Genomic DNA, 52,177 nt, shown 5'->3' on the forward strand with positions numbered 1-52,177 from the left:
TTTATTAAACAACACACAAGAAACACAGGCTTGTCATCTTGTTTTCATTTATTAATTTGTATGATTTACAGTAATTCCTCATTGGCATCTAGCCCCTCAGGAGTTGCACTAGCCATTGGCATGTGCCCCACAGGTATGGCACTAACCAAACGCCATCCTTGTATTTCTGTTAGGACGTTGCGTTAGCTCTGTTGGACTAGAAATGTGCCTGTGTACAGTGAAAAGACGCATCATCGAACATCGAAAAAGTCCACCCCCCCTACACTTACTCGAAAAAGTTCAAACCTTTAAAATTTTTGCTGCAAATGGGACTTATTATGGCTTACTTTCAAAAATCTTTTCTTCTTGCCACTTTTCCATAAAGTCCAGATTTGAGGACTATATGACTAATAGTGGTCCTGTGGATATCTGCAGCGCCTCCAGATTGACCATGGGCCTCTTGGCTGCTTCTCTAATTAGTGCTCTCCTTGCCTGGACTGTCAGTTTAGGTGGACGGCCACGGTATTTTTGCAGTTGTGTCATACTCCATCCATTTTCAGATGATGGATTGAACAGTGCTCTGTGAGATGTTCATAGCTTGGGATATTTTTTTTATAACCTAACCCTGTTTTACATGTCTCCACAACTTTATTCTTGACCTGTCTGGTGTGTTCCTTGGATTTCATGATGCTGTTCGATCACTAATGTTCTATAACAAACATCTGAGGCCTTCACAGAACAGCTCTAGTTATACTGAGAATAAATTACACACAGGAGGACTCTATCTACTAATTAGGTGACTTCTGAAGGCAATTGGTCACACTGGATTTTATTTAGGGGTATCAGAGTACAGGGAGCTGAACTCAAATGCATGCCACACTTTTCAGATTTTTATTTATGAAACTTTTTGAAAATTGTATAATTTTCTTTTCACTTCACAATTACTTTCTACTTTGTGTTGGTCTATCAAATAAAATCCCAATAAAATGCATTTAAGTTTGTGGCTGTAACATGAAAAAATGCATACTTTTTCAAGGCACTGTAACTTTATTCATTCTAGGTACTAATAGTAAGCCAGCACCTTGTGCTCTAAATAGGCATGATGGTTCATAGTATGAGAGAAGTTCAATCAGGTATTGAGGGGTGAGTCCATTTAGAACTTTTTATGTCAGTAAAAGTATTTTGTAATCAATGCAAAACTTAACTGGCAACCAGTGTAGGGTTGATAAAACTGGGGTGATATGGTCAAACCTTCTGGTTTTTGTGAGGACTCTGGCTGCAGCGCTCTGGACTAACTGAAGCTTGTTAAGGCTTTTGCTGGAACATCAGACAGCAGGGCATTACAGTAATCTAGTCTTGATATAATAAATGCATGAACTAACTTTTCTCTGTAGAGACATGCATTTCCTGTAGACAATGCATTTCTTAATTTAGCAATATTGTGGAGATGCAGGAAGGATATTCTAGTAATATTCGTTATACGTGCATAAAAAGACAGATCAAGATGTGTTTTGACACCAAAATTTTTTTTTACAGATGAACCTGAAGCAACTGAGTGTCAAATTACACGGCTTGCTTCTAGCAGCTTTTGGACCAAGAAGCAGAACCTCTGTTTTATCTGAATTAAGTATGAGAAAGGTACTCAACATTCAGTCTTTTATACAGCCCTCACTCTTGCTATGTTGACATTTGTCATCTGGTTTGCTTGCTACAAATAACTGTGTCATCAGCATAGCAGAGGAAATTGATCTTGTGTTTTCTGATAATCGTACTTAATGGTAGCGTATATAATGTGAATAATATGGGTCCTAAAACAGAGCCTTGTGGAACTCCATACTTTACTTTTGCAAAAACAGATGATTCACTGTTTACATTTACTAACTGATAGTGATCAGTGAGGTAAGATCTGAACAAGGAAAGAGCTATTCCTGTTCCGGTTTTCTAGTGTATCTGGTAAGATAGAGTGGTCTATCGTATCAAATGCAGCACTAAAATCAAGGAGCACTAGTAAAGACACATTTCCTTGGTCAGAGAATAATAAAAGATCACTTACAATTTTCGCTAGTGCTGTTTCTGTACTATGATGTGGCCTAAAATCAGACTGAAATTTTTCATGTATGTGATTCCTACGCAAATATTGAATACTGTGATGTATTGCTGAGTGAAACAATATTAGTGAGCTAGCTGAGCTCAAGTATAGGTGGGGGTGGGCAGTGAAGCATGTTTTTATTGGTTAATATTATTTCCTCCTGCCCATTAGTGCATGGTGATATTTTCAGAGATGGGCAAATGTCATTATGTTGTGATCAAACATTACAGGAAAGCAAGAATATTGTTTTTTTGAATGATATACACTATATTGCCTACACTATATAAAAACTATATTTTTTACATTCTTGTTAAAGCTTTGTCTTTACTGGAATTCTGTGAAGCTGCTTTGTGACATCAATTGTGAAAAGCGCTATACAAATAAGCTTGATTTGATTTGATTGCCAAAATGATTTGCTCATCTGCCTTCATACACATATGAACTTGAGTGACATCCCATTTTTAATCCATAGGGTTTAATATGATGTTGGACTCTTCTGGGAAGTCTTATCACAAGGTTTAAGAGTGTGTTCATGTGAATTGTTGACCATTCTTCCAGAATTTATGAGGTCAGACACTGATTTTGGACGAGAAGGCCTGGCTCACAGTCTCTGCTCTATTTCATCCCAAAGGGGTTCTATCAGGTTGAAATGAGGACTTTACACTTGGCATAATGTAGTCAGACAAGTACTGTTCTCCTGGCAACCGCCAAATGGAGACTCGTCCATTGGATTGCCAGATGGAGAAGCATGAGTCAATACTCCAGAGAACACGTTTCCACTGCTCTCGAGTCCAGTGGCAGCATGCTTTACACTACTGCATTCGACGCTTTGCATTGATGTAAGGCTTGGATTCAGCTGCTCGGCCATGGAAACTCATTCCATGAAGCTCTCTATGCTGTTCTTGAGCTGATCTGAAGGCCACATGAAGTTTGTAGGTCTGTAGTGATTGACTCTGCAGAAAGTTGGCGACCTCTGTGCACTATGCCCCTCAGCATCCGCTCTATCATTTTACGTGGCCGACCACTTCATAGCTGAGTTGCTGTCGTTCTCAATTCCACTTTGTTATAATACCACTAACAGTTGACTGTGGGATATTTCACTATTTACTATGGAAATTTCATGACTGCACTTCTATCACGGTACCACTCTGGAATTCACTGAGCTCCTGAGAGCGACCCGTTCTTTCACAAATGTTTGTAGAAGCAGTTTGCATGCCAAGGTGCTTGGCTTTATACACCTGTGCCCATGGAGGTGATTTTGGATAACATGACCTTGCATCTTTTTTTGCAAACCGCAAAAGTTTGAATATCCCCAGTCAAATTGTTTTTTTCCGAGTTTCTATGTGAACACACATCCTCTACAGGGAACCCACTTAAACATGTCTTTTTTTTTTTTTTCTAAACGTAGTGCACAATTTATTTGTTGAATTTAACGTAATGGAAAAAATAAAACCTGGGGCTTAGAAAATGGATGGATGGATAAATTGTGACATTTTTTTCCCTAATTTGTCAAACTCAGCCATATTAAACATAGTAACTATGCATTAACGCACACAGGAGTGTGAAATCTGTTAGGATGTGTGCTTATTTTCTTTTATTGCTTATGACTGTAGATTTAGTCTAGAACTTAGTCCTAGAAAGAGAAATACTGAAAGATTATCGGAGGCTAAATCCACCCAATGACAGCTGGGATAGGCTCCAGCACGCACGCACCCCCCCTCCACAACCCTGAAGGAAAAGCGCTTGTGTGTGTCCAAGGCATAGCAACTGTGTTTCTGAAAGTCTGCCCCCATTTCTGTTATGCTCTATCCCACATTTCTAAACAGGCTCCACACATCAGTATTTTGGATTTATTTGCATTTATTTCTGCCACTAATGTGTCACTGTTTGTCTTAAAATGCATCCCTCAACGTAGAAACAGGCAGATAAATAAATGTGACACTTTCATGTTCTTATATGAGGTGGCCCTCAAACAGCCTTTAACATCATACTGTTTTACCACAGAATACAATTCATGTCATTAAAATACAGTGCTTTTTAAAAATACAATTGCAGCAGTTCGGTTAAACACTCTACATGCAGAGCATCTCTTGTACAGGATATGCAAATTACATTCCTTGCATGTCTTTATCAAATAATTCTTAGACAGCATTCCCTGATACTTTACATAAAAAGCATGCTATAAAGTACATTACATTCAAACATTTTCAAACTGTTTTTTGCCTGGGAACTTATCAGTCATTAAAACTTTGAGTCAAGTTTGCGAAACTATAATAGGCCATTTAGCCTAACATTTTATATATATGAAAGGAAAACTTTTGAGCATGGCAGATACTGGGCTTTGTGTTTTTGGCACTGGGGACATGACAATTTGTGCATATAAATTCCCTTGCAGTTTTGTTTTACCCATACAGACATGTTGATTCATACAAAAATAAAAAACAAAATTTGCTGCTAATACAAAACAAACTTTGCCTTAAATCCTGCTGATACTGTTCTACTATTCTTATGCAAACCACAGCATCTAATCTAATTATTATAATACGAAATACTTCTGTCCAATAAAGAGTAAAAACCTGGTTAATAATAAGGCATTCTCCTTCGAAGCTCTGGTAAATTTTCAGTCGAGTGATCATATGGAAACTACCATTTATATCCTGAACAAAATGTACTGTATATTGCATATAGACCTAATCCAATTTAAAAATGTTTCTGTGACAAAGCAGCTTACTCCAACCTAAAATTAGTCATTTGATGGTTCTGTTGGTCTATAGTCTAATCATGAGAATACTAATACACTCAAGTGTAATGATAATATTTTCAAGGAAAATCATTCAGTTCACCCAGTGGCACAACTACCCATGGAGCAGGAGGTCCATTGCACAGGTCTGTGGTAACCAGGTCCCCAGTGTTTTTACTGGACCACTTGTATCACTGCTTATGCAGTTTTGCACCACAGCTCAAGTTCATAAACCTGGTTGAGACATGGATATAGTGCATAAAAAAAACTGTCCAGTAATTTTTTTGTTACGTCCTTCTATTTATTCATGCATTATTTATTCTGGTGGGGGGGTTCACCTACCAAACTGAGACGAGTCTGTATTTTAAACGGTGTAGTTTGTTTTGTTTTGATTTTTGCAGAGTCTGCCAGGGACTTTTCTAAAGAAACCCAGTCACCCACATGCAGTGCGAACCAAGAACAAAGTCCATCCTTTCAGTCATTTAATGAGGTGGACCACACTGTCTCAGTTGTAACCCACTGTTAAAAGCAACATTTTATTTTGTTTGAAGGATGATGTCCCTGTTCTAGTGTAGCTCTATGCGCATCTATATATCTTCATTGTGGAGCTCAGGTGGCTCTTTCTCAGGCTGCTTGTCCCCACCTCCCTGCTGCATGGAGGAATGGTTGCAGTTGGTCTTGTTGCCGTCAGTGTTGCCATGGCCTCCGGCACTGCCCAGCCGTGAGGAGGCCACCACTGCTTTGACAGCAGCCTGACAAGAGACCAAAGCAAGACATTTTACTGAACCGCATGCAACCGGGTGTATTATACAGAAACAGAATTTTTTTTATTCTTGACATCTCAGAACATGCTACAGTATGCTTGAGGTTGAAAAAGAATATGTGCTTATTTTTCTGAGTATCCCCATGAGTAAGAAGGGGGTGTCAATTTCAGTACAGTACGAGAAATCCAGATAAAATAAACATTTGAAGTGTATAGAAATTTAAAAACCTCTTTCAAGAAGCTTTTAGTTTGAATTTAACAAAAGTAAAAATTATAATAACATCGAACCTGAACTTAATGCTTAATGTCAGACTAGGCATACATTCTGCACATATTTTGTGTTTTTTGTGATTTAGGGGGTTGAAAATGAGGAGATGCTATAAAAGGTTAATATTTAAGATTGCTATTTTGCACAAGGTTTTGCTGCTCTGCATCTTTTGTTTTGAAATAAAGTTTGGATGTTTGGATGAGCCAACCTCTTGAAAAGTCAAAATATAAAATATAATAAAATTCAACCTCTAGAAAGTCAAAATATATTAAACACTTATAAATAAATAAATCAACCAACCAACCTAAAAAAATATCGTTAGACTCTTAATGCATGCGTATAAATCTCCCAACCTTGAGCTTTCTCCGGGCGTTGAACTCCTGGAGCTTCTTCTGAGCTGTGTCCATATGGGTGAAGTTAGCAGCCTTCCCAGTCACCCAGGGGTGCTGCAGAGCCTGCAGTGTTGTCAGACGCTTCTTTGGATCCTGGACAATCAGTTTCTTCACCTGAGGACAGGAAAAATACTATTGATTTTGTCTCATTTAAATTATATTTTACAACATTTGTGAGAATATGATGCAAGAGTAATGCAGAAAAATGCTCTACTTCCATATTTTTTCCCTTAAATTCACATTTCTGATCCTTATCTGTGACATCCCATTCTTTCAGATCTAAAGAGCATATGGAATGAAGGTTCTTGTGCTCTTGGAATTGTCTCACAGTTTGGTAGAAACTTGTTCACTCACCAGGTCCTTGGCATTGAGAGACACGTTATCCCACCAGGGGGAGACAAATTCATATTCACAGTTAAGGATGCGCTTAAACATGTACTGGTCCCCTCTGTCATCAAAAAATGGCTCAAAGCCACACAATCTATGAGAAGAGAAACACAGCGTTAAACAGTTATGACTGATAAACCTCTCTCTACAGTACTACGCTGTAAGTGGAAGAATATTCATGTTTAAATTGTAAAGGGGAAGTCGTGGGCTGGAGGTTAGGGAATCAGCCCTTTGACCAGAAGGTTGCCGGTTTGGCTGACAGTCTGTGACTGAAGTGCCCTTAAGCAAGGCACCTAACACCCAATTGCTCCCTTGGCACCGTGGATAGGGATGCCCACTGCTCTGGGCAAGTGTGCTCACTGCCCTCTAGTGTGTGTGTTCACTAGTGTGTCGTCAAGAGGCTTTTATTGTCATTCCATCTATGTACAAGTACACAGTGGAGTGAAATTATGTTCCTCCAGGAACATCACAGTGCAACAAGGAACAAAGCGTACAAAGTGCGAACGTGCAGACATTGTGTGCAAACAAAAACTTTTGCTAGAATCAATAAATACGCTAAATTAAACAGACATTAGACGCAGTAAATTAGATTTATATCTTTTGTAAAATCAGAAACCCAATATCCCAGAAATCAGGTACTTGAGATACCTATTTACCATATGAGATACTAAATGCCATAAATGTAAATTTAGATGAGATAGTGAAATTTACCCATTTCCTAAACTAAAAGCAAAATATTGTGGAAAATCAGACTATCAATTAAACTGGTAAAATCACATGTCTAGGTATTTGGATAAGTAAACAAGTCTGGCTAACCACTCTTCCTTGTTTCTTTCTTCATTGATAACTGAGCGGATTTGTGAAACCAAAGCAAACAATGAAATGAAATTAACATGAACAAAACTAGATTGCAATTGCAAGCTAATATTTGTGTTTCTAGCTAAAAGTAACAAGACCTAATAAGGTACACACTAAAGATTATCATTAAAATGTATATACAGTATCTCACAAAAGTGATTACACCCCTCACATTTCTGCAAATATTTTATTAAATATTTTCATGGGACAACACTATAGAAATAAAACTTGAATATAAAGTAGTCAGTCTGCAGCTTGTAGAGCAGTGCAGATTTACTGTCCTATAAAAGTAACTCAACATTAATGTCTGAATAGCTGACAAGTGAGTACACTTCACAGCAAAATTGTGTTCAAAGTGTCGATATTTTTTATCTATTATCTAGCACTGCCTTAAACCTCTTGGGCATGGAATTCACCAAAGCTGCACAAGTTGTTACTGGAATACTCTTCCACTCTTCCATGATGACATCAAAAAGCTGATGGATGTTTTTCGCTTGAGGATACCCCAAAGGTGCTCAATTGGGTTTAGGTCTGGAGACACACTTGGCCAGTCCATCACCTTTACCTCCAACAAGGCAGTTGTCATCTTGAAGGTGTGTTTGGGGTCATTATCAAGTTGGAAAACCGCCATGCGGCGCAATTTCCGAAGGGAGGGGATCATGCCGTGCTTCAGAATGTCACAGTACATGTTGGAATTCATGTTTCCCTCAATGAACCGCAGCTCCCCAATGAAGGCAGCACTCATGCAGCCCCATACCATGATGCTACCACCACCATGCTTGACTGTAGGCAAGAGATAGTTGCCTTAGTACTGCTCACCAGGGCACCACCACACATGCTAGACACCATCTGAGCCAAGCAAGTTTATCTTGGTCTCGACAGAGCTCAGGACATGGTTCCAGTAATCCATGTTCTTGGACTGCTTGTCTTCAGCAAACTGTTTGCGGGCTTTCTTGTGTGTCAGCTTCAGAAGAGGCTTCCTTCTGGAATGACAGCCATGCAGACAGAGTTGATGCACTGTGCGGCATATGGTCTGAGCACTGACAGGCTCAATTCCCACTTCTTCAACCTCTGCAGCAATGCTGGCAACAAACAAGTGTCTTTATATGTGTCTCAACTTCTTTGGTCGACCCTGGGGATATTTGTAGAACTTTCTTTCTGTTGCAATCAGCAGTGCAAACATGGCCCACAACTGACCCAAAATGTGTCCAAATGTAGCCTAAATATCTAAAACAGGATTTAGTTATAAGACATCTATTAAAACAATCTCTGCATCTAAAAACTCTTATAAAAACACATACTTCTTGTGAATACTGTTATTGCCCTTGTAGAATTAATCTTTTAAATGATCATTTTGAATTACTTATGATATTACATGCACACTTGTCCTCCTTTAGGCTTGGAATGGTCAGCATCACTACAAAACAAACTGTGCTCCTCTGCTGCTTCCCTTAAGGCCAGAGTACATTGATTGTATAAATATGAACAAACATGAACAAACACAAACATTTGGTTGGTGTGCCATACCTTTGTTTGATTTTTGTATGAGTCTAGAATGTTTTTTTTCCCCATTCACTTTAATTCATATTATTTGTGTATTGAGTGTTTTTCAAAACATTCTATGAACAAATGCAATCATTAGAATATTCATGTTTGTACTGTCAGTGTATTCTGTGTGTCTTTGAGTTGCCAGCTATTCAATACTAGGGTCCATATAAATTCATAAGACCTTTATCAGAACCTGTGAGTGAAATAAGCACATTTAAAAAGTTTTTCTGATTGCCACAATAACCCCACTTAAAATCACTACTTTATAATGCACTTTCACTATAGCAACTGTTTTCAGACTGTGCAGTTTTACTACCACTGTTTTTCTTGAGATTTGTGCAAGGATTGGGGTGATGCTGCTGCCCCTTTTCTTTTATTTCAGGAGGAGATGAATGACCTAGTAGCCCAGCTTTAGTTTAATAAGATATTCCCTCAGTTGGTGTTTTTATGTTGGTGGAGTCCACTGTCTAACACGTTGGTCCAAAATCTCAGGTGTTCAACTGAGTTGAGATCGGATAACTATGATTTGCATCAATTTTGTATTCAAACCATTTAATGACCCCTTGTGCCCTGTGCATAGAGGCATTTTTATGCCGGAAAAGACAATCCCATCAGGATAGAAATATTTCATCACAGGTTAAAGTTGTTCGCTCAGTATAATGTTGAACTGATTTGCCACCAGACCTACTGTAGGATGTACTCTCTCTCTCTCTATGTTGTTGTCAATGGTCTGGTCTTGCTTGTCACAAATAATGTCAGCACAATGCAAAAGAACCTGATTTAATCTGACCAGGCAACTTTTTTCCACTATTCAACATGCTTTCTTGTTTTTCACTAACATTGGCATCTGACATTGTCTTGAATAGGCTACAACAGTGGAAGACAAAGTGGTGCATTTTGAGAAAAGCTGTGGCTTGGAATTAATTGCTTGACAAATTAACAACTCACATCTACAATTCTTACATTATTAACACACTTGCTAATCTATCTATAAATAAGAGAGTTTACAGAGGTAGTCACATGACTTTTTATCTCTCCAACTTGTCAGTGGTATGTAACATGGAATTAATTCTAGTCATACAAGGGTATCTCTGTCTTGTCAAAGTTGCGTTACACTTTTCATTCAAACAACTGAGGCTGTTTAAAAGCAGTCTTAACAGAGAGAGTCCTTAGGAAGCACGTCACTTATGTAAGAACAACTTAAAATGAGGAAGTGGTCACTTACAAGATGTATGTGATAACTCCCACAGACCACATGTCAACTTCAGGCCCATAGGCACATCCCCGGAGGATCTCTGGAGCTGGAGGAGACAAACAGAACCAGAAGAGAAAGTTTTGCTTTCTAATCTTTTGCTAGTTAATGGAAACCAGATGGCCTACTGTGAATGGGGCCGTATTAACAAGCTCACCACAATATCCAGGGGTTCCACACACTGTCTTCATTGTTGCCTGATCATCCATGATTTTAGATAGACCAAAGTCAGCTGAAATCAAACCACATCAGAATGTTTAAGGAAAAATGACCTTCTGCAGTCCAATTCCTCAGGTTGCATCCCCACAACCTAATTTGTTAACAAGGAATATCCCATCAAGATGCAATTCCTTGGTGAAACAGAGAGATGTATGCATACCTATTTTGAGAGGAGCATCTGGCGCTGAGGTGGCATACAAGAGATTCTCAGGTTTCAGGTCCCGGTGAACAACACCATTTTCATGCAGGTACTGAAAACAGAGATTCAGGCAGGTGTCCTGCTGTTAATCTCCAGCACCTTGCATTGTTTTTACATGCATCTGCATGACTCCAAACAACAAATTCTCACAAATTTATGGGAATATCTAAATCTACCTGAAGGACAAATTAAAATGCAAGAACATTTGTCAGCATGTGCAGTGAATAGATTTATAATAGCTGAGAGTGATACCCAACACATTCACAAAGAGAATGTTGTTCGTTTGCCCACATCCTATTTTTTTTTTTATTTTCCCCCCTAAAAGGTTCAATATTTCTGTGGTGTTATGTTCGTCGTAGTTCATTTTTACATGACCATTTTGCAACCTCTTTTCATCACTTAGAATTAAATACTTATACAGTAGTCTTGGGACACTCTCCGGTAATGATAGATTCATCTTCTAGGCACAGAGTGCATGAGTTTGTTCAAGTGATGCTCAGTCAAGTTTGTTGGGTTTTCTCTTTTGAATGGCCAATATCACGGTTTTCCTTTGTTCCTGTCTTTATCTCTTTTCTTGCCCTGTGTTGTAGCTACGTTTAGCCACATGCTTGTGTTTTTACTTTGGTTCTTGTGCTCTGCCCTTTCCCCCGCCTTCCCTATTAGTATCTACACCTGTCTGTAGTCTCTGTGTCTTCTCTCTCCTAGGTGTTCCCCATTTGTTGTAGTCTTTATCAAGCCCTTTGTTTCAGTCAGTGTTGGTCTGGTTTGCTCATCACTTTATGTATAGTTGTGTGCCTACCTTGTGTTTTGTTTGCTTCATTTAGACCTTTGCTTTATTTAGTTTGTAACCTCATACTTTGTACTTTGGCTAGTTTGTTTTGTTTATTCAAATCTGTTTGCACTTATATCTAGCCGCCTTGCTCATTCCACATATAACAGCCAAAGTTTAACAACTTTTGGACACATTTCTTTTCAAGACTACTTTCATGCTTGACTTTGGAATTCATATATTTGTACTCAGACATTGTGTAACCAAAAAATAATGTTTTTGACAGATTGAGATATTTGACCATTTTCTAGTCGGCTGTTGTGCAGTTTGACCAAAAATATTGATTTATATAAATAGTCCAGGCTGAAACACTCCTGGGCTAAACTGCTATAGTATGTATAGGTAGATGTATTACATGGATATGTATAAGTATTTAATGGCTAAGACAATTAACAAAAAGAGAATGAATAAGTAATTAACTTTAAGTACTTTAAGATTTTATAGTTTACATGTTAGTATATAGACAATATATAATACTAAAAGTAAAAAAATAAGATAAACATATAAACTCTATCCTTCACAAAAAGTTAACAATATAAAGAATTATAAATATATGAAAAGCTAAGGTATTTACACTGGGATATGCAAGGATATTCACATGGAGCATTGCACATGAGTAACTGGTTTATGTTACACATGGGAATGGTAATACTATTTATGAATATTATAAATAGAAAGCAAATATCACACCACAGAGATATTTAAAAAAAAAAAAACATTGCACATGCAGTTATACATACACACAGGAAAAGATGATAAATTCACAGTTTAGGTTCTGCAGGTGAGTGAGGTCTTATGGGGGCTGGAGGAGGGTTCTATCGAGAGCAGTGCTGGTTGTTTGCTGGTCAGTGCTGGTTTAAAAGCAGCAGGAAGGAAGGACCTGCAATAGCACTCCTTCACGTACTTGGGTTGAAGCAGCCTCTCAGTGAAGGAGCTGCCCAGTGTAGCCAGAGTCTCATACATGGGGTGGGAGCTGTTCTCTAGCATGGATGCTTGTCTGGCTAACATCCCTACCATCTCCCACCATCTGCACTGGGTTTAGGACAGAGCTGTCCCTCTTAATATGTCTGTGAAGTCTCTTCCTGTCCTCATTTGAGATGCTGCTGCCCCAGCAGACCCCTCCGTAAAAGACAGCTGATGCCACAACGGTGTGAAAGAAGATCCTCAGAAGTGCCTCCTCCACTCCAAACAACCTTAGTCTCCTGAGCAGGTAGAGTCTGCTCTGGCCTTTCCTATAAAGTGCACTAGTGTTTTCTGACTAGTCCAATCTATTGTTAAGGTGAAAACCCAGTTACTTATAGAAGTCCATTCTCTCAATGTCCCTTCCCTGGATGTTCACTGGTAGAGTTAGGTGACTGCGTCTGCAGAAATCAACCACCATCTCTTTGGCCTTCCCCATGTTAATCAGGAGGTGGCTCCTCAGACAGCAGTTCACAAAGTCCTGAGTCAGTTCTCTGTACTTGCTGTCGTCCACATTTGTAATGAGTCCAGTGATTGCTGAATCATCAGAGAACTTCTGTAGATGGCAGTTTGATGAGCTGTATATGAAGTCTGCAGTGTACAGGGTGAAGAGGAACAGTGCCAAGACTGTTCGGTGCGGGGCCCCTGTGCTGCTGAACACCATGTTAGATACACTGTCCCGAGCCCTCACATAATGTGGTCGGTTGGTGAGACAGACCAGAATCCAATTTGATATGTGGTGATCCACCCCTGTGTTCTCCAGCTTGTCCCTCACAAGCCTAGGGTGTATGGTATTAAAAGCACTGAAGAAATCAAAGAATATGATTCTCACAATGCTCCTAGGTTTCTCCAGGTGAGAAAGAGCTCTGTGTAGCAGGTAGATCACTGTGTCATCCACTCCAATACCAGGTTGATAGGATGAGCCAGAGGGGGGAGATACACAAGGACCAGACTTTCTAGCGTCTTCATCAAGTGTGACATCAGTGCTGCTGGCCTGAACCTGCTACGGTCCTTCGATTGCTGCATCTTCGGCGCTGGTACCACACAAGATGTTTTCCACAGCTGTGGTACCCTTCCGAGCTTCAGTCGGTCGGGGTGGAGGTATAGCAACCATCCATACTAAAGCTTTAGGCGTGAGCCAGAAAGTAGGACCTACATTTTCTTCTTTTGAAGTTCTTGTACTTAATATACTTGAGCAAGGAACAAATAAAAATTAATTTTTATTAATCACAATTTACAGGCCACCCGGTCCGTATTCTCAGTTCTTACAAGAATTCTCTGAGTTTCTATCAAGCCTAATAACGTTTTCAAGTAAAATATTAATTGTCGGAGATTTTAATATCCACATTGACAACCCTCACGACACATTAAGTAAGGCATTCATATCTATCATAGACTCCATGGGATTCACCCAAATTATAAAAGGGCCCACACACTACCTCAACCACACTCTAGACTTAATTCTGACCTTTGGTGTAGACATAGTTAACTTAGCCATTCTCCCCCAGAGCACAGCCGTCTCAGACCATTACTTATCTCATACAAAATCCAGTTTAGTGGTAATGTGCGTTCATCACCATGTTATCAGGTTAAGAGGACTATAACTTCCTCCACAGCTGGCAGCTTTATCAGAAACCTCCCGCAGTTATCAACTTCAGTCAGCTGTCCATCTAATCCTACTGAATTAGATACTATGACCAAATTCCTAGAGGATACTCTTCGATATACGTTAGACAGTGTAGCACCATTAAAAAGCAAAATAGTACGGCAGAAAAAACTCGCCCCTTGGTATAATGATTACACTCGAGCTTTAAAACAGACGGCCAGACAACTAGAGCGAAAATGGCGTCTGACTAAATTAGAAGTGTTCCAGTCCGCCTGGAAGGAGAGCCTTATAGACTATAGAAGAGCTCTTACTGCAGCACGCTCAGCCTATCTCTCCTCTCTCATAGAAAACAATAAGAACATTCCCAGACTACTATTTAGTACAATTTCTAAACTAACAGAGAACAAAAGAGTCACTGAACCCCAGATGCCATCAGCCTATAGCAGCAATGATTTTATGAATTTCTTTAGTGATAAAATCAAAAAAATTAGACAGAAAATTCTGAACACACAGTTAAACTCCACAAAAGCTGCTGTCTTATAATTCCAGTCTAGACCCTGAGAATATTAGAGTCACTGCAGATAGGCTGGAATCGTTTACATTACTTCAAGAAAATTAACTAGTCAAAATAGTTTCTTCTGCAAAACCATCTACCTGTATTCTGGACCCAATTCCTACAGGTCTACTCAAGGAAATCTTACCAGAAATAATCAAGCCTATTCTGTCAATAATAAACTCCTCTCTTAGCCTTGGATACATGCCAAAAAAATTTAAACTTGCAGTAATTAGACCGCTGATTAAGAAAGCTAACCTCGATCCCTGTGAACTATCAAATTATAGACCTATCTCAAATCTCCCCTTTATATCGAAGATCCTGGAAAAAGTGGTAACCAAACAATTAAGCTCTTATTTGCATAGGAATAATCTACATGAATAAATTTCAGTCTGGTTTTAGGCCACATTATAGTACAGAAACAGCACTAGTAAAAATTATAAATGATCTTCTATTATTCACGGACCAAGGAAATGTTTCTTTGTTAGTCCTCCTTGACCTTAGTGCAGCATTTGACACAATAGACCACTCTATCCTACTAGATAGACTAGAAAACCTTGTAGGGGTAACAGGAACAGCTCTTTCCTGGTTCAGGTCCTACCTCACTGATCGATATCAGTTTGTTAATGTAAAGGGTGAATCATCTGTTCTTGCAAAAGTAAAGTATGGTGTTCCACAAGGCTCTGTTTTAGGACCTATATTATTCACAATATATATGCTACCATTAGGCACCATTATCAGTAAACACGGCATAAATTTCCACTGCTATGCCGATGACACCCAGTTATATATATCAAGCAAACCGGATGATAAAATTCCATACAATGTTTTCCATACAAAAATGTATGTAGTCTGTTATGTAGTGTGTGAGACTGTCAATGTCCTCCCCATAAGGATCAAACAGTCCTTCTTCACTGTGCGGGTAACTGCTGGCTCCCTATGTACAAGTGGTTTGTACACAGGCAAGAGATGTACCAGGTTATTGTACCATGGTTGGGATAGTGTAGTGGTTAACACCTTTGCCTTCTATGCTGTAGACTGGGGTTCAATCCCCCATCTGGGTAAGCACACTACACTATACCAATAAGACTCCTAACACCACCTTTGCCTACCTGTGTAAGACAAAGTGTGATTCTGGATAAGAGCGTCAGCCAAATGCCGTAAATGTTATGATCTGATCTTCTAAGGGGAGGGAGGGGTGATGAGTTATATGCCTCCTTGGTGTTGGCATTCAACAGATTCAGTATTGTCTCTGGTGTGATGTGCTACATACTGTGTGAAGTTCATCAGAGTGGAGGATGGAGGACGGCTCACAACTGTGTGCAGGGCGTCACAAGCATCCTGAGCATTAGCAGAGGGGGGAACGCATGCAGTTATCACTATAACATGCGAGAATTCCCTATGTACATAGATGGACCTCATGCTAAGCGTTAACAGTTCATTGTCCTAACAGCACACTTGCTCCTTAATAGTGATATACCCAGAGTCGCGCCATCTATCGTTCAGAAATACTGCGAGCCCCCTCCTTTCCTCTTAACACTCTCCAATGTCCTCTCCACCCGTATAAGCTGGAAGCTGTCCAAAGTGACTGCTGTATCCAGAGTTAGCATAGCCATGACTCTGAACAGTGCTGAACTGTTTAGTTTCTCAACAACGTCAACTTAGTACGAACAGCAAACATTAGCTGGCTCGGTAGGTGATGGATCATACCACCTTACTGCCATAACTCCTACCACATCCATATCAGAGCATATCACAGTATTCAAACACCAGCTAGTAGACATCTCAATTTCTCTATTGTATCATAGTAGTTTTAACGAGTGAACCACAATATATCTAACACCAGTCAGAGAGTCCTCCTTTTAGGTATCCTTAAACTGAAAGTGGTGCTTTTGTGTCTTGTTTGATTTATAGTATCATCAATTCACTGTGTTGTACGAGCGACGGAGCGCTGCTTCAAGTTAGCCAGCTGCTAAAAACAGCTAGCCTGGAAAGACAGCGCTTTCTCATTTTCTGATACCTCACAGCTTCCTCAGTTTACTTTCATTTAGATCAGGGCTGTAACTCACATGAACCCACTTCTTTCTTTCACTTTCGTTACTCAGGAATGCACTAATACTTAAATATAACAAGCTGTAACAGTGCTTTAGTTAAGAGATGCAGACGTGATTTAACACTGCTAAAGCTTGTTAGGATGTACAGACAGAGTTGAGTTCACTGTAAGACAGTACAGTTACACTACTTATCTCATCACTCACTCTTGGTCACAGAACAGATCTCCGGTCCATGTTTTAGATGACACTAAAGACTCCATCTCTAATCATGTCGAAAAACTCAGAAGTGTGCCCTCTCCTGGCGACAGCAGAGTAGTGTCACTATGTGACTATGTGACACTACTGAGAAAGTGAGAAAAGTGAGAGAATGGTGTATTATATGAAAAATGTATCGAACATCTCTTACTCTTTAGTTCGGAGGGATATCGCGTTTCTCATCCGGCAGCACTGATGTGCTACGTAGTGCTTACAGCTGATCCCTACTGTAAATAATAGCAGAGCAAGGACCAGGACAAACTTTAAGTTTGGTGTCCATGGTGAAAAAAGCCCTTGGCAAACAATCAAAAGTAACGATACTTAAAAGATAAAAGGAAAAAATTACAGAAAGTAAGAAAAAACCTCAAAGTGAGCTGGAGCTGCTGCAACAGGCTGCAACTCACATAGTATCATCCTGATTAACTAAAAACTGGCTTTTTTTTTTTTCAAATTAGTTTACATATTTGCACGGTGTGGACTGGGGAGTGAATGGCATGAACAGAATTTAAATAATGGAGTTTAAAGTAATACGTAAACATTGTTAACCCTTTAAACTCCCAGGCTTATAACATACTTAGGCTTATTCAGTTACTACAGGGACTTCAATGCAAACTACTTTTAAACTATATAAGTGTGTAATAAAACTTTGGGCCTGCTAGTGGGCCCTGGTCATTTAAGTGGTTAAAACTTCAAAACTTCTCCTTCACTCCCGAGTCCATACAGTGCATGTATGGAAACTAAGTTGCCAAGACAGTACGTTTTGAATTCAGTGTTTTCTTGATGTCATGGGAACCAGCTCCTTATAGGTGCCTGTTTAACCTCTAGCAGTTTAGCCCTGTCCATTCATGCTAAAGTTATAAGGAATGATTCAGCTCCAAGTGCTTTTTAACAAGGCACAGTTTGAAGGATAAACAGATGTTGGAAAGTGATCATGTAAAAATTAAACAAGACAACTTTGGTAAACAAAACCACACAAATATTTATATAAGTTGACTTCAAGGGGAAATTAACACCCCCCCCAAAGTAGGCTATGGGCTATTACACAGCCACCTTAAGAACCACCTGATGGCTTAAATTGGTTTTTAAATTTCTTCAGATGTCACTGAGGTCATATGGAAGGGAGAATGCATTTGAACCTAATGTAGTACAAAGTTTCAGCAAAGTACATGCCTGACTAAAATACATTCCTACAGATGCTGCAGTCCCTGATAGTCTGAGCCCTACTATTGTAAACATAAATGAACACTCTTAAAATAAAAACGCCAAAAGGTTTTTTGGAAACACTTTTGGTTCACTATAGAGCTCAGTTAAAACACCTGTTTCAACTCAACTCAGCAATAGTTAATTACTAGGTTTTTATAGGCTTGTTACAGCAGAGGAATCACCAAAGTCTCTCTTTGTTGGTCTCTGACTCTTTTCTTGTTCAGATAGCGGTCACTCCAACCTCTCTACAGCCTCAATTAAGCCAATTGTTGTTATTTTGGTCTCTATCACATGATTTTTTTCTTGCTTCACCTTAATTTATCCATTCCTTTTGTTGTTGTTCGAAACATATTTACAACACAAAAGACTTTACTTAATTATAGTCCAAAACAAACACAGCACCAACATTAACTAGAGACACACAAACATACATACTTTGAATGCTACTTGGAAAGGTTTAAATGTAGATTTCAGGTCTGGCAAAAATACTAGGTAACATGCAAAAGAAACCCTAGCGCATGAAATCTGTTCTCTGTTAAAGAAGAAGTATAACAATGCCCCAGTTTGGCAATATTTTAGCTTTAAATTTGGTTCCAATCAGTTTGGAGACCCACAGGATATAAGCAGCATTGCATGATATCTGTGCAGAATCTGTTTATCATTATTATGATTAGATTAGATTATGGAATAATATTAGTAGCTAGCCCAGTTGGTAAGTACGAGGTAATTATATTACCATTAGGAAAAATGTATGTAAGTCAATGAAGTTAGCTGAGTTAGCTGTATTATTTCAATTAAACTGAGTTGGCAGATTTACTTCAGAAGTGTGTGTTTGATCAATGTGAGCTTGCTAAGTGAAACTCAAAATTTTTACGCACATTTGCATTATTTTACTTGTTTTACTCACCCTTATCGTGTAATCATTCCCCCTTGCCTGCACATTATGTATACATTTTCCTTGTACTTCACAAGTAGATGCTTCATATACATTACTGTTGGCGATAATGGCAAGTTACCATGCACCCTGCTGCTGAGTGTAACTCTACATCAGCTCAGTAGCACAGTAACAGCTTAATAAATTATGCAAATCTAACTTAAACCTCACATTTTGTTTTTATTCTACTTTTAATAAATATACATCATTCAACTGAGCATCATAAACGATACTTAAACACACTTTTGTGGAACCACTTAACATTTTAAAGTAAATCTGACCTTTCATTTTTGGGTAATACAAAAAAAATATTGAGATAATAATCCACCAGTGTGATTTGCTTGAATTCATCAAATACTTAAGACTACTAAATGTAAACTAAATCTACTTAACACAGTTGTGTGGAACCACTTGACATAACATTTTATAGAAAATCCAATGCTTCATTTTTTTAGGGTAAGGCTTCATAACTTCATAACTTTCATAACTTTAGATCATGATTAAATTGTGCAAGCTTAGTTACAGGCAAGGTTCAGCATTTTTTTTCCTCTAATAGGACAAAGAGCTTTACTGAACACTAATGTATTTTAAAAAGTTTTACAGAAAACTTTTAATAAATAACCATTTGCATTAACACTGTAATAGTGGAAAAGTTCTGAAGAAATAGCTTAATAATAAACTCAACCACTCTTTTTCGTAAATAAGCTCCCTGGACAATGGAAATAAATTTGCTTTTGGAAAATAGTGGAAACAGTGGAAACCCGTGGGCTGCTTCCATAACACAAGACAAAGCATAAGGTATTAAAGGAACAACGACTAGGAGGGGCCTCACCGTGTCAACAGCGAAGGAGTACAGCAGCAACATAGTTTTATGGTGCTCTTACCAATGTCTTGGATAAATGTGTTACCACGGAAACTTCTTAAACACAGCAGCATGAGCCAGAAGTCGTCTTTCTGGTTATAGTGGAACTCCATATGGCTGCCTACATGCATCTAAGCTATCTGTGTCCCTAGTTTACTTACTGCTTACAAAATACTAAAACTCTCTTAAACCATGGACAGGGCGTATAAGAACCTAAGCTTAAAATGACCTTCGGTGCACACATACAGACAAAATATTAGCACCCGTATGGTTTTTTGCTCAATATCAAGAAAACAAAAGCCGGCATGAAAAACAAAATAACCCCCCGTTGCAGGCCTGATGTCTTGGTCCAAACTGGCTCAATGTACTCACAGTCTCATTGGACCTACTCCCGGGGTGCACGTGAAACACCAGCAAGGCTGAGCTGAACTTGGCTGGAAAGGTGGCCGACGGCGGACTCCAACGCTGCCGGCTGAATCCACAGGTGCGTCCGGAGACCTGTGATGCTAACCAGGGTAGAGGTGCTCCAACGTGGGGTTCAGAGGACCCACAAACGTAATCCGGGTAGTTCGTGGGACTATCTGAGCGGCAACCGACTTCTTACAACGGGTTCATTCCCACAAGTCTCCAATGGCCGAGTGCTAGCTGCTAAGCTAGCTTGGCAAATACTACTACGGCAGAGCACTGAGTTACACACAGTTTCACCACCTAATAAGGCAGTAAAGTGATTACTGAATCCACTCTAACACTTGTACAAGTACTCACATACAAGCACTTAACCTACAACTGGGTTGGGACAGGACTTCATCTCTCAAACTACCGAAGCTCGGAGTTTGCTATGCTTTCGTCTCCCCTCTTGTCTCGGAGACCCCACGCCTCCTCCTTCCCCCACGTTCGTATCGCCGCAGCCAATCAGAGGCTAGCAAATCCCAACAGACATATAGACTAACCAATAAAAAGTTACAGACTGACTAGAAGTAAGGCTTGCTCGTATTTTACATGGATCACGTACCCTGTTTAGAACCAAAACTGTAGTAAAAGTATTTTAACAGTTTTTTTTTTATAAAACATGAACTATAACCTTTCTAACTGATATTTTAGCTTTTTACCTGCTTTTAGCCTGAAGAGCAACTTTTTACAGTACTGATTTCTTAAATAATTTTATATTTAATGCTATTTTAAGTATAATATTAAATTATACTTAGGGCTACACTCCCCCCTTTCTAAACCGTCTGATGTCCTCATCTGACATTATCTACCCACACAACTGTTCTATTCTAGGGTCAAACTGGATTGAGAAACATGGGACCACTGATGGTTCCCTTGGTGGTGTGATCCATACTTTTAACCCTCTGTGGACGATGACTATAGGGGTGTTCATCGTAACTCAGGCGGATGACAGGTTTACCAGCTCTTTTACCCAGTGCAGGTTCACTAGGCATCAGGTCTTGCTCTCTCACAGTGTCCTCCAACAGCGGATTACTAAGGGCCATACTCTCTTGCATATCAGAACCATCATCTGCTGGTGATTCCAATAATCGGTCCTCCACAGGAGGCAAATGCTTGGTTCCTGGAGAACCAAGAGTTTCATCTAGATCAGCAGACACTCCTGGGGTTACAGGCCCAAGTTCTGGTGAAACACTGCTTTCCCCCTACTCACGTAAAGGTAGGAGCGGAAAGTGTTCAAAAACGTCACTGGGCCTGAAATTAGGCAGGTTGTCTTCCACCTCTGACTCTGTTTCACTTTCAGCCTGACTCTCTTGTGCCACCATCTGCTGCGGTGGATGGGTCTGAGAGCGTCTACCACGAATGCAGGCAGGTGTGTCAGTTTCCTATGAAACATCAGGCAAACGCATCATATAACCAATAGTTAAAAGATGGTCTCTGTGGAGGGTTTTAGGTACTCCCACCGCTCTTTCAGGCTTCACCCTGTACACTGGTATGTTGGGCATTTATTCCCACGACCGTGTAGAGCAAAGAATTCCATTTGTCTCTTAACTTTTGTTTTCCAGTACTTCCCAGGGCATGAACCAGCACTCTGTCTCCCACGTCTAGGGGCAGATTATGTACCTTGGCGTCATATGCTTGTTTGTTTTTGTGATGACTCTTATCGGAAGATTCAATAGCCAGCTGGTAAGCACGTTTTAACTCTTTTCGGAGGTTTTGTACATACCTCTGATGCTTCACTTGTTCCTGACCTCCGACAGACGTACTAAAACATACATCCACGGGCAAACGTGCCCTGCGCCCAAACATCAAAAAATACTGTGAATACCCTGTGGAATCTTTTCTGTGGGAATTATAAGCATGCACCATAAGTGCTATATGTTGACTCCACTGCCGCTTGTGCCTGGGGTTCAGAGTTCCAAGCATAGAAAGTAAAGTGCGATTGAAACGTTCTGGCTGCGGATCACCCTGAGGATGGTATGGTGAGGTTCTTGACTTTTTGATGCCTAACAAGTCCAACAGCTCCTTGATCAGGCGGCTTTCAAAATCCCATCCTTGATCTGAATGAATTCGGGCTGGCAGTCCATAATGGACAAAGAACTTCTTCAGGAGTACTTTGGCTACTGTAGGGGCTTTCTGATCCCTGATAGGATACACCTGGCTATATCGAGTAAAATGGTATGTTATTATAAGAACATTGGTAATACCTTGTGAATCGGGATCAATAGATAAGAAATCTATACACACCAAATCAAGGGGCCCTCTGCTGGTGAGTTGACTTAAGGGTGCTGTTCTGTGAGGCAAAGTCTTCTGAGCTGCACATCTACCACAATTTTTTATATAGCTAGCAATGTCGGACGCCATCTTTGGCCAGTAGAACCAGTCTCATACTAACTCAAGAGTCCTCTCTACTCCCAAATGGCCAAAATCATCATGTAGAGCTTGCAGTACCTTAGTGCGGTATAGTCCTGGGAGTACCAACTGGAAAATCTCTCGTCATTCTTTCCAGTGAGTTGTACAATACAACAGTCCCTTCTTGAGCAATTTATCAACTATGGCCCATTTTAAGGCTAAAAACTCGAGCTGATTTCGTTCTGAGCTGCTGAGCTTGCTGCTGGCGAAAGCTACTGGACGTAACCCCTCCGGGTATTCTTGGTTGAGTACTGCACCTAATCCTTCAAAGCTTGTGTCGACATGCAGAACGTAGGGCTTTGTTGAGTCTGCAAAAGCTAAGACAGGGGCACTTGTAAGACAGTGCAGAATTTTTTGAAAAGCTTCAGTACAACTGGGTGTCCACCGATCTCCAAATGTTTCTGACTTCCGAAAGTAATCAGATTTATCCTTACTGCCAGCCCTACCCTTCTGGGTAGGTAGGTAACCTCTGGTAAGGTCAATCAAAGGGCGAACAATAGCGGAAAAGTTAGCTATAAAACATCTATAATAGCCACAGAACCCTAAGAAGGACTGTAGGGACTTAAAGTCTGTAGGCTGTTTCCACTGAGACACTGCTCTGATCTTTTCTGGGTCAGTGGCTATCCCAGCCTCTGACAAAATGTGACCCACATATTTCACTTGTGCTTGGCAAAACTGGCACTTGTCAATAGATTTTGAGTCCATATTCTTCCAAGCGATCCAAGATCCTAAGCAAACGTTCCTCATGTTCTTCCAGAGTCCGACTGAACACAAATGGGTCATCTGAATATACAAGGCACTGCAGCAGATTCATATCCCCCACCGCTCTCTCCATTAATCGCTGGAATGTGGCAGGTGCCCCCCTGATTCCTTGTGGCATCTGCTCGGATTGGAAGAACCCAAGGGGGCATATGAAGGCAGTCTTCTCCTTATCTGATTCTGCCATTTCAATCTAAATTTGGCCAATCTAGAAAAACCCAACAGACATGTAGACTAACCAATAAAAAGTTAGAAGTAAGGCTTGCACGTATTTTACATGGATTAGATGCTACTTTAAGTATAATATTAAATTATACTCAGGGCTACATATACAACAATTATGTTATAAGTATATATTATAAATCATAACCTGTAGAACTTATTTAACTTTAATGTTTAAATCTGTGTCTGCTAAAGGAGATCAATACAGCCTGCTACTGAAGAAGCATTTTACTGGTATGTATCCCCCTCCCCCTTCCTGGATCGGGGCCTTGTTGTGGCAGAAGGGCATTTGTGGTCTAGGGATCTTCAGAGCTAAGTCATCAGGAGCAATCCTGGTAAAATTGTGTACCCTGCCCAGGAGAGGGTCACCGGGACCCACCCCTGGAGCCAGCTTTCCTCAGCGAGCGCCTGGTGGCCGGGCAGCCCATGTAATCTGGCCAGGGTCAGCCCGAAGAGGCAATGTGGAATGTGGGGAGGCCATGTGGACCCACCACCCGCAAGGTCCAGCATGGGGGGAGCGGTGCAGTGCTGTATAGGCAATGGGAGATTGCAGGGGGACCCTTGGTGGCCTAGGCCCCTGCAGCAGAAACTGGCTCTTGGTATGTGGAATATAACCTCACTGGGGTGGAAGGAGCTGGAGCTTGTGCGGGAGGTTGGGAGGTACCAGCTAGATAAAGTTGAGCTCACCTCCACCAACAGTGCCAGCTCTGGAACCAAACTCCTGGATAGGGGATGGTCCCTTTCCTACTCAGGGGTTGCACAGAGTGAGAGGTGTGGGGTGGGAATACTCATGAATCCCCGGCTGGTGGCTGTGTAGTTGGAGACGGTCGCCCCAGTGCGAATTAAAATCACAAATAGGAAAACTCTGACTGTTGTGTGTACTTATGCACCAAACAACAGGTTGGCATATTCGGCCTTCTTGGAGCGAGTGGGCAGGGTTCTGGAAAGGGTCCCGCCTACAGACTCCATAGTGTTATTGGGAGACTTCATTACTCACATTGGCAAGAGGCGTGATTGGGAAGAATGGCCTGTCCGATCTATACCGGAATGGTGAACTGTTATTTGACTTCTGTGCCAGGCATGGATTGTCCATAACAAACACCAAGGTCGAACACAAGGATGTTCATAAGTGTACATGGTACCAGAACTCCTTGGGTCAGAACTCAATGATCCGACTCTGTTGTTGTTTCATCTGACATGGGAGCATATGTTCTGGACAATCAGGTGAAGAGAAGTGCTGAGCTGTCAATTGATCACCATCTGGTGGTGGTCAGATGGAAGGGAAGACTGATGGTCAGGCCCGGTAGGCACAAGCGAATAGTGAGGGTGTACTGGTCCCTATTGTTAAGAAAGGGGACCGAAGGGTGTGTGCCAACTATTGGGGTATCACACTGCTTAGCCTCCCTGGGAAACTCTAAGTCAAGGTGCTGGAAAGGAGACTTTGACCAATAGTTGAACCTCAGATTGAGGAGGAACAATGCAGATTCTGTCCCGGCCGTGGAACAACGGATCAGCTTTTCACCCTCTCACAGATTGTTGAGGGGGCATGGGAGTTTGCCAACCCAGTCTACATGTGTTTTGTGGATTTGGAGAAGACTTACGACCGTGTTCCCTTAGAAATCCTGTGGGAGGTCCTCTGGGAGTATGGGGTGCCGAGGCTACTACTCCGGGCCATTCAATCTCTGTGCTCCCAGAGTGAGAGCTGTGTTTGTATACTCAGCATTAAGTTGGACCCTTTCAGTGTTAGCGTTGGACTTCGGCAGGGTTGTGCCCTGTCTCCACTCCTGTTCGTGATCTTCATGGACAGGGTGTGAAGGCGTAGCTAAGGTCAGGAGGGCATTATGTGTAGAGGCCAGAGGGTAAGATCTCTGCTATTTTCTCACATTTGGATCACATGGATGCCTACAGCGCTCACTGGATTGGTTTGGAGCCGAGTGTGAAGCAGTTGGTATGTGGATCAGAACCTCCAAGTCTGAGTCCATGGTCTTAGCCCAGAAAAGGATGGCATGCCCACTCCAGGTAAGGAGAAAGGACTTGCCCTAGGTGGAGAAGTTTAAGTAACTCGAGGTCTTGTTCATGAGTGATGAGAAGAGGGATTGTAAGATTGGCTGCAGGCTGGGACAGATGGCAGCAATAATGCAGTCATTGTACCAGACTGTAGTGGTGAAGAGGGAGCTGAGCCATAAGGCAAAGCTCTCTGTTTACCAGTCGGTCTACACTCCAACCCTCACCTATGGTCATGAGCTGTGGATAATGACCGAAAGAATGAGATCGCGAATACAAGTGGCAGAAATGAGCTTTGTAGTGAGAGGAGCCAGCTGAGGTGGTTTGGGCATCTAATCCGGATGCCGCCCAGTGAGGGTGTACCAGGCACGGCCTACCAGGATAAGATCCTGCGGTCATCCTAGGACCCGCTGGAGGGATTACATCTGCAAGTTGGCCTGGGAGTGGCTTGGGGTCCCTGGGAATGAGCTGTAGTAAGTTGTGGGGGCAGGGTCATCTGGGATTCTCTGCTCTCCCAACTGCTACCATGACCCTATCTGGACTAAGCGTTTAACAACGACGATGGTGATGATTAATTTTCAATTTTATCTTAATATCTGTGAGTATACAACACTATCCATAAAATAATCAAAAGCATAAACATTCACCATACAGTCAGCTTCTGGGTATATTAGCAGTCCAGCCACAAGCTGAGAATTTTTCTGGAAATAAACAGTGTAGTGTGAGAGTTACACTTTTCACATCAATTATGACAACATGCAGGAGTGTTATCTTTTTGTGCCATCCAATGGGAATTCTTCTTCCTATGTAAAACTCTGTGGAGCTGACACAAATAAGGTACCTTAAATTTTTGTTTCTCTCTCTCTCTCTCTCTCTCTCTCTCTCTCTCTCTCTCGCTCATCCTCTCTCACTCATGAGACAGAATACAGGAGGTCTGTACCTCACCATTGCTCTTCATATCACAAAGCTTATTTTGGCAAATGGGCCACTGTAGTTCACCAGTCCAAGAAGGTCATCATATACTCCTCATAAGTATGTGATGTAGTTCATGATGTATATGAACTGCCCATAAGCTCCCCCTATCATCAGGGTTGGGCTACATTTTGCCCAAACTGCAATACTTTTTTGACTTCAAATGAATGCACAGTTCACTGATACAGACACCTAAGATCTGCATCTATAATGAAAACCAACTGTAACATGGTTTACCAAAATGAAAAACAATGACAATATAGTTGTTATGAGCTGACATTACAATTACTGATTCTCATAATAACTCTGTATCTCAGTAAAATTAAGAGATTTATCAGAGAATGAAAAGCCTTTTTTTCATAACAATAAACATCTCAACGCTAAAAATAAGAAACCCAGCAAGTCTCTGACTTCAAACAGCAACTGCAAAGAAATTTCCAACCCAAAGGACTGTGGGTTTCCAATTATTCCATGCCAACTAGATTGGCAGAATCTACACTGGGACCTCCAGATGGCTGTGGTGTAAGGATATAATGATTCTGATATTAAGAAATTAAAAAAAAAATGTACACTGCATCTTTATTTAAAACTATGTCACTGACATGGACCTCTAATTTTCTGTCTTTCTAGGAAACTGTCAGTAGTCAAAACTAGGCATCTCACTGCATTCTATCAAATTAAAGTGGGCAAGGAGGGAGGAGGGGCTTATACTGGTTGGGCTTATGTTGTTTAAGGGCTGGCACAACAGACATTGAGCAAGTTCTATTTGAGAACTGTTCAATCAAGACATTTATAAAACTGTTGAAAATCAATCTTGCCCTCAGAATCAAAAATTTTATTGATCTTGAAAATGTGTGTATCATTACATCCCTACTGTGGTAAATACAAAGCAGAGCCACAACCTGTGAAAAATCCCAGCACAACTACACCAGACAAAATGCAGCAAGAAAAAAAAAAAACTGATGTGTCACTTCTAAAGGGGGCGGCAGCATTAATGCCACTGTTCTGTTGCTTAGTTCTGTGTGACCCAGTAGGAGCCAGAAAGGCATTTGCTTTATTGTAGGCTGCCAGCTCTCCTAACTGAAAGCCATGCATGAGAAATATGCCCACTGTCTTACTATCTCATCTCCCTGGCAACAGAGATCCTCAGCAAAATGAGGGCCATCGGGTGAGAACACATTTGGAAAAGGTAACATGTGAAACTGTGTTAGCTATTGTAGATACATGTACACACAGATATTGTTTCTGTTACATGACATCTGTCTCTGTACCTAGGTACATTGTATGTATGTAGTCAAGCAGAAAAAGTCTTGTATGGCTGTGAAAGTGATATAACAGGATGCTGTTCAAAGGAGATGAAAAAGATTGTGGGAGCCTCATTATAGCTGTACTAGTAAACAAAAATGGAGCAAGAGAAGACGAGAGAGAGAGAGAGAGAGAAGTGTGGGAGCGGAATAAGAGAGAATAGCCATCTGTGACCTCTCAGTGGGGAGTGAGTACGCCTACTGATTTTAACACTGAAACAGCCTTCTGCTAACAGCACTTGCATTAACAATTGCTGAATTAACTCATTTTAAATCTTCATCTGAGTCTCTTTAGAGCAAACCGAAAGGACTGAGTTCTTCTCGACTATCTAAGAATGTAAGCCTCAAAATTTACAACCCTTCAGAATGTAAAAGCATCTTCAGAAAAGTCCAGTCATTTGAGTGAGTGCATATAGAGCACAACCACTCCCGCCCCCCCATTTCACTCTGCTATGACACATTCTAATGCCTAGTTTCAATCAATAGTAGTTTCCACAAAAGATAGCAAATGAGAAACTCAGAAGAGGGGTGCATCAGCAATACAGTCATAAATGTATCAAGTTTCAAACATTAATTTTTAAAAATTTTCAGTACTGTATTAAAATCACTACACCTTTACCTCGGACTTAATTTAATACTATGAAAGTTAACTCGACTCATATTTTACTGTTGACAGAAGATCTGAAGATCCTCAACTGTTATCCATTTTAAAAATATGCATTTTATGTAAACAACCTAAATAGAAAACAGTTTAGTGGTTGTAATGGAATGAGTCCATCAGAAGAGTGAACCAAGTACAAAGTGCTTTAGATACACTGATGTGACTCACCGCCACAGCCTCCAGGACTTGTTTGATAGCATCTGCTGCATCTCGCTCACTGTAGTAGCCCTTCTCTACCACCCTGCAAGAAGGAAAGCCTCATTTTTTCATTTTTCATTTTCATTTATTAGGATAAAAATAACTATATTGAGCAAGGAGTGTTAAAAAATTGGCCAAACCCTTTTTCCAATTTTCACATATTTTCCAGCCTCACTGTGAGCTGGTGAGTCAGCCATACCTTGGCATACCATGAGAGATGAACAGAGACACTTATATCAATTGTTCCTGAGAAAAAGCCTTTTGAAAAGTAACCCATGTTTGGTAGATATGCATTAGTCGTGGTTTATGGCTTTGGATTTGGAAAATGAAAGTAAGGTTGTGTGCAGTAGTATAATTCAGGTGTCTGTAATCTGTGTGATATACACTCCTCAAAAAAATAAAGGGAACACTTAAACAACACAATATAACTCCAAGTAAATCAAACTTCTGTGAAATCAAAATGTCCATTTAGGAAGCAACACTGATTGACAATCAATTTCACATGCTGTTGTGCACATGGAATAGACGACAGGTGGAAATTATTGGCAATTAGCAAGACACACTCAATAAAGGAGTGGTTCTGCAGGTGGGGACCACAGACCACTTCTCAGTACCTATGCTTTCTGGCTGATGTTTTGGTCACTTTTGAATGTTGGTGGTGTTTTCACACTCGTGGTAGCATGAGACGGACTCTACACAAGTGGCTCAGGTAGTGCAGCTCATCCAGGATGGCACATCAATGCGAGCTGTGGCAAGAAGGTTTGCTATGTCTGTCAGCGTAGTGTCCAGAGGCTGGAGGCGCTACCAGGAGACAGGCCAGTACACCAGGAGACGTGGAGGAGGCCGTAGGAGGGCAACAACCCAGCAGCAGGACTGCTACCTCCGCCTTTGTACAAGGAGGAACAGAACAAATGTCTGCACAAATGGTTAGAAACCGACTCCATGAGGAAGGTATGAGGGCCCGACGTCCACAGATGGGGGTTGGGTTCACAGCCCAATACCGTGCAGGATGCTTGGCATTTGCCAGAGAAGACCAGGATTGGCAAATTCGTCACTGTGCTCTTCACAGATGAAAGCAGGTTCACACTGAGCACATGTGACAGATGTGACAGAGTCTGAAGACGCCATGGAGAGCGATCTGCTGCCTGCAACATCCTTCAGCATGACCGGTTTGGCAGTGGGTCAGTAATGGTGTGGGGTGGCATTTCTTTGGAGGGCCACACAGCCCTCCATGTGAATGCCAGAGGTAGCCTGACTGCCATTAGGTACCGAGATGAGATCCTCAGACCCCTTGTGAGACCATATGCTGGTGCGGTTGGCCCTGGGTTCCTCCTAATGCAGGACAATGCTAGACCTCATGTGGCTGGAGTGTGTCAGCAGTTCCTGCAAGATGAAGGCATTGAAGTTATGGACTGGCCCGCCCCAGACCTGAATCCGATTGAGCACATCTGTCTCGCTCCATCCACCAATGCCACGTTGCACCACAGACTGTCCAGGAGTTGGCAGATGCTTTAGTCCAGGTCTGGGAGGAGATCCGTCAGGAGACCATCTGCCACCTCATCAGGAGCATGCCCAGGCATTATAGGGAGGTCATACAGGCATGTGGAGGCCACACACAATACTGAGCCTCATTTTGACTTGGTTTAAGGACATTACATCAAAGTTGGATCAGCCTGTAGTTTGTTTTTCCACTTTAATTTTGTGTGACTCCAAATCCAGGCCTCCACCGGTTAATAAATTTGATTTCCATTGATTTGTGTGATTTTGCGGTCAGCACATTCAACTTTGTACAGAACAAAGCATTCAATGAGTATTTCATTCATTCAGATCTAGGATGTGTTATTTGAGTGTTCCCTTTATTTTTTTGAGCAGTGTATATTATGAGTAAGGCATACACTAAGACACAGAGGAGGCCATAATACTGCTGAGAGAAGTGCTCTTTTATTAAACATCAGCAGTAAGGCACATACAAAGCTTTGAACTCAGATGGAACATCACCACCAGCCACAGGTATCCACTCCATTGTTACCAACACCCAACACAAACCATCCTCACTGTATGACATTAACAACGTAAATGTTCCCTTTTACAGGGAACACAAGCTTCCCATAGGCCTCCTCGCATGGCCCCCTACATAACCATGCCTGCCTATCCTCTCGCTGCCACACACAGCAAGTAGTGGAACGCTACAATATATGACATATTTAAGGCTTTCATAAAGTCATATAGTGGATGTTGGTCATAGAATTGTTGTGTGATTGTTCACTTGTGTCATGCAGTCAATGGGGGAATTGGACTTCATTTCCCAGAGTGCTCGGGGGATCACGTGATGTTCCCCCGCACCTGTGAGCGATCCCAGTCTCCTGAGTACTGATCACTTGCACCTGACAAACTTCAGTCCCAACCTATATAAGCTGGGACTTTAGTTAGAATCTTTGCAAGGTATTGTTTGATGCAATTACTGAGCATTCTCTCTACTTTGTGTTTCCTGTTGCCAGGTTTGACCCGGTTTCAACTACTATTTTGCCCTAGTGTACTTTTGCCTGCCTGGACTGTTTTGTGTTGTGAATTCGGACTGAACTTTAACTACGATTTGTGTTTTCTCCCTCTTTGGATTTTCTTGATTACCTCTGGTATTAAACCTCATAACATTTTACCCACGAGCGTCTGCTATTCTGTCCGCACGTTGCAACTTGCAAGTATTCATACTGTAAATTAGTGTAAACCAGGGGTTCTCAATCTCAGTCTTGTTGACCCCATGTTCTGTACATTTTTGTGTTTTCCCTACTCTACACATGGGACCCAGCCCAAAGCTTCAAAGCTTCCCATTCTATTGGCAAAGCTTTTCTGTGGACAGCATACAAGCTTTTTGGGCACATTTCAACTGCCTGTCAGCAAAGTAGCTGAATTTATGAATTAGAAGGGTTGTCTGCATATGGCTTGATGCGTTATGAGGTGAGGTGAGAACTAACCTGTCAAATAACTCTCCTCCAGTGACAAGCTCCAGGACAAGACTGATCTCTGAAGGTGTCTCAAAGATCTCCTTTAGCTTGATCTGACATAAAATAATGAGAGAGAGAGAGAGAGAGAGAGAGAGAGAGAGAATTAAAACATGAATAAGTATTGGTGTGGAATACTTTTTGCACACTCATGGTACCTTCAACATGCCACCATCTAACCAAATCACTGCAAGAGCTAGCCAGACAAAAAGGGCAGCCTCTACATGGCAGAGTTAGTTTGAATAAGAAAATAAGTAAATGCCCCAAAGAAAGTGGGGAGCAGTCCATTTCCCATTCATACAAAATCAAAACAATTAATTGTTAGTAACAATTCATTCAAAATTAATTTTTATTCACAAAAATGTCATCAAAATTGCTCTATTGTCTCGCATTCAGCTGACTTCGGAGAAGAAACGAACTTCATCTCCCAGAATCCCTTGGGAGATCATGTGACTGAGCAACCTCACTCGGAATCAGACTTCTTTGGCCTGTTCTTTGAATACAATTCTGCTTTGCCCCTTTGATTCTGGTGTGTTGTTGGATATTGAACATCCATTGTCCTTACACCTGCAAGCGTCTGGATTCTGTCACATCTATAAATGTCATGTGAATAAAATATTTTTCAGTGGAATGTGCTTGTAACAAGGTTTACCTTTCAGTGCATTTGAAGTTTTTTTTTAATTGATTAATCTGGCTCAAATAAAATAAAATATTAATAAAATATTACAATATACAATAAAATACTTCAAAACAATAAAAACAACCCTACACCCCCCCCCATCAAACTCCAAAGTGGATAGTTGAGACTAGCTTTAACTCTGCAGATGTAATTTAATACATTTAGTCTGAAATTTAATCTTACTTCTTACTGTAGATTGTTATGAAGACTAATACAGTTTCTATAATTCTAAATGCCATGGTAGGTGCTAATCTGGTGTGTTTATTCAAACAGCAAAGAACATTAAAAACCACACAGGAATAAGGCTAGGATGTGCTTCACATTTAGACTTACTATATTTGGATGAGAAAGGCGAAGTAGCACTCCGATCTCTGTTCGTACAATCTTCTTGTCAACCTGGGAGGATAGCAGGTGGAGTAAATTGGTTTATTGGCTGAGACATCATTTATGAGTAACAATCCCAGTTACAGCAACTTTATAAATTGATAGTAATCAAATGATGTCATAATTGCGCTGCCATTATTTTGGTAGGCAAGTTTATTCAGCAGTGCTGTGGTGGTTTGTAATGAGATAACAAGTCATACAGATCCAGCAAAGGCAGTTTAAGAGGTTTTAAAAACAGTTTTTAAAAATCATTTTATAGCACATTTACAGATATATTAAGTGTATTGACTAGATTTCATTTGATTTTTTTTTTGTAGTGACAACAAATGAAAGCTAAAATCTAAACATTAGATCTAAAAATCTAAACTAGCATTATTATTTTTGTGAGCCAAACCACAGACTAGCACTCAAAATACACTGCTCAAAAAATAAAGGGAACACTTAAACAACACAATATAACCGAGTAAATCAAACCTCTGTGAAATCAAACTGTCCACTTAGGAAGTGTAGCACCCCCACCTGGTACTTGATTGAACAACAAGGGCCTAAAGATGCTTAACGTTTTGACCTGAACTAGTAGCATGGGACGTACAAGGTGGGTCCTACAAATACTGAAATATAACTGGCTGGTTTGCAAAGGTGATTTTTGCCTACATGCTCAGAATTGCAGCTAATCAAAGCTACTCGAATCTCCCATGCACGCTTATACTGAACCTGCACGTATGACCCTCCAAAAAATGAATACACACATGAAAATATACATTAAAACCATAAACCCCCAAGTCACAGGCAACACAATCTGTCTTTTGGTGCTGATTTAATTATAGAGTTAGTAATTATGCTTCTAATTTAACAAAAATCAAAGAAAATAATTAGAGAAATTTGGCTTGGTTTAACCACAGGTTAAACGGTGAGTTTACAGTACACTTCTTTGGTGTTCCATATGGAGTAAGAACAAAAAAAAAAAAAAAACACAAATGTTCACAGTTTATGAGGGAGCTACAGTTGGCACGCGTTGGAGCTCAAAGAGAAAAAAACAAACGGTCAGAGGTCACTCACAGGTCATCGCCATGGAGCTTTCCAATGGCTGAAAAACCAAAAACATTTACAAACGAGACACTAGGTTCCAAACAGGAGGATGTTGGCACGTCCCGTCCACGGCACGGGTTCAGCGTCCGTTGGTTCCAGCAGTCTCTCTGTCCCTTGGCCGAGTTGCTCCGACTAACGACACGGTGCTGTTTCGCTGATTAGCGGAGGACACGCTTCAGTTCAGTTTCAGTCATCCCGACCTATACTGCCTCAGCTCTTTTACTCTCATCGCTTAGAAAATTTTCTCGCGAAACTCTTGCTCCCAGCTCCAGCGTCTCTCTCTCTCTCTCTCTCTCTCTTTCCATTAAAGCAAACTTTCATTCAACTCAATAACTTTTCAGAAAAGAAAAAAACACCAAATACACATTGTTACAACTATACATAATGAACATTTCAAAACATTTTATAATTCTTTAACTCCTAGAGCTATAAAGGTAAAAGGGGGCTACAGAAGCAACACTGATTGACAATCAATTTCACATGCTGTTGTGCAAATGGAATAGTCAGCAGGTGGAAATTATTGGCAATTAGCAAGACACACTGGTGTAGCATGAGATGGACTCTACAACCCACACAAGTGGCTCAGGTAGTGCAGCTCATCCAGGATGGCACATCAATGTGAGCTGTGGCAAGAAGGTTTGCTGTGTCTGTCAGCGTAGTGTCCAGAGGCTGGAGGCGCTACCAGGAGACAGGCCAGTACACCAGGAGACATGGAGGAGGCCGTAGGAGGGCAACAACTCAGCAGCAGGACCGCCTTTGTGCAAGGAGGAACAGGAGGAGCACTCCCAGAGCCCTGCAAAATGACCTCCAGCAGGCCACAAATGTGCATGTGTCTGCACAAACGGTGAGAAACCGACTCCATGAGGATGGTATGAGGGCCCGACGTCCACAGATGGGGGTTGTGCTCACAGCCCAACACCGTGCAGGACGTTTGGCATTTGCCAAACACCAGGATTGGCAAATTCGCCACTGGCGCCCTGTGCTCTTCACAGACGAAAGCAGGTTCATGCTGAGCACATGTGACAGACGTGACAGAGTCTGGAGACGCCGTGGAGAGCGATCTGCTGCCTGCAACATGCTTCAGCATGACCGGTTTGACAGTGGGTTAGTAATGGGTGGTATTTCGTTGGAGGGCCGCATAGCCCTCCATGTGCTCACCAGAGGTAGCCTGACTGCCATTAGGTACCGAGATGAGATCCTCAGACCCCTTGGGAGACCATATGCTGGTGCGGTTGGCCCTGGGTTCCTCCTAAAGCAGGACAATGCTAGACCTCATGTGGCTGGAGTGTGTCAGCAGTTCCAGCAAGATGAAGGCATTGAAGCTATGGACTGGCCCGCCCGTTCCCCAGACCTGAATCCAATTGCGCACATCTGGGACATCATGTCTCACTCCATCCACCAACGTTGCACCACAGACTGTCCAGGAGTTGGCCACCTCATCAGGAGCATGCCCAGGCATTGTAGGGAGGTCATACAGGCATGTGGAGACCACACACAATACTGAGCCTCGTTTTGACTTGTTTTAAGGACATTACATCAAAGTTGGATCAGCCTGTAGTGTGTTTTTCCACTTTAATTTGGTGTGTGACTCCAAATCCAGGCCTACATTCAACTTTGTACAGAACAAAGTATTCAATGAGAATATTTCATTCATTCAGATCTAGGATGTTATTTGAGTGTTCCCTTTATTTTTTTGAGCAGTGTAGTATACTAAAATAGTCAGTTACCGCTTACCTAGCAACATGGCAACAAGGTCTTCTTATTGATGTAATGGAATACTATTATTTGAGCTATGGAAATTCAATGCAGTTGAAAGATTTTTCATGACAGAGGTGAGTAAATAAAATTTAATTTCCATTGCATAAATAATTTACCTAATTAACAGTAATTTAAAAAAAAACATACAACAGCCTCTTCTTGCTACAAGTGGTATAAGCAGTCATTTAGGGTCACCATAGAGCCCCAAGTATATACTGTTGAATGCAAATGTTTAGGCACCCCTGGCCGAATTAATCTTTCTGATTTTTGAAATTAAAAAATCTGTTCCATCTACCCAAGCAATGTTTTCTATGCCACTGGCTGTCACACAACCCCAAGCATAATAGATCACCCCTATGCTTAACAGTTGGCAAGATGTTGTTTTCATCAAATGCTGCAAATTCTGCATCTTGAAAAACACCTTTGGTGATTATAGCCAAAGAGCATGGTGGAATGTGGCTGCAATAGAAATCACTGATCACAGTGATCATTTTCAATTAGTCAGTACATAAATGCTCAGTCAAACTAAGGAAAAAATTTAATCAGAAAACAATTGAAGCAATGTACATAACTGTTTTTTAGACACCATGCACTCTTAATGTGACTAACTGATGCAGAAGAATTAATTCATTATTTTACATACACTGCCTGGCCAAAAATAAGGTCACCACGTGGATTTAACAAAGTAAATAGGTAAGAGCCTCTCATTGGATAAGTACTGCATGGGTAATTATGTTTCAGCTGGCAGCAAGTTATTTAACCCAAATTGATGCGGTGAATAGCTTCTCATTTGTTAAACAACCATGTCGAAAGACATGTCCTGTGGTCATGGAAAAGATGTTGATCTGTTTCAGAAGGGTCAAATTATTGGCATGCATCAAGCAGAAATAACATCTAAGGAAATTGCTGAAACTACTAAAATCAGGTTAAGAACTATCCAACACATTATTAAAAAGTGGAAGGACACTGGGGAAACATTATCTTCGAGGAAGGAATGTGGTCGGAAAAAAATCTTGATTGTTCATGACTGGCGACCACTTAAACATTTCATGAAATCAAAACATAGAAAAACAGTAGAACTCAGGGAAATGTTTAATAGTGAAGACAAGAGCATTTCCACACACACAATGCGAAGGGATCTCCAGGTATTGGGACTAAGCAGATGTGTAGCTTTAAGAAAATCACTTATCAGTGAGGCTAACCAACAAATACAGCTTTAGGGAGCATAAAGATTGGACTCTGAAGCAATGGAAGAAGGTCATGTGGTCTGATGAGTCCAGATTTATCCTGTTCCATGGGGCATGGGCACATCAGGGTAAGAGGAGAGGAGCTGAAGTGATGCACCGATCATGCCTAGTGCCTACCGTACAAGCATGTGGGGGCAGGGCTATGATCTGGGGTTGCTGCAGTTGGTCAGGTCCAGGTTTAGCAACGTTATGTGCCCAAAGAATGAGGTCAGTCGACTACCTGAATATACTGAATGACCAATGGATTTTTTCTTCCCTGATGGCATGGGCATATTCTAAGATGACAATGCCAGGATTCATGGGGCTCAGATTGTGAGAGTGGTTCAGGGAGCATGAGATATCATTGTCACACATGGATTGGCCACCACAGAGTCCAGACCTGAACCCCATTGAGAATCTTTGGGATGTGCTGGAGAAGACTTTGTGCAATGGTCCAAATCTCCCATCATCAATACAAGATCTTGGGGGAAAAATAAATGCAACTCTGGACAGAAATAAATGTTGTGACATTGCAGAAGCTTGTGGAAATGATGCCACAGCAAATAATCAAAGCTAAAGGCGGTCCAATGAAATAGAGTGTGTGACACTTTATTTTGGCCAGGCTGTGTGTTTGAAGGAACAACTCAGATTTACTAAGTAGTTTCTAAAAGACTAGTTGAATGTTTTGACTCACTCTAACAGGAATAAAACAACAGGCTTTGCAGAAATCACATGCAAAAACATCACATACATATAACAATGAGATTAGAAAAAGAAACTCAGCCCGCTCTAGTAATCAAATATAGGCTACTCCACAGAATGGTAGAGCATGCATGGGGCTTAAATTAATTATTTTCTTTTTTCACTTGTATATCAAATGTTATGAAATTTTTAATGAAAATTTACCTGTCACACTGTGGCAAATGAGAATTATTATTTTGTCCTTTTATGTACTAGGTGTATAATGTATGAGTGGCAATGACAAAGTGAAGTTGAAAATGTGAGGTCTGGTGAGTAGCAAAGTCCAATGCACTCAATAAAAATAAAGGAATACACCAGTTTTTTATAACTGTGTGCTGCACCTGTAGCATATGGTCATTTACCATGGACAATTAATTTGACACAGAACAACAAATAATAAAAAAAGGAAATCCTGCTCACACAAAACACACAGAGAATATATGGTCACCATATGTTATTTTCCTTTCTAATGTTAGACTCTCTTCATATGCTCTGTCATTTTCTTATAATCTTAACCATGTTTATTTTAGAGTGCTAGCAAATGGTCTTTTGCTTGCCTAAGCAGTGATAACTCTCACACTCTCACCTTGCCCCCTACCTCTTTTTGTATTGAAATGACCCTTTGTCTCATGACCTAAGGTGATAACAATCACCCCACCCTTATCTCTACCCCCTACATCTCTCCTTCTGCAACCCTTCCTTATCTCTCCTCAAACTCCTTTTCCTCCTCCTTCCCCCTCCTTAGTTTTTCAATGTATATAAGGTTCTTCCAAAATATTCTTGTTAGACTAGACTCCTGATCCTGCCAATTGACTGTTGATCCACTGCGCTCTGTATGTGGAAATAAACTTCAGTCAACACTGCAGCTCTAGTCTCCTGATTCTTCTTGTCGAATTTCTAACAACACTTTTAATAGAAGCCAATGGGCAGGCGATTTAGTACATGCACACTTCTTCATATTATTCTGTAAGTATAAGGTAATGTTTTTTCTATTCTTTTAAGTATAGGAAAACATGTAAAATTATTGTCTGTGGTAATTGCTTATTTGGTCCAGATGTGGCAGATCAGTTTGATTAAAACACAGGAATATATTGTGACATGTTAAGTGTGGAAACATATGCATGCAAGCAAACTGTTTTCCAACCATCACTGACTAATGGCAGTTATCTTCAAGCCATCATGTGAGAGAGAAAAGCAGCAAGGTTCTTTAAGTTCTCTACAGCTAAATGGGGGAAACTGATGAACTGTGAGCCCTCTGCCCAGCTGGGAAGTGAGAACAAAGGCAAGGAGAAGAAAGAATTCACATAACATGTAGAAAAATCTGTCAGCATACTCACAGTTTTCTTCAGCATTTTCACAGCGTAGGGTTTCTGCGTGCCTTTCTGCCGACACCGGAACACCACGGACGTGGCTCCCCTGGAGGTGGTAGAACATCAGCATCATGAAAGAACAGCACAGCACCTTTTGAATCTTCAAGCTGATTTACAAAAGACAAATGTTCAATCGAAATAATACAGGCATTCCCAACCTAGACCTCTGAGTCCAACAGACAGTCCACATTTTTGCTCCAACCCAACTCACAATAGGAATATGGACCTTCCGGGGGGCCCGAGGACAAAGTTGGGAACCACAGAATTAGGATATCTGCTGTAGGGTACATATTAGGTTTTGTTTATAGATCAGTTCAAAACATCCAAGAGTATCCACATGTAGTTAGGAGGCATGTTGGCCTAATTGTTGGCCAATTAGATCTAACCACAAGACCCTTGTGGACTCCAATTGGCCTCTTATATATAGGTATTTCTACCAACGGCCAAGCTGGGCTACATTTTTTTTCATCTCTTTAGACTGGAGTCTGAGAGCACAGTTTCTTTCATTATGAAAAAAGGCCAGTATTTAGTACCCTTTTGGCCTGCTTTAATTAGTTCTGTTTTCATTCTTAATTACAGGCTGAAGGCTAAAAAAATCACAATGCAACTGTCCTGGACTGAATCTCACATGGTTGCCTACTGCCTATATAGTGCCCTAAATAGTCCCTGTACAACACAGGGAGTCATGCAGCTTATGGCTGAATGTAAATGCCTTCATATTCAATATGTACTGCACTGTTCATGTGTAGGAGCTGTTATTTCATGACCTAGCCAGTGCACTAAACAGAGAGTAAGGAACCATTTAAGATTCAGCCATGGTTTCCCTGTCCTGGCTCCAACCTCTCCAGTCCTCTCTAGTTGTCTTCACTATCATGTCCCTGATTAAATCTGTTTCCTCCTGAGCCTGCAGCCTAATTCAGGCTTATCATTAGTGTTTTCACTTGTGAACTGTTAGTCTTGGTGTAGAGGAGATATTCTACATACAAGAGAACTTGGACAACTGACATATTTCCATTACAAAAAACAATTTTGAGGCAAGAAAGTAACATTTTGCATCCTGACTATAGTCTAAAACATTTTAATTAGATGTATAGAAAACTACAATGAAGTTGGGACGTTGTGTAAAACATAAATCAAAATAGAATATGATGATTTGGAAAGCCTTTTCAACCTATATTCAGTTGAATACACTACAAAGACAAGATTTTTAATATTCAAACAGATAAACTTTATTGTTTTTTGCAAATATTCATTTTGAATTTGAAGCCTGCAACACATTCCAAAGAAGTTGGGACCTGGGGCATGTTTACCACTGTGTTACATTACCTTTCCTTTTAACAACACTCAACAGTAAGCATTTGGGAACTGAGGACACTAATTGGTGAAGCTTTGTAGGTGGAATTCTTTCCCATTCTTGCTTGATGTACAACTTCAGTTGCTCAACAGTCCGGGGTCTCCATTGTCATATTTTGCACTTCATAATGCGCCACACATTTTCAATGGAAGACAGGTCTGGACTGCAGGCAGGCCAGTCTAGTACCCATACTCTTTTACTATGAAGCCACGCTGTTGTAACACGTGCAGAATGTGACTTGGCATTGTCTTGCTGAAATAAGCAGGGACATCCCTGAAAAAGACGTTGCTTGGATGACAGCATATGTTGCTCCAAAACCTGTATTTACCTTTCAGCATTAATGGTGCCTTCACAGGTGTGCAAGTTACCCATGCCATGGACACTAACACACCCCCATACCATCAGAGATGCTGGCTTTTAAACTTTGCGCCAATAACAATCCAGACAGTCCTTTTCCTCTTTGGCCCGGAGGACACGACATCCATGATTTTCAAAAACAATTTGAAATGTGGAATCATCAGACCACAGGACACTTTTCCACTTTGCATCATTACATCTCAGATGAGCTCGGGCCCAGAGAAGCCAGCAGTGTTTCTGGGTGTTGTTGATATATGACTTTTGCTTTGCATGGCAGAGTTTTAACTTGCACTTGTAGATGGAGCAACGAACTGTGTTCACTGACAATGGTTTTCTGAAGTGTTCCTGAGCCCATGTGGTAATATCCGTTACAGAATGATGTCGGTTTTTTAATGCAGTGCTGCCTGAGAAATCGAAGGTCACGGGCATTCAATGTTGGTTTTCTGCCTTGCGGCTTAATTGCAGAGATTTCTCTAGATTCTCTGAATCTTTTGATGATATTATGGACTGTAGATGATGAAATCCTTAAATTCCTTGCAATTGCATGTTGAGAAATGTTGTTCTTAAACTGTTGGACATCCTTGCTTGAGAACGCCTGAGCCTTTCAGGGATTCTCCTTTTATACCCAATCATGACACTCACCTGTTTCCAATTAACCCGTTCACCTGTGGAATGTTCCAAACAGGTGTTTTTTGAGCATTCCTCCACTTTCCCAGTGTTTTGTTGCCCCTGTCCCAACTTCTTTGGAATGTGTTGCAGGCATCAAATTTAAAATGAGTGAATATTTGCAAAAAACAATAAAGTTTATCCATTTGAACATTAAATATCTTGTCTTTGTAGTGTATTCAATTGAATATAGGTTGAAAAGGATTTGCAAATCATCATATTCTGTTTTTATCTGAAACTGCACATCTGCTAGGGCTGAAAGTTTAATCATTTTGTATCAAACTTGCAATTTAAGAGTGCAATTTTCAAATCGCAAGAGCAGCCATTTTTAATAAATTATTGCATACATTAATAATATTGTTGCCTCTTAAGTTTTAAGAGGGGAAATTAAACTTTATAACTCAGAGCTTGTGAACAGTCTGGAGATGAGGTACACCAATCAGAGGGAACCAAACCTCCATGTGCTGTGATATCACAACTACAGCTTACTGGCAGTCTGCCACACAACATTCAGGGATCAAGCCTCAAGCCAGAAAAGGTTGATTGGTAACACTTTATTTGAAGGCTACCTACATAAGAGCTTTATGACACATTGATAAGCACTGAATAATGTGTTTATGAAGAACTACTTGAACATTTATTAAGTGCTTATGTCGGTTCTCACAACCTGACATAAGATGTTTTATGAAATAAATGACATTGTACTGACATAATAAGAATAAACGTTGAACATATTTACAGCACTAAACATTTAAAACACTATACATTATTGCATCAATCACCTTATGCATACCATAGAGCGAAGAGGGGGGTGGTTTCCAGGCATATTTCACCTGATATCATTACAATGTCGTCTTAAGAATGCTGACATAAATAGTTATGTATAGTGTTTTAAATATGTTTACTGCTGTAAATATGTTCAACGCTTATGAATGCATCATGAAGTCCTTATGTAGGTAGCCTTCAAATAAAGTGTTACCAGTTGATTTTCCTGGTCTTCTTGGCTAAAAAAACAGGCTTGAACCTTACATCATAGAAAATAATCACAATTTAAATCACAGTCAGAATATTAATCAGAAAAATCGCAATTAGACATGTTTTAATGGTAAAATAAATAAAAATGTTCTTGATAAATGTATCATAAATTCTTTCACAAATATTACATTATGTACAAGTTTTCTATTACTGTTTTAGTCTACCCTGCCTACTGTTACAATCCACCCCAGTATCGGACTACGTTGTAACAAAAAACTTTTTTATCATATCAGTAAGAAGACTACTGTTGTTTATAACAGATACATTTACATTTGTTTTTCCGTCAGATCTTGCATGTTGTTTTCCTTGTGTTTCCATACTAGCTTATGCGAGTCTCTTACACTAGCATTAATTATTGTTTTAGTTTTGTTAGTTGCTCTTACCTTTGTTGTTTTACTTTTGTTATATCTTGTTTCTGTGTTAAATTTGAATCTAACTCTAACAAAATCTGACTTGATTCTATATGCCTCATCTACATTGTGTCACCGACTGATCTATAGTGTACCAATCAGAAATAAGCTAAAGGGGTGAAACACACCCTCTACCATCTTGAGCTGACATAAGCAGTTGTAAGACTGTTGTAAATTGAAATACTTACATACTTCTGAAATAAAAAATAATTCTGAGGTTTCGACTGTTTAGTCTGCATTCAGTTTAATGTTGTAACTGATATGGTCTAAATCAGCAGTAGGTTGTACCTACTGTCCTTGTATTTGATACCACTCAATACTCATTTTGTGAGAAAGTAGTAGATTTCTACACTACTGTTATTTGTAACAGATGAATACAACCCCATTTCCCAAAAAGTTGGGACGCTGTGCAGAATGTACATAAAAGCAGGATGCAATGACATGCAAATCAAGTAAACTGTATTTTTAAAGGAAAATACTACAAAGACAACATATCAAATGTTGAAACTGAGAAATTGTATTGTTTTTTTTTAAAATATATACCTATTTTCAATTTGAAGCCAACAACATGTTCCGAAAAAGTTGGGACAGAGGTATGTTTACCACTGTGTTTCATCACCTCTTCTTTTAACAACACTCTGTAAGAGTTTGGGAACTGAGGAGACCAGTTGCTGTAGTTTCAAAAGTGAAATGTTTTCTTATTCTTGTGTAATATAGGATTTCAGCTCCCCAGCAGTTCAAGGTCTCATTTGCAGTATTTTTCATTTCATAATGCACAAAATGTTCTCAGTCTGGAGGGTAGGCAGGCCAGTTTAGTGCCTGGACTCTTTTAATACGGAGCCATGCTGCTGTAATACATGCCGAATATGGTTTTACATTGTCTTGTTGAAATAATCAAGGCCTTCCCTGAAAAAGACATCATCTGGATGGCGTCATATGTTGCCAAAATATATGTATATTTCATTTAGCATTAATGGTGCCTTCACAGATGTGCTAATGCCTTCACTAATGTCCCTCTAAACCACCATGAATACTGGCTTTTGAACTGTGCACTGATAACAAGCTGAGTGGTCTTTAGCCCAGAGGACACAGTGTCCATGATTTCCGAAAAGAATTTCAAATGTTGATTTGTTGGGCCACAGGACAATTTTCTACTTCTCCTCAGTCCATTTTAAATGACCTTGGGCCCAGAGAAGGCAGTGGGGTTTCTGGATCCTGTTTGTATATGGTTTCAGATACAGTGATGAACTGTTTTCACAGACAGTGGTTTTCAGAAGTGTTCCTGAGCCCGTGCAGTGATTTCCACTACAGAATAATGTCTGTTTTTAATGCAGTCCCCCCTTAGATCCTAAAAATCATTGCCAGCAAATGGTATTTTTGGCCTTGTCCCTTGCATACAGAAATTTCTCTGAATCTTTTAGTGACATTATATACTATAGATACCCCATGTTCTTCGCTGTTTTATCCCCATACATGGGGTTGTATATTAACCTTTGCAATATATAGCACAAACAATCACAGTTATAGGAGACAAAAGTCCTTGCCCAGTTCTGTCTAAAACTATTGTTTTCCTTTTTATACATAAACCATGATTATGTTGGTAATTTAACTGGTCATGCCCACATTTGGGTGCTGTGAAAGCTCTGTTTATTTTCAACCTGTCAACATCTGATGCAGGATCAGCATTTGACCCCTTGTCCACTATATAATCAGCTTAGACCAGCAATCAAAACTGGCCCAAGACCAACACAATGCTTAACTGAGTTGCCATTGGCAGTTATTAGCAAAAATCTCAGCTGGAGAGTGTCCAGTGTTCAAATAAACATATCTGGGTAGACAGCTTGGCTAATGAAATCAAGGGGAAGAGGCCACCCTAGTGTTCTAGAACTAGCATCTGGATTCTCACTGGGGATTCGGGTAAAGCACTGGAGCACAAGCATTGTTTTTACCACACACATATTCAGAACATGTAAACAGACATCAGCAAACATGACAGCCAGCTTACAGTCTTCAATCTGGTCCACATAATCACCATGTCCCCAAAAAATCTGGACTTGAGCAAAGGGTTACGTAATGGAAAAAGCATTTTTGAATTCAAAAATCTAGTAAAAGCAGCCAAGTGGATTTTGTTAAGATTAGTGGTTCTCAGCTCTTTTCCTGGAAGCCACCTGGTCTGCACATTTTAGTGTTTTTCCTGCTCCAACAACTGATTCAACTTATGAACTAATTGACAAGCCCTTCCTGGGTGAAAGCAGACTCTTATAAAAAGTTCTATGGAACAATTTCATAGACAAAATTACTTTTGGCTCCTCAACATTTCAATGCATGTATCTTTGAAAAAAACATTTTTGTAAATGAGATTTGCAAGTGTGAAAAAACATTTTCAAATTTAAAGAACACATATACATCATATAATCCTATAATGTAAAAAGCCTACATCAAGTAATTGTTGTCCTACATGACTACATATCTAAGATACCAACCATTGTGTCCAGGACAGAGGTACTCCAGGACCATGATGGAGAATCTCTGACTCTCCCACCATGTCTCTCTATCTTGAGCCTTGCCCTCTAATTGCTAGAATGCTTTATTTCATTAGGTCATTAAAGGTTAATTGAAGGCCAGGCAAAAGGATCTTAATGAAGAGACTCTGCTTGCAGGGTGATGTATGAGAGGAAACAGGATGGCCAACTCTGGCTCCCCTCTCTCATATGCACTAGAAGTTGACTGATGCACTGTGCTTATTGCCCTGTAATAAGCAAAAAAAAAACCCTAATGATTAAATGAAAAAAATATGTGGGCATTCACAATATTACCAGCGATTTATCATTCCATATGACCAAACATTTTAAATAATTAATACATTTAAAAAAATAATTTTTGGCTGAAAACGTATTATTGTCATTAGCTTGAGAATTTATAGTCAAAAATGTTATTGAAAAAAATTCTGTCAGTATGTCCGAGAGTTAAGCACTTGAGGTAAGATGATACATATCAGCTTTATTTCAACCACAGCAAAAGCAAAGTACATGCTTCTTCAAGTGCTTCTGTGCCTAAAAATGTGAAAACTCCTTTTCCACAGGACACGTGACTCCTCCACCTCAGTGCTCAACTAATCACCATTCTAGTTATTCTGAGTATTGATCTGATTTACCTGTGTGACTTGTCATATGACTTATTCAGTTTGGTATTGAAGCCCAGGCTTTAGCTTAGTATATTTGCAAGGTATTCCTTCTATAGTAAAGCTACTGACTTTTTCTTCTATGTGTATTTTGGTTGCCTTTATTGTGTTTTGGACTGTTTTCTAGATTCTTCATTTTTGCCTCTTGTCTTTGGCTCTCTGGTTATGTTTGCCCTATTTTACCTTTTTCCTGTTTTGCATTTAACCTACATATGTATTCAAACTACTTTTTGCCAATCCCTTTCTTATTAAAGCCTCATCTTTTGGATTTCACTGTGAGTGCCTGGCCTTTTTACATATACTTTACAGCCCATATTGTCTTGCAATTCCTGTGTCCAAAAACAGAGATAAAATTGCCACAAAGAAAATAGCCATGCCATTTGGTCCCCCATCCTCTAAACTTGTAGTCAAGCTGTCACAACCCTCTGCCCTATTGGAGAGATTTTCTGTTTACAACACTCCTCCCTTGGATTGTTCAGTATTGCTTAATTGACCAAGCCCTTGTAGAGGATCGAAGGCATTTTGTTTTAAGGTGATTAAAGAACAGGGACAAGCAGGGAAACTGAGAAGTTATTACATCAGAAAAAAAATAATTTAACAAGTTAGATAATGAACAATTCAAACGAACCCTCTTTTTTGTATGTATCAGGGCAGGGACAAAATTGATTCACAGACCAGGCAGAGATTATATTAGTCAAACATCTTTATTTTCATCTACACCTAATCATAATTCTAACTTTTAAATTGTAATTGTTTTTTTTCTAAATCCAACTCTGAAGATCTTATACTTCAAATGTTGTTCAAATGTTGCAAGTTTTTGAGACCTTAACCACTTTTCAGTACAGAACAGTTACAACAATGTATAACAACATATAAGGTTTTCAGGACTGGCATTAGATGATCTTCATCTACTTCACACTAATGGTATATTAAGCCTTTCCCTTATGCTAATGGTACCCTATACCCTTTAAAAAGGGTTCTTCAAGGATTCATTAGTAAAGGTGATAGCTATATATAGACCCACAACAGTACAAATAATCTGAATGCATAAATCGTTCTTTGTCTGGTTAAACATAGGGGCAAAAATTGGATATCACAATACTGGAAGACATTTTCTCAATATATATTTGCTAATATTTTGTTTTTCTGAGATTTGATGTGTTGGAACTAACAAAAAACCCAAGTAATGTCACAATTTTTAAGAAATCAAACACTTGTATTTTTGTTCAGTATTTCACATAACAGGCCTTTTTTTGTAATGTAACATGCAATTGGTCTGTGTTCTTTAAGTAGGCTACTGATGGTATCCACAATATGCTCAGAAAAGCATATTATGATGTAGTTCATCACAACAATCACATCATTAAAGATTGCATATTGATATTGATATCAGACTAATATCAGCAAAAAATGCTAAGTCAGAGTTATCTGCTAAAATCCTGTAACATCTATTCTGAAATAGCACAGTCACACTTAAATTTAAATTGTATGCCTATTTCAAAACATTTTAAAGACATATCAGATCCGTACTGTTATATTCAAAGTTGCATTACTTGTATTGGTACCAGAAAAAAAGTGGTATCATGCCATCTCCAGATATTGTCATATAGCCCCCCTAGTTAAATATTTCTTGTCTATGGTGATATACCTGTTGTAAATGGATCTATATAGCACCAAAAAGATTATTATAAAGGTTATAAAATTATTATAAAGGTATAAAAGTTATTATAAAGAACACTTTTTGCTAAGAAAAAACCTCCAATTTAATCAGAGAACTTAGAATAATATCCTAAAAATTCAACTTATAATCACTGATCTGATATGATCACAAATCTAATTTATGTGCATTGCACTTTTTACAATGGATGTCATGACAAAGCAGGCCTAGACTCAAATCCCATCAACCTCTAGTCAACATGAGATAGCAAAACAATAAAAATGAGAGTCATGAGAATTAAACAAGTTGGGCCTAAACATTAAACAGTTGCATACAGATTAACCAATGAAAACCAGTGACTAAAGTCTATCAAAGTTTTTCCAAAAAGGCAGACTGAGAATTAAATCTGTTGGAAAAGCAACTGATTTAGATAGACTGAGGCAGCTCAGACACAGACCATATCAGACCACTATAAAAGAACTGAACAGTAGCTGAACTGAGCCATAGTAGCTAGATTATATGAAAAAACAAACATAAACAAATACATATTGGGTTTCATAGTGAGGTACACTGGATACAGATGGGTGCATCATCAAAGCCAGACCTCACAGCCCTCATCACCAGTAATTCCCCAGTAATGACCCAAATCCAATCAATATTCATCACCCTAATAATATTACATTTCAGAGAGGGAATTACACAGACACACAAACACACATACCCCAATGGCTAAATCCTAAGGCAAATAAGCAATAAAAGTACACAAAATTAGATAATAATGTTCTCTAATGGCACTTAGGAGGCCTCCATTAGTGAATTTGACAATGTCCAGCTTCTTGGTCGTAAATATGCATTACATGAGCTGCAAAAAAAGTTCTGCAAATATAAACAGAATATTCAAGTTTTCCCCTAAATGTGTTCCCTTATCAGAATAAAATCTTCACATGTGAAGTCAGTGTACAATAAAACTTAATTTTGAACAAGAATGCATATACGCAACAACTTTCAATAGCAAAGCTGATGACAGAAAGTAGGGTGATTTGTGACTCAATGTAACTCAATGTAATTATATATGAGGTGTATATATGAGGTGATGTTTAAATAATGATGCCATGCAACTGCTAATGGTTCAGAGCTTTACACCTATCTATAGATGTATATGGACGATTAGATCCAAGTAGAAAACAATGGCCAGTTGCTTTAAATCTGTAGGTCTGCCTTTTAAATATACTTTATTTGATGAAAGAAATCAATGAACTGACAAACGCAGGTAAAATACTCTGAGAGAATTGCATTAGGATTGATTCACTTGATTTCAAAGCAACGGTTACAGAAGATGGGACAATTCTTATTCCCAAATTCTTAGTCCCAAATTATCAATTTTGTTTGTCATTAAATTCATTCAAGTGACCTCATTTTGGGAAAATTTGCATTCTTTCCAAACACATATTCCAAACAGAATGAGACATATTGTCATTTGTATATCCAGTGACCTCATTACAAGAATAAGGAACCAGGATAAGAGAATTATTTCATTAATTTAGGTTTTATTCATATCCTCAAGTGATATAGGCAACAGAGCCTTAATGGCAAAACTTATCCCAAGACTGTTCAAAAGAAAGATCCTGTGATAATTATGGGAGAGGTATTTGCTAAACTTATGAACATTATGGTTTTTCCTTTATCAGGTACACAACCTCACTTTTGATGATACTACTACATATGCAGAGCTTAGGGCAGTTGCTAACTGAATGAGAATCTCTGACGGCAGCCACTTAGTGATAATGGATTTCCCAGCATCTGTGTTTCTGTGCACTTAATGCACAACTGACAGAGGGGTGTGTGCAGAAGTGTATGTTACACAAGCTGCTCCCGTTTCTGTTTTCTACTTGGCCAGCATTATGTAAGGGGGGGGGGGGCACAGCTCTCTGAGGAGCAAGAGAAGTTTCATTATAGATTCAGCTTGCTTTGCCTCTTTCTTCACAGCCCAAGTGCTTTACATTTTAGTACTGCTGGCGAAAGCTCAGTAATTCATCAGACAATGCTTGTTAATATATTAAATGTTGCTGATTTACTATGTTTCTGACAAAATCTGAAAAATAGAGCCAGAACACTGGGTTGTATACAGTGTGGCTAACAGCGGATGTGGTATATCAGGTCAGAAGCATGTGCACTCCATTTTTATCTGAAATTATTGGCATTAATTAATTGAATGGACTGAAGTTCCACAAGTTATAAATCGCCTCCAGCTGTATTTACTGCAAGCTCAGTTTTTGATCTGCCATCAGACCTCCCCAAACCATTTACCACAAAGCCTTAAAAGTCATCTGGACGACATCAATACATCAAAGCAGCGTCTCCGCAAAAACAAATCAATGAATTCAGTTCAGCCATGTTCAACAGTGTTTTGATGCTTTGAACACAGTGTCTAATGATTATGGACAGTAACAATTTCTGGGCTCTCAGCAACAAATCATAGCCCCCTGTCAGCCTCTGATCAATATCTGTTATCCCCAAACATGAATCCAGCGCTAGGCAGTGTGAAGGTTTCGTTGCATCTGATTATCAGCAAGACATTTGAGTCACGTGCTCAACATTAGTACCTATTTGCGTTACATGTCAAGAGGAAGACGTTCGGAGTGCTGACCACTGAACATTTAGGAAGACTTGTATTGTGGCAGGAAGAAGATTTAGAGCTCGTTTAGGCAGCCATTGAAGCTTCTGTTCTGGTGGTGTCTGCTTAACTTACAGAGTTACAGCCTCCGTGACACATTGTTTGGTGCTAACACAAAGAGTGCCTCTATTTATCACACTGATCTACTACTGTCTGGGAGTCCCTGTCAAATATCTCAACTCTCTCTGCCAGAAATGATATGAGAGAGAGAGAAAGAGAGAATGAGAGGGAGAGAGAGAGAGAGAGAGAGAGAGAGAGAGAGAGACTTGATAAACTGCCTTAGTAGCTGTCAAATGGGTTTGATTTCTGGTTTGCAGTTAATCAGATGAATGCAAATACACACGTAAAGTAAAAGATACGACAGAAAAAATACCCCTATATTCTCTCATATTAATATGAAGTGTTTATTGTAGAAAGACTGACGTGGACAGGTAAATGAATGAATGGAAAGTACGTTACTATCCATTTTATACTACACTGAAACCCCGACGTGGAGTACGACCACGAACCGGACGATCAGCACTCACCGTCCCAATTCGGACTCGAGCTCGTAGAAGTCCGCCAGCGTCTCCTTCTTCGAGCCGTCGATCCAGTATTCTGGAGCTGTCCCTGGTCTAGATGTGATCATAGTGACTTTGAGCATGTCAAGCGTCTCGGCTGAATCCGATTGCTTCCTCTTGGGGCTATGCTACACGGTTTGATTCAGATTCGAGATGTGGAGCTGCGACTTGCCTGCCTAAAGGTGGGGTACAGAAAACACTGGCTCTAAAGGCAGCCCCCCCCCCACCGATAAGCGCTACGAATGTCTTTGCAACGTGGGTTTGGTCCGACAGCGATTAGGTTATCCGTAAACGCGAGTCCCTGAGTTAAGCTGCGCGGCTACACACCTCTTAGGTGGACGTTTGTGTGAGCAGTCAGCTTCATTATTCAGCGTTCGAGTCGCTCTCCCTCGGAAAGCGAACGTACGGATCCCGATCAACTCAGCCGCGGTTCCACTGGGTCTTACTGTCGCCAATGTAACGCGAATTCAGGGGACGTCACAATACCAATTACACAACTCCTTCTCCATCACATTAACAGCAGGCAACTCCCATTTTAACGTCAGTAATAATGTTACATTGTGACAAGATGCATGAGATCACGAAGCTCTCCTTAACTAAATAATTTTATGAGAATTCATTCTTTGAGCATTTTTCCTCCAAACATCAAGAATCAATACCTTTACTTGACTGGAAACCACAAGGAATTGTGTAGTCGCTTTTATGATTCTTATGATGTCAGAGAAACCACTTCTAATTAGCAAATTCATCTACTTTAATTTGGACCCATTCCTGACACTGGCCCTCCACTGCCAAAATGTTATTTGAATATGGTCTATAAAAAGGCTTTACTCATAGAATGAGCTTTGGAGCAGTTGCACATAAACTAAGGTCACTATGTGCAATGACAAGCTTCAGGTGGAGGGGTAAAAAGCTCTAGAGCAGTAAATGGACCACATTAAAAAAATCTTCTCAAATCTGTGGGCCAGATAAAAATTGTTTTTCTTTTCGGTTCATGTTGTGCTGTAGGCCTAACTGGCCATTGTTTATTCAAAATACACAAAAACCTCAACTGTAAAGTACAGGCAGTTGAAGTAGACCTTTAAACATTAATATTTCAGAAATATCC

At 40.1% G+C, this 52,177-nt stretch overlaps 1 protein-coding gene across 1 annotated transcript; it reads right to left on the minus strand.

The window, feature by feature from the left end:
- Nucleotides 1-3,910: 3,910 nt before the first annotated feature.
- Nucleotides 3,911-51,545, minus strand: camk4 (calcium/calmodulin-dependent protein kinase IV). Its single transcript, XM_017724735.2, has 11 exons — nt 51,037-51,545; nt 39,143-39,221; nt 32,941-33,003; nt 31,902-31,984; nt 28,900-28,972; nt 10,656-10,746; nt 10,434-10,508; nt 10,250-10,325; nt 6,586-6,712; nt 6,193-6,345; nt 3,911-5,560 (listed from the first exon to the last, which is right to left on the minus strand). Exons 1-11 carry the CDS (start codon nt 51,150-51,152, stop codon nt 5,396-5,398), a joined length of 1,101 nt encoding a protein of 366 aa, XP_017580224.1. The 5' UTR covers nt 51,153-51,545; the 3' UTR covers nt 3,911-5,395.
- Between the last annotated feature and the right edge of the window lie 632 nt (nt 51,546-52,177).

The sequence above is a fragment of the Pygocentrus nattereri genome, chromosome 23 (assembly GCF_015220715.1).
Source record: "Pygocentrus nattereri isolate fPygNat1 chromosome 23, fPygNat1.pri, whole genome shotgun sequence".
NCBI classification, from domain to species: domain Eukaryota; kingdom Metazoa; phylum Chordata; class Actinopteri; order Characiformes; family Serrasalmidae; genus Pygocentrus; species Pygocentrus nattereri.

Bases quoted from the DNA above. Each gene is read 5' to 3' on its own strand.
- camk4 (XM_017724735.2), bottom strand. From the start codon at position 51,152: ATGCTCAAAGTCACTATGATCACATCTAGACCAGGGACAGCTCCAGAA. The intron at 10,326-10,433 runs GTGAGCTTGTTA...TGTCTCCTCCAG, and splicing joins TGGAACCCCTGGATATTGTG to CTCCAGAGATCCTCCGGGGA. The intron at 5,561-6,192 runs GTTGGGAGATTT...GTCTCTTGTCAG, and splicing joins ACGCCCGGAGAAAGCTCAAG to GCTGCTGTCAAAGCAGTGGT.